Genomic DNA, 72,089 nt, shown 5'->3' with positions numbered 1-72,089 from the left:
AGGAGGCCAATGCTATAAAGAAAGGAGGGGAGCATCCGCACAATGGACTCTTGGTTGTCTACAAGAAGATTCTGAAGCTTAATGGCCTACCAAAGTTTTACTAGGGTTTCAATAGTTCCTGTGTTGAAATCATTGTGTATACCATGACCAATACTTTGGACTATATGACTCTCTAAAGCTAGATGTGCTTGTTGACAATCTTCATATTTTGGAGTCTCTTATAACTTTGACTCTATTGATGGATATCGACCGCCTACATGAAGAGGATGGTGTTCTCTTGTGTGGATCTATTGGGACCACTAGTGTGGTGACAATTCAACCTGTACAAGGCCTTCATGACAATTCAAGAGATGACTATAATAAGGCAGAAACTCATGAATTGTGGTCTAATATCTAGTGTGAATTGAAGTACTGATGATGCATATACTTATTATTCTAATCAATGGGGATGATCATAACTAAACCTAAAAATGGGTGGCATGCAAAGTGCCGAGTTGTAGTAGTAGAACATGTCAGACATTGGGATTTTGTCTTGTAAGGAAAGTTTGTAAAAAAAAAAACATATGGATTTCCAATGATGCTTAGCATAATGATCAACTTAAGAGATACAAGCCTTAAGAAGTCCTATTAAGAGGCTCTTCTTATGCAATCATATGAAGATCATGATATCTTGTGGCCTACCTCCATGCCAATATTCTCCAACTATAACACTGCCTTCAAGCTATACTCCATTAGATTTATAAACTTGAATTCAAGGAGGCAGCAACTCGAGTCTCTCTCCATGCTTCAATGCTCTAGAAAAAAAATGAGTAAAGGCAACACTATTTCAAGTCCTACCCTCCCTTAACGAAAAGTACAAAAGCTAATCCTTTTGTTTGCCTTATCATGAGAGCTAGCTTTACCATGAACTCCTTCTATGTAGTCTATGCTCCTTGCTACTACCATCAGGAGTTGAAAGTTCCTTGTTATCATAGCTACCATTCAACAAGGACATCTTATCGACTGAGGAACCTTGGAAAGAAACAAGTGACAACAAGAGAAGCGTATACCTACCCTAAGAGGAAAATCATGCTACACTTAATTTGAATATGTTGGAGAAGTGGAGAAATTGATGTAGCTATCACAGTTCATCTTAACTTTGTTTATGTATGTGCTGGTCAATGCTTTATGGAAAGAATGCAATGAAGGAAGTTAGGCTTTATCTCATGTATGAAAACATACTTGAAGTTTTGAAGTGACTTAATAAGGGTTAACTATTGAGGCTTAGTCTTGATCACTCTTGAGAAATTTTATGCTCAGATGAAGTGGAGGGCTAAGAAGAGTTTGCGGTTAATGTCGACCACTCCTAATCCCTGGAAACACTTGGATGAAGTGGAGGGTTAACATTGAGGATATTCTCATATAAAATTGTGATTTGGGTTCAAATCTTTTGACTGGGATTGTAATATGGGTTTCTTATAGTGTTGTGCATAACATTGAAAGTATCTCTTCCTATTCAGCTAGTACTACCACACCTCCTCCTCTTTCCTAAATCTCTTGGTAGAGACCCCACCTCTTATTGGCCTACATCTGCATCCTTTCAACATGAGTGTTAAAACCCGATGTGAGATGCTGTGACAAGGTTGTAGGATAGGAGACTTAGGTTGAAATGACCATCATATGCATCTTGAACTCTTCCCAATCACGAAACTGCTGATTTTCTCTTTGAACGAATCTCCACCATGAAGCTGACAAGGACCTAACAAGGAATGTAGTACGGAGCAGATGCGGTTATTGAAAAAGTGTATACATGTAGTTAAGTGTAAAGATTTGGATATGGATGGTAGGATACATGTAATTCAAATATTTATATGGGAAGTACAAATGTAGTTACCATATCAAGTCATAGATATCCAGGAATAGGAAATTACTAATTAAGAACCTGAGAGGATAGAGGATTTGGCAATGGAAGCACTTCAAAAGATTATAGAGGAAGTGGGCCTATTTAATGGACAGGATGTATGTAGCTATGTCAAATTTTTTGATAAAAGGATGCAAGAATATGATATCTAAGAGGACTGTAGGATTGAATGTTTTGAATATGTTGATGAAAGCGGTGTTTAAGAAACAAGTTTAGGAGATTCCACATATGTATGGTATATCCTAGGATAAATACATGTATTTTCTTAAAGTATAGTGAGAACGTAAGTGTGTCCAAAGAGCTAAGATTTGTATGCAAAATCATGATTTGTCGATTGAACTATTTGAGATTCCATTGTTGCATGCTAAAGTTGCAAAGTATAACGCAAAACTAGAAATAAAGTCAAAGATTACTGATATTGCATAGATTTTTTCTTGGGATTCTTTAAACTATCCGATGTGTAAGTTGATGCTACTATAATTGTAGAATCAAATGTATGCTGGAGAAATGTGAAGATGTAGAGGATTTGATTGAGGATGTTGCTATGTTTTCTACTTATGTAGGTTGATGTTAAAGGTAGAGATGCATTGATTAATGCAATGCTAAAGGAGACTCTTGTGCACATCTACACTTAGCACTTTGATGGTTATTATGATCCTCACATGGTCAGTGACTTATCATTTATTATATTTAGTTTGTTGCACCTACTTTTATGACATAGTTATAGCACCAGTCTATTAGTATAGTTAGTTATATACTCTTGAACTTAGTATGTGACTTTTTTTAAATGTTTTATCTTATTTATACTTTGTATACATTGTATTATGTGTGGAAGAATAAGAAAAAAAAAACGTTATTGCCTCCATCTCTCTTGTGTTCTTGGGTGAGCTTCTCCTTATGTGTATGGTGTGTGTTTGGCACATCAACTCAAAAAACTTCCCCTATGACATGATTCTTGTCATGGTATTAGAGCACTAGCACTGAGAGAGGCTAGTTTTGAAGGCTAAAGTGAAGGAGAAGAAGTAAGGATTCAAGCAAGCCAATGAGGAGTAAGAAGCTCTCCCATTCTTCCGCTCTCTCTCTCTTAGATAGTGCATGTGGAGGCATGGAAGCAAGACATAGCAAAAATCTTAGATTGCTATGAGATTTTGTGTGAAACAAAGTATTGTATATTTTGCAAGATAGTCATCCTACTTTTGTTGGCCATTTGAGGCCATTTTGGGTCTCATTTTAGATCCGCAAGGTTCAAAATAATAGTTTCAGGATATATTGCAATTTTAGCTATGTCGATAAAAAATGGATACACAGGTTATAGATTTCAAATTTGTAAGCTTTAAGGTGTTTGCCAAGAATCAAACACAAGTTTTATCTACAAACAGGTTGCATACTCAATCTACTATTCAATAGTCAATTAAAAAGGCTACTTAATAGTGTATTGATGTGCACTTGTTTTGAAAGGTTGTAGAAGATTTGCTTTCTGTTTTGTATCAATCTTGTGATAATCATAAATATCAATGAAAATCCAATCATTGAGAAGCTGGATAAGAACAATTATCCATCATGGAAGTTTTGTGTGACGAACTTCCTTATTGGAAAGAGCCTTTATGAGTTTATTTCAAGTAAAAAAAGAGCCAGAGCTGAGTAACCTTATGACTGCAAATGAATTAAAAGCATAGAAAGAATGGAATGCAAAGGAGATTTTGAGATTTTGATGAGTTGGTCTCTCTCATGATCACCAAAGGGATCAATATGTGGGGTGAATTATCTGAGAGAAGTTGTAAACAGGTTCAAGGATTTTACTCAAGTTTAGAAAGGAAATGTGGTAGATCCTCTTCAAGAGATCGTGGTATGGATGTATTGGTGATAACTAGCAAAACAAGTTAAATGAGCAATTTGGTGAAATGAATGTTTCAAGAGGCCATGAAAACTTTAGAGACAGGGGGAGCTCTAGAGGAAGAGGTGAATGATAAAATGGTTCGAAAAGATAAAGGATTTAAAAAATCTAGGTTGTGTGGATGAGTAATGATTCATGCCAACCAATTTTACACATTGAAAAAAATCATTTATCCTTGCATGATGGCCAAACAAAGAGTCTGTCAAATGCATTACATGTGCCATCAATCACAAAGAATTGTGTCTGTTGGCCAAAAGATAAAGCAAGAGTTGCAGGTTTGACTTAATGCAAAAGGTTGTTTGGTAGAAGACATTAATGATAAGTGCAGGTTGATCGCAAAAGGAAGTAGTGTGCATGGTGTGTCTCTTATCTCCCTCTTACATCTCTACATATCTTCTCTCTCTATATCTCAGCATGGTATCAGAGCTATCAGGATCGACTACAACCAATTCCTTGAAGAAGACAATCAAGAAGTATATCTATGTAGTATCTCTTTGGTTCTTGATTCATGTTCTTTTCATGCTTAAATTTGATGCATTGTGTATGTTATGAGAATCTTATGTTATGAATTTTAAGCATAGAAGAAGTTCACTCGATCATCATTTAGATTGCATATATATTGAACTATAGATATTCCTTGCTTGTTGAAACCCTAAAAATTTCTATTCAGGAAACTCTTAACGGAACGCCTTTCTCAAGAGAACTAGTTTTTGTGATGTGCTAAGACTCACAGGCTTTCTTCTAGTAAATCCGTACCCAATTTGGAGTTCCACGTCAAAAGTTATATTAGTTTAGGTAAATTGGACTTGAAACATGAAAATAAATAGAACAACAACTTTTCATGCAGACTTCCATGACACAGGTCTCCTCACGATTATTCACTCTTGACTTTTTGCCAAAATTTTTCAGATCATCATCTATTCTTGGCCAAAAAGTGAAGCGATTATATTTTATCATCTACGTTGGGCAGGCTTATTCTCGCACACGTTTTGTCTATTATGGGTCACTTTATTCTAGCCCATCTTTCATCTGACTTGGGTCTCTTTCTTTTGGAGTATGATGTACCCAACGAGACTCATAGAAAACTTGATCCTCCTAGTTTAAAAGTCATTTTCATTGGATATTTAAATTTTTCTAAGGGATACAGGTTTTATGATCCATCCTCCAAGAATGTAATCACAAGTCGTGATGTTATTTCCAATGAGCAACTTATGGGCAGCACATGGTCTCAGGAGGATGATGGGAGGACGTGGTCATTAAAGGATGTTCTTGGGTGAATGAGCGATCGGGGACATGATGCTGGGTGGATTCAAGTGAGACACATGCAAATATCATTTTTCTACATACATTCTCGATGTTACTTGAGCTAGTTAAAGAAGATGTTCTATGGGTTGAAGTAAGTACTTAGAGCATAGTTTGACAAGATCAGAGAGTATCTTCTCAACATTGACTTTTATGTTTTTGATGTTAATCACTCACTTTATGTGAGAAAGGGAGATATAGGCTTGGTCACCATGGTCATCTATGTGGATGACTTGATTATTACATGTAACAATGATAGTGGGATTACTAAAGTTAAGGACCTTTTGATGAAGAAGTTTGAGATGAAGGATTTGGGTGAGTTGAGCTACTTTCTTGGTATTGAGGTGATCAGATGTGATGATGGTATATTGCTATCCCAAAGGCAATATGACTTGGATATATTATCCAAGTATGGTATGGCAGCATGTGCTTAAGCCTTTTTAGTGCGATTGGAGAAAAATGTGCAATTGAATGTTGATGTTGGGGATCAGATAGAAGATCCTACTATGTTCAAGAGGATAGTATGGAGTTTGATTTATATGACTGTCACAAGGCCACACTTGAGTTATGCTATTGGCCTTGGTAGTCAATTTATGCAAATACCTAGAAAGACTCATTTAAATGCAGTTAGACACATTTTGAGGTATGTGAAGTCCACTTTGTATTATGGACCTTTTTCTGATGCAGGTAAGGATATACATGTGTTTGCATATGTAGATGTAGATTGGGTCGATGACATGCTTAATAGAAGATCTACCATCAGACTCATGTTTTCCTTTGGTAGTGCAATGGCTACATAGACTTGCAAAAAGCAATCTATAATTGCTTTATCGAGTAGAGAGGTTGAGTATAGAGGTGTTACTGTGGTAGCATGGAGGTGGTATGGTTGCAAAAGTTATTAGATGATTTGAATGTGTAGGGAGATGTTCCAGTTGTCATTCATTGTGACAACATGAGCAACATACAACTAGCTAGGAACCCTTTGTTCCATGGTAGGAGAAGACTCATTGAGGTGCATTACCACTTTCTGAGAGAGAAGATACTTGTAGGAGAGATTGAATTGGTCACACAGGATCATATAGATGGCATTTTCACAAAAGCATTAGGTGTAGAGAAGCTTCAAAAATTTCAAAGCTTAATTGGAGTTGTAGAGATACAGTTGAGCTTGAAGGGGAGTGTTGAGATGGCAAGCTCAACACGTGCAAACATTGATGATGGACTACTCAATTAGATGGGTCTCCACATCTACACTTAGCACATTGGTGGTCATCATGGTCCTCATATGGCCACTTCCTTATTACTTATTATATTTAATTTGTTGCACCTACCTACAACTAGCATAGTTATCGTGCAAGTCGATTAGTATAGTCAGTTATGCATTGTCTAACTCAGTATGCCACTTTGATTTATGATGTATCTTATCTATACTTTGTATACATCGTATTGTGGATGGAAGAAGAACAAAAAAGTAGCAAGAAAAACGTTTTTACCTCCATCTCTCTTCTTATGTTCTTGAGTGAGTTTTCTCTTGTGTGTATGGTGTGTGTTTAGTGCAACAACTCAACCAAGTCCCCCCACCACACGAATTTGACATGGCTATATGAACGAGGGATATCATGCGCTAAAAGTGCCTTATGATAAAGATGGATATTTAAATTTCTATGTGTGTTAGAAGATACTTGTGACTTGGGTGTTTTACTCTAGTGGGAAATCACTTATGCGCAATTTTTGTTGGGTAGGTTATTGTCATATTGGTGTTTGATGCACATGGCTATATAGTGTGGCACATCATGAGGATATGCAAGTTTGGAGGGGGTGGATTGCACGATGCTATGCATCCACTCGTGAAAAACATAGGAAGAAGGCTAAAGCTTTCTACTCATGGTACTTTGAGCTTGAGGTAGAGACTCAGGTAGGTTACTCATGAATATATGTGTGCATCACGTGGGTTCAAAATAAGGTATTTTTAAAATACCATTTTAATACATTTTTTACATACAAAAGGGTGTAATATAAATTTATTTTTTATAGATTGAATAGAAAAGGTTATGTTTTATTCAGGAAAAATTCACAAACAAGGATATTTAGAAATAGGCATTGAACGCACATGATGTAGAGGATATACATATAGTAGCTTCCCCGAGGGTAGAGAAGGAACCCTTAGATGTTCTTGTTGGAGTTGTTCCCATGCCTCAATGTGATCTAATGATGAGAAGGAAGCTATGTTTATCACTGATTTTTTATACATTGTCAAAACTTATGCTTGATGAAATGATATGAGTTTGTCTTTCTAAAACCTACCCGTAGCAAGAATCAGGTTGAAAGATGGAAATCCCAAGTGGTACCATGCATGTTCGACATGTGGTTGTGATATCTCAGTTTTGAGACACATGCCTCATGCAAGAAGAGATATCCTCATACCAGAATGTGTTCTCTCTTCCGATTTTGAGTCCCCTGAGTGGAATTTTATGTGGCAGGGGGCATGTTTGCTAGTAATTAAGGGGAAGCAAGAGGGCAGCTTGGTAAACCAGGGGAAAAAGCAAAAATATGAGGATTTTTTAAAAAAAATAAAGAAAAGAGAGGGAAAAGGGTTCTACACAAGACAATTAATGTATGAGAGAGAGAGAGAGAGAGAGAGAGAGAGAGAGAGAGAGAGAGAGAGAGAGAGAGAGAGAGAGAGAGAGAGAGAGAGAGAGAGAGAGAGAGAGAAGAATCTTGCAATCTAAAGGGAAAGGAGAAATATGATGCTCAAAAAGAAGAACCAATTTTTAGAAGAAAGAGGCCATGTAGCTAAAGTTATCGGAGCCGTGGAGCATGATGGCAGGGCTCTTGAAGCCAATTGGTTGATGCCAGTTCTTAGTTTTCAGATGATGGCAATAAGAGTCTTCCTTTTGTCTTGTTTTCTTCTACTGCTATGTGGGGCACAATGTATGAAGATTTTTTCTAATGTATGGATATGAGTGAGAGACAGCAGAGGGATATTCTTCATCGTGTTGAGAGTGATGTATGTTAGTTATTTGCGTGAGACTTCCCATTCAGGAGAGAAGAATAGAAGTAAATGATCTCTACATCTGAAACTGGGTATGTGGTAGAGAATATGTATTATGGGCAAGAGTGAGTGATCACAAATATTTAATCATTTGTTCAATGGTGTTGTCTAATGGGTTTTGTTGAGGGGAGATCCTCAATCTTTATCCTGTTGTGTTGCCTTGGGGGTTGTTAGAGGCCACCAACTCCCCAATTCACCTAGTGCCCCCGTTGAGGATCTCCTGTGTTGAAGATCTTTTGCTGATCTTATCAGTTAGGAAGTATAACGGTTTGGAAACCAACCGATACACAAACTCAATCATAGTGGCTTTTGGATATGAACCCTTCTTTGGTACTAAAAATGAGGATGTTCATCAATTTATCAAGAGATTGGAGTGGATGGTTTACCAAGATCGAAGGGACACTGATGTAGATAAGCTTTGAATGATCAACATCCTACTTGAAGGTTTTGCAAGATTATGGTGGAACTCATTAAATGAAGAGACAAGGGCAAATTGAATTGAAGTCAAAATGAGTTCCTTACAAGGTTTGCAGCTAAGCCAAATCTTGAGAGTTTATGGAAATCTTTGGAAAGGATGTTTCAGGGAGAAAATGAGGAAGTGTCTAAATTTGTTGCAAGATTTGAAGAAAAATGGATAGAAATTGCACAAAGTATGGAGCAACATCTAATGAAGTTCTTGAAAAAGGACAAGCTTGTTTCATTGCTTAGGCCTAAAATTAGAGAAAAGATTTTGATCAAAGACCCTGATACATATGAAGATGCAGTCAAAATAGCCAAAGAAAAGCAAAGGAAAAGTCATATTGCTCATGATTGCCCTTATCCAATAAGAATAGGAGGGGAGATGTATCCCATGCCACAATAGAATGCTAGGCAAGATGCTAGATCTCAATAAGAATAAAGGCCACTTGAACCAGCTAGGCAATTGTTGAAAAGAAGACCTGATGAAGGCACATCATGTATGAATCTGATCAAAACTAGCATGTCTGATGATGGGGAAAATGTTGATATTTTAGCTAACAAGAGATTCAAAGAGAAGGATACTAAAACTGAAACTCAAAGGGTAGCAAGGATTAAAAAGGGACAACAGATTGCAAACAATCCAGAAACTAGCAAGAAAGTTAAACAACAAATGAAGATTCAAGTGGGGGACTTTGCTTTGGGAGTCAATCAAGTTCCTTACAACTTGCTTGAGGATTCAAAAGGTGAGAAGGCTAATGTTACATACGGTCAGCCTACTATAGATGAACTCATATATGCGAAGGAAATGGCATGGGTTGGTTAGCATCAAGAAGAAAGGAAAGATCCGAACTGGGAATGTTAGAGTGGTATACTTATCAAATGTGATAGATATTATATCTGTCATGGATGCATGGATACACGGAAGGAAAATTGATCAAGTTTATGTTGATGGTGGTGCACAAGTTTGTGTAATCGCTGAAGAAGCAATGCTACAAATGCATCTTAAAATGACATAGAAGTCATTGTTTAAGGTTAAAATGGCAAATAGATCAGAAGTAAAATATTAGGGAGTCATCGAGAACTTGAAGATGAACATTGGAGGCCAAAGAGCATGTTTGGATTTTCATGTTATGCTTGCAAAACTTGGGGCATATCCTCTCATTTTGGAATGATCGTGGTTGATTGATATGAGGTCTAGAAAAGACTGGTATAGAGGTCAATTGGAACTCTATCTAGAGAAGCCAGCTCATAAGAGGGTGATCTTTGACATGAAAACAGGGTCCGTCATTCAAAATGGATATGAAACTGATGTTGGAGGTGATGAAAGTAGTGATTTAAAAAATTCCAACCTTGATGAGGAAGATAGAGAATGGGAAGCTAGCCTACTCTCTAGGGATGTTGACCTCTTCTATTTGTCAATCCAGGGTCCAAAAAGAGAGGAAAAAGTTATAAATATTGCTGCAAGAAGTACAGAACTCATGCAGGATGTTCAAAGAGTAGAGAGAGAGAAAGGGAAAGACTCCATATCCATGAGCCTTCAGGCTCTCAAGCTCATTCCTTCATTTCCACACACTAAACTAAAAAGCACACACACACTACAAGATAAAGTGACCTAGTGTAAATGTAGACTAGACTGACTAACTCTAGTCAGGTCACTGACTGACTACTAACCCGACTTATTTAATGTAGTCACATGTAGACAACTGTACACACTAGCTGTCATAGATGTCGGTCATAGATGAAGACACACTGATGGTGAGCTTGATTTCTAACACTCCCCCTCAAGCTCAAAAACAAAACTCAAATCATCTGCATCACTCCAAGTAGCTGTCTAAAGTGAATGAACTTATCTTTACCAAGTGATTTGGTAAAGATGTCTGCTACGTAGTCTTCAGTCTTCACATGCTCCAAGTCAATCTGATCTGCTAAAACCATTTCCCTGATGAAATGGTAGTGAACCTCAATGTGTTTTGATCTTGCATGATAAACATGATTGCTTGCTAACATAACACAGCTCAAATTGTCACAGTACAGCTTGACTTTGCTGTCCAAGTGTACTCCCAAGTCATTCAGTAACTTCTGTAACCACTTAGCTTCACAGGCCGCTAAGGCCGCACCACGATACTCTGCTTCCGTACTGGACAATGCAATTGTAGGCTGTTTCTTACTCTGCCAACTGATCATGCTACTACCCAATACAAATGCATAGCCACTGGTTGACCTCCTGTCATATGTGCAACAAGCCCAGTCAGCATCAGTGTACCCCATCAAGTCAAGGGTTTTCCCATATGCATAAAATAGCCCATGATCTATGGTACCCTTTACATATCTCAGAATTCTTCTGACTGCATCCAAGTGTGGTTTGCGAGGCTTCTGCATGAACTGACCGATCAGCCCTGCAGCATAACTCAAGTCAGGTCTAGTGATCATGAGATAGATCAAGCTGCCTACCATCTGTCTGTACATAGTAACATTCTCAATCTCTGTCCCAACATCAATCTGCAGCTTGACATTCTGCTCCAAAGGCGTATCCATAGGCTTGCAATTAGCCATACCATATTTCTGTAACATGTCATGAGCATACTGCTTCTGTAGCAGCCATATGCCTCGAGGTGTAGAGACAACCTCAATCCCCAAAAAATATTTCAGCTCTCCAAGATCCTTGACCTTAAACTCAACCTGTAAACATGTCTTTATTTCTGCAATCCCATTTTCATCATCTCCTGTAATGATTAAGTCATCAACATAGGCAACTAGAAAAACATAGCCACTATTTGTCTTCTTCGCAAATAGACTATGATCAGCATCTCCCAATCGGAAACCATGTTGCTGTAAATAACTATTGATGCGAGCATTCCATGCTCTGGGTGCCTGTTTCAACCCATATAATGCCTTTTTCAACCGACATACATGTGCTGGAAATTCTGGATGTACATAGCCTTCAGGCTGTTCCATGTAAACCTCTTCCTGTAATTCTCCATTGAGAAATGCATTCTTTACATCCATCTACCATAGTTTCCAGCCTCTAGCTGCTGCCAAAGCAATCACAGTTCTAACTGTAGCCATCTTTGCTACAGGGCTGAAAGTCTCCTCATAATCAAGACCATACTGCTGCGCATACCCTTTTGCAACCAGCCTGGCCTTATATCTTTCCAATGATCCATCTGATTTATATTTTACCTTATACAACCACTTGCATCCAATAAGTGTTCTTCCCTCAGGCAACTGTACCAAATCCCATGTACAATTTTCAGCCAAAGCTGAATATTCCTCATCCATAGTAGCACACCAATTCTCATCTGAAACTGCCTCATCAAACTTACTTGGTTCTCTAAAACCTGTTACTTTCGTCATATAAGCATAATGACGGGCTGAATATCCAGTGTAAGTATACCTATCAACAGGTTGTCTGACCCTCTCTGATCTCCTGAGCTGTGGCTCACTGTGAGCTTGCCTCTCATGAGACGGCACATAACGGCTCTGTCTAGCACTTGGCGTCATAACAAACGGAATCCCCAATTCACTATCTAAGCTGTCACTGCTAGATGAATCATAACCTGTAGTGAGTGGACCTGTTACATCTTCAAAAACCTTTTCTTTTCCCTTATCTGTTCTCCCCATCACTGACATATCCGTGTCAGTGGATGCAGTAGTGCGACTCCGTAATCGTCCTGTCCAAGGACTCACTGTAGATGATACATCACCTGTCTGACCAGTCATGGAAGTACTCTCTGCAGGAGTATTTTCAGCATGACTCATACTGGGTGAGCCATCAATAGGCACTGCAACAGGATTCCCATACCAAGATGCTAACTCATCAAATACCACATCTCTGCTTATGAGTGTCTCATGAGTATGCCGCTGAAGGTATTTGTACATATCACCTCGATCAGTGCCGATCCTTCGTTTCCCCCTTCTTCGTCTTCACAATCAAGTTCTTTTCAAAATTTTCGATCTCCCTCAGTTTGCATCTGCACTTCAGGAATTGAACTCCCCTCTGCATCCAATAAAGATACACAATTGTTCCCTCCTTTTCTTCGTGTGTAGCATCGGAGCTCCAGAATCAGATCATCATTCTGATTCCGAGTAACAGAACCAGTTGGAGTAGGGAAAAGAGATGACGGAAAAGGAAGAGCAAACTCGCATGTTGCCCGTCAAAGTGATCGTCCCTGATGCCCGAATGGCTTTGCATGAAGTGGCCTTTTTGCCAGATTGAAGACCGCCCCCCTCAGCTACTTCGTCGAATCCTCTTCTGTAGTCGATGCTTTTTCGTTGAAGCCTCCTCCTCCACAGTTAATGCCGTCCTCCCTAATCCATTCACCCTGCTTTTTTTATGTTTCCTTTCCCTCCCTCCGAATACTCTGTTTTTTTTTCCTAGATTAGTCTTCACCTCTTTTTCTGTCCCGCCCTCTTTAGCTTTTTAAAATTCCCCTCTTTTACCTGCGTCATAAACTAGAAAAAACCCACTTATTTAGCCACACTTTCCTCTCTTACACACACAGAAAAGCAGCATCGTTTCCTCTTCACGTTGCATGTCCCTTCAACTCTAGGTCTTTTGCTTTGCTTCAAGCTTGGTAAAGTACGAACACAAAGCATCTCACAAGAGCATCTGCACTCCCCATTGCAAAGCACCTCCCAGTCGGATCAATGGCAAAACAATAACAACCTGCTGTGTGAGCATCAAGTGTGTATAATGTAGAAAGAGATGGATAAACAAGATATCCACCATTCCATTCTCAGTTGTGAGGAAAAATAGTTCACCTCTTAAGGAAACTTACGCTTGTTTCTTCTGTAAAGTTGAATATGAACCAACTGAAAGAAAAATGTTCAAGCAAAGCAAAGCACAACGTCTACATCAAAATATGTACAAAGTAACAAATCTCATGCACAACTTTTGGGTGGTTTTCACACCTCGAATGCGCAGCAATACGACATCCACCCCCTCTAATCCTGCGCATCCTCTGGATGGGCCAACTACCCATGATCGTTATCATCAAGATCCACAAACAAATCAATCTCTTCGCTATGCATTTCCGGTAGATCAACAAGATTATCTGTCATATCATCTGTCTCTTCCATTGGAGTTTCTGCTCGTTGCTCTTCTCTTGCAAATTCTTCCAATGCATAATCTTCATCATCCCTTTTCTTGAAAATCTTGATTCTTTTTCCAGCAATAGGCACTCTAAGCACTGTTCCATCCAACTCTGTCAGCTCATATGTTGCATTATCAAAGACATGTCTGACTATGTATGGCCCAAACCATCTTTTCACCATCTTCCGAAGTGCAGTATGCTGATTTTCAAGGCTGCTATCAAAGACCAATACCCAATCTCCCTCTTCTATTGCTCTAGGCCGCAAGCGATGCCTGCTGTCAAACCTGTCCTTATTCCTTAGTCTAGCAACCTTCAACCTGTCAATAGCTAGCTGAATATCCCAGGTCTCCTCTCCAACTGTCGAATCCGAAGAGCTAAGAGCTCCTCTCTCGTCAAATCCTCCTGTCAAGGTAAAACTAACCAAGTCAAAGCACAAGTCTCAATCGGCATAACAGGTTTCTGACCATACATCAACTCTGCAGGCATATATCCTGTGGTAACACTATGAGTCGTATGATCAGCCCATAAAGCAAATGGTAGAAGTCTTGGCCATTCTCCAATCCGTCCTCTGCATGCTTTGGCTAATGCTTTCACTATCGGCGGATGCCCTCTTTCACTCTTTCCATTTCCCTCTGGATTATATGCTGTGGTTAGAGCCAACTTGATTCCTAGCTGAGAGAAAAACTCCCTAGCTTCATCTGCATCTAATTCACCACGATCCGCAGTGATCTTACCCACACAACCATACCTGCAGAAAATTTCCTCCAATAAGAACTTACACACTGCACTAGTGGTTTTCGTTCTCAAAGATCTGCCCTCAACATGATTGGTAAGATCCTCTCTAGCCAAAACAATATACCTCATCTGCCATAGACCCATAGGCATGGTAACCAAATCAACTACCCACTTATAATGAATGCATAGCGGATAGGTCGGATGAAGCTCATCTCGATGACGCACTACTGAATACATCTGGCAGTCTCTGCAAGTCTCAACAAAGTGAGAAACATCTCTATACATGCCTTTCCACCAATATTTCTCCTTGATTTTCTCATAAGTAGCCCATACTCCTCTATGACCAGCCCAAGGACTCTCATGAAACTCCCTCATCACCTGTAACTGTGTTTCTCTATCGCAGACAACCCGCAAAGATAATCCACCTCTTTTCTTCGGATGCTTCCAAAGAAATCCGTCCTTGAGAAAATAACCATAAGCTTTCCTTCTGATCTTCTTGAACTCTTCATCCGTCCATTCATCTCTTTTGTTTAGTGTACTAAGGTACCTGCCAATCTGCAACCAATCTCCAACATAAAGTTCTTCTATGAAAGCCACAATATCATAGACATGACAAACATGATCAACCATAGTGGCTGAAATTTCTGCATCATCCTCTTCTGCAAGTAGAGTCTCCTCATCATCATATCTGGCTCTAGACAACATATCTGCCACTGGATTATCCTTCCCTGCTATGTGTTTAAATTCCGGATTTAATGACTTGATGTATGCAATCCATCTCAACATAGCTATATCCGGAGTAGACCAACTCGTAATCATACCAATCAATGGCAAGCAATCTGTCTCTACCACAACTGAAGCTCCAATAAAATACTCCTTGTCACATTTGAGAGCCGTGACAATCCCCAATAACTCCCTCTTGATTTGCGGATATCTCCTCTGTCTCTCGTTTAGGACTTTCGCCCCAAACCGAATAGCATACCTATTTCCATCTGCATCATCTTGACCCACAGCCCAACCTATGCCAATTGGACTAGTGTCAACTGTCAATACAATAGGCCTATCACAATTATAATCCGCTTTCCTGAGAGTAGGAGCATTCTGCAATAACTTCTTCAATTTCCGCATGGCTTTAGTGTGGCTCTCATCCCAATAGAATTTCTGCCCCTTTCGAAGCAGCTGATACAAACAATCTGCTATGTGTGCAAAATGAGGTATCCAAATCATATAAAACACACAAGCACCAATGAATCTCCGTACCTCTGAAGTAGTAGAACAATACTCTGCAATCTTGCCTATAGCATTCACCTTATCAGGTGAGGGTTTCCTGCCATAATATCCACACATATGCCCAACAATAACAACCTCATTCACTCCAAAAACAGATTTTTGCCCTGAAAGTGTCAAGTTCACTTCTTCTAACCTGGCCAAAATCTTCTCACATGTTGAAATATGATCAGCCACAAAGTATCTGCATCCCTGCTCATTTAGGCTCTCATTCTTCTCTTCTTCTGCACACCCCTTAATGGGCACATCATCCAAGAAAGGCATAGTAAGCTGAGGTATGTAATCATGAAGGACCTTATGCATGGCATTCATCATATGCGCAACAAAATTAGTGGCACCTTGAGGCAAGGTACACATCCTAACAAGCCCAATAGGAGTTCTCATGGTGGTTATGTCCCTGCTTTCCAAAGCCAGCTGAAACTGATCATATCCTGAATACAAATCACCCAAAGAATAGATGGCACGTCCAGCAAATGCCTCTGCAAACTCATCCACAATTGGACCTATACCAACATTCCTGATAGTAACTCTGTTCACTAGCTGCATGTCCTGAATAAATCGAAGAGTACCATTCTTCTTTGGAACTGTAAACCACCTGTTTGAGTATGGTGCAGATGAAGGCTCAAGGATACCCATCCTGATTTTCTCATTCAATAAATCAATCAGCTTTGGCAAGTGTGCTTTAGGCACTGGAATAGGTCGGAGATTCCATGGAATATGAGGAATAGTAAAAATGACCATAGGAGCAACAATATCAGGATTCACACATCCAATCTCATGTGGGAAAAAAGCAAATCCCCTTCCATGACGCTCAAGCATATCCTGAAAGCATTGCTTCTCTATGGGTAGCAAGAAATCACCATTTCCAATTTTCAATTCAGCAAGTGTTTCTGCTGAAAATTTATGACCATTATGCTCCGGATTCCTCAAAATTTGCTGTTTAGCAGCCCTCTCTATTTGCTGATCACTGTCAGGTGGAAGCGGTACAGCAACCGGCTTCACCTTCTTATCCACAGTTTTGTATTTCGTGTCAACCCTGGCTTCATTATGCTCTTTTGCATTACATAAACCTTGCTGTAAATCAGCAATTCTGCACTCCAATGGCTGAATATTCTCAGCCCTCTGCTCTATGGACTGCATAGAAATAGCCCCAAACTCTGAATGCTGAAATATTTCAGCAGTAAACTCTGTTGGCTGAAAATTTTCAGCCCTCTATCTCTCTGAAAGCTGATCATAACCAGCTAGAAACTCTGTTTGTTGAATTTCTTCAGCACTCAACACTTTTTGCTGAGTTACCTCAGCCTCTGACTCAATCAGTGACATAAAATCTGCAATTTCATGAAACATGTCCAGGGACTGCACTAATACATTACCATGACAATTCAGCATATCAGTTTTCAGCATATCTCCCATCTCTGTCATCGTATCTGCACAAATCACACTGTCATACATACCATCTATGTGCTCATCATCCTCCAAAATTCTTGCATTTTTCAAAATTTTCTCCTTCCTGCATATATACTGCCTGGCAGCTCTAGACAACCTAGAAGTCTTCTGATAACTCATCGAACTGTTTGCTGAAATTCCAACATAACCGGAGGAGGAAACACTACTGCCAGGAGGCGAGAACTCCAATCTCCTCTCCTCTGTACCACCGTCGTCTCGTGAAACGGCGGTACCTAATGAAAACCCGAATCCCTCACAGTGGGCAAAGGTGCATCTCTGAGAGTATCTCTGTTTCTAACATGGTTCACACATACAGTCATAAACTGAACTGCTCTCATACCATCTTTACTGCGAATCCGTGCATAAGCAGATCCATCATCCATGACCTTTGTTTCCATGCACATCTCTGTAATGAATGGTTGACCAAGAATTATGGGATAAGAGCATGAATCCTGCACAAATAAATGAAAATCCTCCTCTACATCACCAATAGATACCCTGACACTAGGACAGGCAGCATACAAATCACCTGCAGTGTTATTGGAGGCTCTCATATGCCACCCATGCTCTACATCCATAGGCCATCTGTTACTCTCATAAACTCCACGAACTATGAGATTAATCTCTGAACCATGATCAACCAATGCAACATAAGGCACCTGTTTCTCTCCAATCTTTACCATCGTCTCTGTAGTTGCCCTAGCCCAATGGCTCCGCGAAAAGTGACTACGCGGTATCATGACAGGTTCATCAATTTCAGCATAATGCATAGGCTGAACCCTCTTCTCTACCTGCGGCAAAACAGAAGCATTATCAACCATAACCTCATCATCATCCTTATCCAACTCTCCAATCAAAACTCCCTGTGTATCAGTGGTAGCCAATGCATGTCTTTTCCTCTTTAGGACCTCCTGAAACTGATCCTGAAACTCTCTTTTTGAGATGCCCAAAATCTCAGAAATAGTAAAAGTCACCTCACTGCCAAGTATCTTATCATTAAAGATTTTCTTCATGTCTGTAGATGTCTCAATATCGGACATCAATCTGAATCCTGGCTGCTTTCTCTCTCTAGGCTCTTGCCTCTTTTCTCTCTTTTGAGCATCCTCCATCTGTCGATCTGGCCCTGATCGTGAAGACGGTCCTGCAGTAGGTGGAGAAACAAACTCACCCCCTCTAGTCTTCTTAGCTGCACTTGGATTTTCTTCATCCCTCTTACGCTTCTCCTCAACAAGTACATCTGCACCATGAGATTTAGCCAAATAAGCATAAATAGAGTACCTGTCAACAGGCGAGTCCCAACCTGTCTCTGATCTGATGCTAGAGCCTGCACTAGTCAAAACAGTTTGCTGAATTTTCCCCTTGTTTGCAGTCTCCATAGCATAAGTCCATAGCGCTGACTGAGTCTCTGATCCCTTCTGAATCTGTACTCCATATGCAGAAGCATCACCTCTAGCTGTCACATAAGAAGTACGCGTAGCCATGTCCTCCACTAACTTCTTCATTCCACCTTTACCAAAGTTGGTAGCAAGTGGAGCTCCTGTCTCAGTCAACCAAATCTTACCATCTTGCCCCCAATATACCAAATTCTGCCTCCTTGCATCCTGGAAAGAGTCACAATCCCTACAATGCTGATGCTCCGTACTATCACACCAAATACATCTCCGATCTCTCCTAGGTGCACTAGGAGCACTCCTAGGTGCAGTAGGAGCACTAGAAGAAGTAGTAGGCACAGTTGAAGCAAACTGCTCCTTCAACTTTCCCACTAACTCCACTTTGACTGACTCAAGTGTCAAATCTGTGATGCCTTTGATTATGTCATCAATAGAGGTAGGCACCGATGGAGCGGATGGTTTTGGAGCAGAAGGTGTAGGCATCGGTCGTGGAACAGGAGGAATAGGTGGAGTGGCAACAGTAGGCACTGGCATAGGCCAAGAAACTGGCTGAGGAGGAGAAGAAATAACAGGGATAGAAGTAGGCATAGGAGCTGATGATGGTGTAGGTGTCATGGAACCATTCTGTAGGCGAGTCTTCCATATCCTCCTCTTGGTCAAAGTCGAGACTGCATCCTGTGCATCCTGCCAATCAGTTTTAAGACCCATAGGCTTCGTGCGATCTTCAAGAAGCTCACCCAATTCTTCTTGAAGAGCAGGATCTGTAGCTTGCAAGAAAAGCTCAACTTTTTCAACATCCAATGCTCTTTGTTCAATGGCATCAAGCTGACTATACCTCTCTTCGAATTCTCGAATCAACTCCGAAGCAGTGAGACCTTTGTTTGGCATGTAGACCCACTCTCGGAATGACCGCCGAGTAGCCATACCAAAGTCCTCAAGGAAGTATTCTTCTTTCAGGGCCTTCTTAAAATCTTGCCAATGTGTATTTTGAATAAAAAGATCAGTCACTTTTGTCCTCAAAGCAGGTGTGACAAGACGAAGGAAGTACTTACTCATAAGTCCAGCTGGAACTCCAAAAAACCCCATCTTGATCTCATATGTCTTCAAATATGCTGAAACATTACGCCCGTCAAATAGCTTCTTCTCATTTTCAACTGCTTCAATAGCCTTAGTCGCGCTGTTTGCATTTTCCTGCTCCGAATAGAGTTGCCTTTGCTGAGACAACTGCTGTTGATGCAATTGTTGTTGCTGCTGCATATACAATTGTGTTTGCTGATTTTGGAGCTGCATATACATGGACATATTCTGCAAAATCTGTTTTAGATCCTCCGTTGAAGTACTTGACGCAGCAGTCATAGATGGAGCTGAAGTAGAGGCAGCTGGAATTGTAGAAGAAGCTGAAATAGAGGCTAAAGTGTCTCCCATCCTGAAATTTCTGCGACGCTTTCACGTCGGGTTCACCAAAGATGTCGAAGGGTTTGTGAAAGCAAAGTCGCGTCTTCAGAAGACCTTGATAAATTTCAGGATAAAAGACCGATCAGATGAATAAACAAGATGAGAAAATAATGTCAGGACTCTATTTTATTTCTGTCAATAAGAGTTTCAAGATTCAAGATGAAGAAATCCGAGCAGCCTCTCGAATGCATAGATCATATATACATTTCAAAGAAAATTTCCAAGAGTATGGTCTTCATTGATGAATAAGAAAGTGGAAGATCATGGATAATTTTCTGATTCAAGTTCCATCATGATGACTATTGTTGCCTTTCTGTTCTTTCAGGCAATAAAGGTCACAATCCATGTCCCAGTGCTGTCATCAAAGATTCTCAGCTACTCAATACCTTATAGATGAATATTCGAGCTATGAATTAAGCTTCAGAATTTCCCTTCTCCCATAAATGGAACAGGGAATATGAAGCTCTTAAATTGACCTTTAATATACCAAAGATGCATGTATCCAACAGCTACTGCAAGGATTCAAACATTGTTTTACCATCAAATTCCTTTTGTGCTGGACATACGCTTTTTCTGCAGAACATTTATATAACAGAGATACCATTTTCAGCATCATTAAAATTACTCCAAATAGGTAATGTGTAGGTTTTGGTGGTTCAATTTTCAAACAGAAATTGTTTTGTAATTGAAGATCATAAAGAGACAAGGTATGAGGGAATTCAAAGTCATCATTCTCAGAGACAGTTTCCTGAACTCTTCTCTGTGCCAGCTGTGGACATGGTTAGCCAAAACCACATTTATCTTGCATGAAACCTTGGATGTTTTACGCATGAGCCATACATTGTACATCAGTGTTGACTCCATAAAAAAATTTTAATAAATACAGGGTGCTGTCAAGCCCCAGCCCCTATCAATATGGATGACCTGAATCTGCATGAAGTCTCCTCAGGATTAGCTGCCATATCCACAATGGGAAAGGCCTCATGTACAAGCTCAGCCAGAACTCAGAATAAGAGCAATACATAGTTTTCCAAAACTTGGGTAGAAATTGCAAACAGAATCATGATTGGGAGGCCCTCACAATGTGGCTTGATGATCCTTTTTGAGAAAGAAACAAGGTGGTCCGACAACGAGTTTAAACCTGAAAGCCAGTTATTTTCTAGGAGTTTCCGTATGAAAGAGCGCAGGCAACAGGAAGGATCGCAAGATAGATCAGCACAGATGATGCGATGCAAGAGGAAGAAGCCCCAGACATGCGCTTGCATTCACAACTTATGCCCTCCGGTTGCCAAGTCCATCTCCAAACTACACTTGCATATTTAGCAGCTGCATCAGATGCAGTTGTTCCATGTTCCAAATATCCCTCCAAGCTACCACATCGTTTCTAGCTGCTTGGGTACTATAATTTGCGCACTTGCAGGTAACCGCAGCCTCCTTCTATGTCGAAGAGCTCCTCAGCTACCTCTCTTCATTCGTCTTCCTGTCCGTTTTTGATACTGCCATTCCCCATCCCTTCAGAGCATCTCGCAGAATGATTGCATCCCTGTCTGTTGCATCTTCCATCCAAAGCAGCATGGCTCTCTCAAAATTACCACGAAGCTCCGATTTCAACCTATCTAGAAGGTTCTGTTGATATAAGTTCTGGTAAATCTCGCCCAACTCATGCTGCTGAAGGTATTTGTACATATCACCTCGATCAGTGCCGATCCTTCGTTTCCCCCTTCTTCGTCTTCACAATCAAGTTCTTTTCAAAATTTTCGATCTCCCTCAGTTTGCATCTGCACTTCAGGAATTGAACTCCCCTCTGCATCCAATAAAGATACACAATTGTTCCCTCCTTTTCTTCGTGTGTAGCATCGGAGCTCCAGAATCAGATCATCATTCTGATTCCGAGTAGCAGAACCAGTTGGAGTAGGGAAAAGAGATGATGGAAAAGGAAGAGCAAACTCGCGTGTTGCCCGTCAAAGTGATCGTCCCCGATGCCCAAATGGCTTTGCATGAAGTGGCCTTTTTGCCAGATTGAAGACCGCCCCCCTCAGCTACTTCGTCGAATCCTCTTCTGTAGTCGATGCTTTTTCATTGAAGCCTCCTCCTCCACAGCTGATGCCGTCCTCCCTAATCCATTCACCCTGCTTTTTTTATGTTTCCTTTCCCTCCCTCCGAATACTCTGTTTTTTTTTCCTAGATTAGTCTTCACCTCTTTTTCTATCCCGCCCTCTTTAGCTTTTTAAAATTCCCCTCTTTTACCTGTGTCATAAACCAGAAAAAACCCACTTATTTAGCCACACTTTCCTCTCTTACACACACAGAAAAGCAGCATTGTTTCCTCTTCACGTTGCATGTCCCTTCAACTCTAGGTCTTTTGCTTTACTTCAAGCTTGGTAAAGTACGAACACAAAGCATCTCACAAGAGCATCTGCACTCCCCATTGCAAAGCACCTCCCAGTCGGATCAATGGCAAAACAATAACAACCTGCTGTGTGAGCATCAAGTGTGTATAATGTAGAAAGAGATGGATAAACAAGATATCCACAGTTCCATTCTCAGTTGTGAGGAAAAATAGTTCACCTCTTAAGGAAACTTACGCTTGTTTCTTCTGTAAAGTTGAACATGAACCAACTGAAAGAAAAATGTTCAAGCAAAGCAAAGCACAACGTCTACATCAAAATATGTACAAAGTAACAAATCTCATGCACAACTTTTGGGTGGTTTTCACACCTCGAATGCGCAGCAATACGACAGCGGTGTATAACTGCATGTGAGCTGTCTTCTGATCCCATGTTTAGCAAGATACCTGTCAAAGTAGTTTGAGACATATTCACCTCCTTCATCTGATCTCAAACATGATATGTAACAGCCCAATTCATTTTCAGCATGTTTCGTGAAGTCTTTGAATGCATCAAACACATCATCCTTATGTTTCAGGATATAAAGCCAAGTGTACCCACTGAAATCATCAATAAATGAGACATAATATTGTGCACCGCCAAAGGAAGCATTATGTGAAGGACCCCAGACATCAGAGTGTACCAACTGTAAAGGCCTAGTGCTGTTTTTTACATGTTTCATGAAAGGAAACCGTGCCTGCTTCCCAAATTGACATGCAGGGCATACATGACCAAAATCATTATACTTGAATTTAGGTAATCCAAGTACTACTTCTTTCTGCTGCATAGATTTCAGCTTTTGTACATTGACATGTCCGATTCTCTTGTGCCAGATCTCTACATCTCTGATGGCACTCTCATCATAAGCAAACATAGCTGCTTTAAGTTCAGGAATGGTCGCTTCCAAAGTAAATATCCTGCCATCCCTTCTGCCCTTGGCAATTAGCTTGCAGCCATTTCCATACTCCTCAATGAAACATCCATCCTTGTTAAACCTCACTTGCAGATTCTATTCTGCCATTTGACCCACAGACAACAAATTCTTTGTTATGGTAGGTACATGTAAGATGTCATGCAGGCCTTTCTTCTTGCCATCAAGCATCATCAATGGAACAATCCCTTTATGCTTTATGTCATGTTGGGTATCATCCCCAGTACATACATGACCATGTGTACCTACAACCATCTCATCAAACCACTCTCCATGCGGGGTCATGTGGTTTGATGCTCCAGAGTCAATGTACCATCTGTCATCTCTATCATGTCTCGATGCATTTTTAGATACATACTGCATGGCAAAGAGTCTATCAATTGACTCATCATGAGCACCACTGGAAGATGCATAGTGCCCATGCTGTCTACCCTTTGCCTTCATATCTCCTTGCTTCCTGTAACAATCCTTTGCAATATGCCCATATCGGCCACAATAATGGCAGTCCTTATCCCTGTTGGATTGATCAGACGACTGCCATGAACCAGAACCACCACCTCTACCTCGGGGTGATCTCCCCCTGCCTCTAAACCCACCAGATCCACGCTGGCCTTGTGTATTTGCACCATGCCAATTACTCTGCTACTGCTGCTGTCCATAACTATTACGAGTGTCACCACGACCTCGAAATGAACCACGACCTCTAGATCCTCTGCCACACTGGTAAGAGTACAACACAGTGCCTCTACTCTGAGATGCACTAGAACCTATATTCAAACCAAGTTTGACTTCCTCATGCAGCAACAAAGCAACTAGCTCTTCCCAGCTAGGGGGCTCTTCTCTGACAGAAATGGAAGTGTCAAAAGCTTTGTACTCTTTGCCTAAGCCATTCAAAGCAACAGCAATCATATCATCTTCTGATACACTTGAGCCAATAGTAGCAAGTTGATCAACTATGGTCTTAATCTCCGTGGTATACGTCTGGATGCTCTTGCCATTCCTAGACATGTTGTTGAACTGCTATTTCAACTGGATCTTTCTTGCATGTGTCATGGTTCCATAATTTTTCATCAGTATGTCCCAAGCATCCTTCGGAGTCTCACATCCAGTGATTTGAATTACCATAGCATCAGATATACATAAGGAAAACCAATGCAGCACCTTGCATGCTCTTTCATTCCATAGCCTGTAGGCTCTTTTCTGTTCATTTGTTGGATTGTGTGCAAGCAACTCAGGAGCAACTTCATCTCCTGTACATAAATCCCAATAACCTATGCCAACCAGAAAGTTTTTCATTCTGAATTTCCATAATGTAAAGTTCTTATTATCCAACTTCTCTCCAACTATCTGAGTGATATTGTCAGTCCCATGTGCATTAGCCATGATGCAATAGACTGTCTATCAAGTGTCTGACTCCATGCAGTCCAATAAGTATGACTGACTAAGTTCAGTCTAAAACAGTTTATGACAATTTTCTGCACTAAATTGCAGAAAAAAACCAGGGTATTTCAGCCCACTGACACCCCAAAACAACCCTCAAACAAGTGGTCTCAACTGTAGATATAACTGTCAATACATAAGCTATGTGTTTGCTTCAGCTTAAGCTTATGTAACCTCACTGCCAGGGTACATACATGCAGTCTGAAAATTGTAAACTGTGAGTAACCAGCAGCAATTTCAAGTCCAAAACTGAGTGGTAATCATGTCATACATGTTCCAAAATCTCCTAGGTAGCTGCTAGTACATTTGGCAGTCAAGACATGATCATAAGGGCACAGAACAGTGCATAACCAGCACATACAAGTATCAACAAATTCAGTTTCAGGTTGCAGTCAACTAGAATTCAGCATATCAAGCTCCAAGCAGCTCCAAAATGTCTTTTGACCATGTCATACATTTACTTTGTAGTGGCAAGTTCAATACATGAGCATCTGAGTAGGCATAGACAACCTGTCTTCATTGACCAATGGCATAAACCTCATGAGCTGTTTGTAATTAACCAGGACAGTGTAACTGTATTTATTTCAGCTTCAAAATTCGATTTTCAATGATGCTCATTGCTTGCTTCAATTCTCCATGCATTTAGCATGTATAGGCCAGTTCATATAGATGATGGAACCCCCAAGATGACCTGTATTGCTTCAGTAATGCACAGTACTTGTCATTGACTGTGTATGTCAGTTTTCAGCCTGTCATTGATTTTCAGATTTGAGTATTCTGAGCAAAATATCTTTGCTCCAAGACATTTGATCCAATATATACATGCTTTGACACATTCTTGTGCTCCAAAGATGCCTTCTGAGTGTAGTACAAGGCTCTTGTGTGTCAGTAATGACTGAATGCATGCTGTCCATTCATGTTTATAGCAGTTCAGAAATGATTACAGGTCTGTGTCTGTCACTTCAGCTCATAACAGAGCTCCCACACAAGCATTTACTCCTTGCACACTTCAAATACCTTCAATAGTGAGCATACATGCTCTATGAACCTTGTCCAGGTGCCCCACTGAAGATTGACAGGTTGCTGTCCACTCAGATCAACAGGCGCAGATTTTCAGACCAGGGGGCGCAGAATTTCAAGCACAGGTTGCTATCCACTCAGATCAGTAGGCGCAGATTTTCAAACACAGGTTGCTGATTTTCAGGAGGCAGTCCATGCTGATTTTCAGGAGGCAGTCCACGCTGATTCCTTCCTTTGACTATGGCTACATTTGCAAGTGTCCAGCTTCTTCCTCATTCCTTACTTCCATCTCCTTTGCACTGCAAGTTGTCATGCCCATTCTCCCACAGCCTCATGGATGAGGCTCTGATACCATGTTCAAAGAGTAGAGAGAGAGAAAGGGAAAGACTCCATATCCATGAGCCTTCAGGCTCTCAAGCTCATTCCTTCATTTCCACACACTAAACTAAAAAGCACACACACACTACAAGATAAAGTGACCTAGTGTAAATGTAGACTAGACTGACTAACTCTAGTCAGATCACTGACTGACTACTAACCCGACTTATTTAATGTAGTCACATGTAGACAGCTGTACACACTAGCTGTCATAGATGTCGGTCATAGATGAAGACACACTGACGGTGAGTTTGATTTCTAACACAGGAAACATGTGACCAACAACCTGAAATGAATGTTGGACTACCCAAGCTTATGAATATGCTGGGAAATGACTTGACTAGTGATGAAACAAATAAATATTCAACCATTTTTCAGAAATATGTGAAACTGTTTGCTACAAAATATCACCAACTGAGGGGTACTAACAACATTGTGCACCATATCAAATTGAAAGAAGGTTATAAACGAGTGGTTTAAAAACTTAGGAGACTTGGTACAATTTAGGAAAAGGTACTTAAAGCTGAAATTGAAAAGTTACTTGATGCGGGATGTTTCTATCCTATTGATGATGCAGAGTGGGTGTCTCATGTTTTAATCAGGCCAAAGAAGAATGGAAAGTGGAGAGTATGTGTTGATTTCAAGCCTCTTAATTCAACGACTAAGAGGGACTACTATCTTCTTTCGTTTCAGGATGAGATCTTGGATCAAATGGTTGGTCATGTATTTTACAGTGTATGCAATGGATACTCTAGATATTTCTAGATTAGAATAGTAGAAGAATATTAGTAGAAAACAACATTCATTACCCCATGGGGATGCTTTTGTTATAGAGTAATGCCGTTATTGGTTTGATGAATGCATATGCTAGCTTTTCAAGATTGGTTAACTGGATATTTTCCCCTTTCATCAAAAAATCTTTGCGGGTGTTTATGGATGACTTTTGTGTGTACAGCTCGAGGGCATTACACTCTCAAAAACTTAATGAAGTTTTCTGTAGGCTTGATGAGGATGGCAGTCAGGTGAACCCTGGTAAATGTAAAATACTAAGAACTAGAGTGATACTCTTAGATCATGAAGTGTTTGCTAATGGTATTTCACCTGAGCCTAGTAAAGTTGAGGCTTTACTTCTTATGGATTCTCTAAAAACTATAAAAGAAATGATGAGCTTTGTTCAAAAGTTGAGGTATCTATCAAGATCATTCCATATGCTGGCCGAGTATGTGTATCCTTTACAGAAAGCAACTCAAAGGGATCCTTTAGTTTGGACGCAAGTTGAAGAGATTGCATTCTTGCATATTAAAGAAAAGTTAAGCACTTTACCAGTTCTTATGCCTCCAAACTCGGATGAACCTTTCTTCATTAGCATTAGTGTTGGAAAAAATGCAGTGGAAGCCATTTTAATGCAGAAGGGAAAGGGGATGTCTTATATGAGGCCTATGTTTTATATAAGCAGATCCATTGGAGTGACTGAAAAAGCTTGAATGGAAGAAGAATTGTTGGTATGGGGGTTGGTATATGCAGTTAAAAGATAAAAATCAGACTTGATTCAAAAACCATTTATAGTACTTACTAATTCTCAGTTGCTTCCACAGGTTTTGCGATCTGCTGAAAATGCTCCGAGAGTTACTGAGTGACTACTGGCTCTACAAGAATTTGAATTTACATGTTTGAAGGAGGATACTATAAGAGCTAGCTTAGCTGATATTTTGACTTATAAAGAACATGTTGAAAGTGCAACTGTTATTAGACGGAAACTAATTTTTCATCTGCAAATTCATGACGAAATGAAGGATAAAGATGCTCTCTTGTTTTTTGATGATTGTTACATAAGAGTGCTGAAAAAGGAAAGACTAGGTACCTACCTACATTGACATGCAGTCTCATGTCCGTTAGACAACTTGATGGCGTAGGATATCATGTATCCTTTGGAGATTCTGGATGGAAGATTACTTGTGGTAGGCTTGTGCTTGCGAGAGAGGTGCTAAGGCTAGTAGCCTCTACCCCTTAGTTGTTTTTGGATCTACAGTATCTACAGTTGATCATGCTTTGTCTTTGGGGTCTTTACCTCATGTATCTCTTTGGCATGCCCGTTTGGGACACGTTTGTTAAGGGAATGAAAATGCTTTCTGGTTTGTAGTACTTACCACCCCTTGACTATTCTCATTTTGATTCTTGTGATCATTGTCGTTATGGCAGGCAGACTAGATCTACGCATCAGAAGTATGGTATGTCACGCATTAGTGAGCCCTTAGCTTTGGTTCATTCTAATGTCTATGGGTGGTGGGAAGTATTTTGTTACTTTCATAGATGATTTTTCACGTAAGGTATGGGCTTATCCCATAAAGTAGAAGTTTGATATCTTGGCAGTTTTTCAGAGATGGCTTGCTTTGGCAGAAAACTAGTTTGGGTATAAGAAAAAATGCCTTAGGACAGATAATGGGGATGAATATATATCATGTGATTTTGAGCAGTTATGTGATGAGAGGGGTATTGAGTGTCAGTTTACCACCCCTTATACTCCTCCGTAGAATGGTATGACTAAGCGAATGAATAGGACCATCTAGGAAAGGGTTCACAATATACTTAGCCATGCAGGCCTATACCAACACTTTTGGGCTGAGGCAGTTACGATTGTCGTATATATCATTAATAGATCACCCTATAATGGCATAGATTTTCAGGTTGTAGAGGAGGTATGGACAGGAAAGCCTACCTCTTATGCACATTTACGTGTCTTTTGATCCGAGACATTTTGCCATGTGCCCAAGGATAAGCGTAACAAGCTAGATCCTAAGAGTGTTAAATGCATCTACCTTGGTTATGGAGATGTAGGAGAGATGGGTTATCATCTATGGGATCCAGAGGCATGGAAAGTCATGCGTAGCCATGATGTAGTCTTCCATAAAGACAAGATGCATAGGCAGCCTAAGAGACTCGTAGAGATACGTAGGGTTATATTTCAAGAGGAGCCATGTGCTCCCATATAGCCAACTGGACAGCCTACGACAGTAGCACATGCTCATGGCCAGGGTGTTGGACAAAATGTTGGGTAGGTAGTAGAGCTTGCAGTGCGGTGTTCTACTATAGATGGATGCCCACCTGACAAATTTGAGCCCTTCATACACTATGTTTTGGTTACAAATGCAAAAGAGCCTCTCAACTATGATCAAGCTATGTTCAAGGGTGATAGTCACTCTTGGGAGAGGGCTATGCAGTCTCTGATAGACTCCTTACATTAGAATATGACTTGGGATTTGGTTTCCTTACCTGCTGGCAAGAAGGCTCTGCCATGCAAATGGGTGTACAAGCTGAAAAGTACCCCTGGATACCCCAAGCCGGCATACAAGGCTAGATTAGTAGTAAAGGGTTTTAAGCAGGAGCATGGTGTTGACTTTGATGATGTCTTCTCTCCTATGGTTAAGATGACCACCTTGCGCTTAGTCTTTGTAATGAAGGAAACCTAGGAGAGAGAAGGAGAGAAGGGAGAGACTATAGAGAGGAGAGAGAAAGAGGAAGAAGGTGAGATAAGAAGAGAGAGAAAGACTAGCAGAAGAGAGAGAAACACAGGAAAAGAGAGAGAGAGAGGAGGGAAGCCATGAAAGCTAGGAGGAAGGAGAAAAGAGAGACTTGATTATTGATAACCCATCCCTAATTGGGTCTCTCAACACCTTATATACCCTATCAGTATAACTGGGTATTCCAATGCTAACCCGTGTCCTACCCATCTATCCCCACTCTTTTACATTCCATCCCGACCCCGAAGGTTTTTTCCCTCAAAAACAAAAAGAGAACTTATGGCTCACAGTGAAAAAGGGGGGGGGTGCACAGTACTACTCTCCTCAACATTACAAAGGAGGATATAGGAGAATCTCATGTGGAATTGGGACATAGAATTGTGTATATGATGTAAATGACATGTGCAAGTTGATAGCATATGAGTTTGGCCTCCAATTCTTGAGAATTAGGGGCTGACAAACAGTGGACAGCATGCTGTCCAGAACAGGCCTGCTAGAGAAAACTGGTCATAACTTCGCTACCATCGGGGTCAAATGGAAAGTGGTTATCCTTTCCATGCATTGGGTTACCATCCACAAGTAAAGCTAGAATGATCAGTACCACTAGCTGTTGCATTGAGTCTTCCATAAGCATCATATGATTAAGCTCGATCTGTGCTTGGATGCTGTCAATAACAAATGGGGTTGCATAAGCTGAGAAGTGTACTGCATCAACCCTTATATGTGACATGTGTATAGACTGAAGGGTCTCCTAGAAGGACATGTTTTCTTGATCTGTAATATGAGCATGATCTTTAAGATCTACATGATATTCTTTCTTGAATGAAAGTTCATCTTGCTTTGGACCCACATCGAAATGGTCTTTAGCAAGATATATCCTATCCTTGGCATAATGCTATTCGAATACAAATAGGAGTTTTGCATTCTGTGCTCTACATTTGTCTTGATGATCACAAGATATCGGCTTAGCACATCGATAGCATAAGCCCGCAACATGCAGTCCCGTATCATATCACTAGTAAGGTGTCTAATGCGTTTAGCCTTAGATAGCAATCTACACACATGCTCATCGCCATTGGTCAGCTCAGTAATAGTTCTAACATGCTACTCATAGTCATCTTGCTGCTCATGTATAACAGATGGCTGCCCATGACCATAATTCTCATACTGTCCATATGAAGGGTCATGCCAATGTGGCTGCTACTCATAATGATACTCATGCTACTGTCCACACATATGCTCATCACCATTGGTCAGCTCAATAATAGTGCTGACATACTGCTCATAGTCGTCTTGCTGCTCATCTACAACAGATGCTCATCACCATTGGTTAGCTTAGTAATAGTTCTGACACGGTGCTCATAGTCATCTTGCTGCTCATGTACAACAGATGGCTACACATGACCATAATGCTCATGTTGTCCATATGGAGGGTCATACCAATGTGGCTGCTACGCATAATGATACTCATGTTGTTCATATTGCATATGGTAATAATATCCCTGCTGCTCATTTACATCTATTTGCTATTGACTATTACCAAAACTTTGGCCATATTGATGCCCATAAACATGCTGCTTCCCAAGATTTCATGATGATTGTCCAACATGACTACAATGGTGTCCTTGCATCCTAGGCTGACCATAAATATGATGAGTAGCAAGTCCATGAGCATAGCTATCGGCATGATGCTGGTCATAATCACTGACTTGCTGCTCCTGCATTGCATAAGAATCTCCATATGCATGCTACTGACCAATGCTATATGAGCTACCATATACATGTCCATGATCATGACTTGCATAAGAACTATGTTGTTGCATAAAGGAGTGCTTGTAAGCGTAATCATGCTATCCATAATGGCCATAATCATGCTACCCGTGATAGCCATACTGTTGATCAAATCCATTGGAGTATGATCCACCCTCATGAAAAGGTACATAGCCTAGGTGTTGCCCAAAGTCGTATTGTACAATACTTTGGTTATCAAAATTGCCCATATGTGATTTAGCTTAGCACTGGTAACTGAGCTATATTGTTTGCCACATCAGAGCATCAAAAGATCCCTAGTGTTATTACTGAAAATCAGATCTGCACACTACTGTTTGCTATTGTATGCTGCTCACTCTATACAACACACTGTTCACTGTGTGTTAAAAGTTAATCAAACTTATCATCCAATGCTTTCCCTGGTTTTGATAGAAGGAATTCTACATGAAATTCTACATGTTATGTTCCTTTGTCTATTTTGTGTAAAAGTCCCTTCGAACTATGCTTTCCAACACCAAGAATTTGCCCAAAATCTTGTTAATCATTTGCACAGGACTGGCTTGATTTCTTGGCATAAGAACTTTACTTATCTGCAGAGTTCTGAGGGAATTGAAATTTCATGTACTTATGAACATCTACACATTCATGTTGTTCTTCCAGTTCAAACTTTTCAATAGTGTCATCACTGAACTCATCATGGTTGGAAGTGGCTTGAACAATAGTCTCTCTATTGTCTTTTGAAGACTCAGGCCACAATCCACAATAGTATGAGGAATTTCCTTCCTTCAAGTAGGATTACCTCCTATCTTTTGGAGATTATCTATGAGCTGAGCTACATAATGCATGCATTACTAGAAAGTCCAGTGCCCAGTTGGCGACTTCTTTAGTTGAGCTTTGAAGCTCCATCATTCAATGTTGTAAAGCACATTGGAATCTGCTGTAGGATTTGTATTTTCTTGGGGCACCTCGAGAGAACTTCTATCTTATGTGTCTTTGCTCCAGCTCTGTCATTCAGCCAACTACTACTACTTTCTATTGGACAAAGGAAAAGTTCCAAGTGCAGTGGTAGAGGATCTCCTCTTGACATCGGCCTTCACATTTTCTGATCCTAATGTACGATCAAACTCATTCAGTGAATTGCATTACATCACTTCTTGGCTAATTCTGTCACATCGTAGGAAGGCAGAGCTAAAGTCAGGTGTACATCCTTCCATCTTTATCATCTCCAACCTTCTCTCAACTCAGCATCATATTTGCAAAACTGCGGATAGGATTTCATCCCTTGTATTCACATGAAAACTTTCAGTTTTTGATGTGAGCCGAAGTGCATTCTGCGTGCTCCATTTCTGCACTAGACATTTCCTTCCTAATCCTAGCTACCTCATGTTAACCCCAACACGAAGAAAGAAAAAGGAAATAAAAAAGACGCAGGGCAAAGGTGGAAAAAAGGTAGCCGATTGAAGAAAGAATAGGAGAAAAGGACAAAAGCACAAGGGCAACCTTAAAAGTCCAAGGCAAATACAAAAGGGGAAATGCACATTTTAAAATAAAAAGGCGCACCCTAAAATCGTGTAAAAGAGCGCCGCGCCCTCACCCGTGCAATTTGTAAAAGTAGACGGGCGGTGGAAAGGAATCTAGGAAGATAGAAGGACAATGGGAAAAAGGGCCTAGGCTATGGCCGGCCATGTTAAAAAGGAGAAAAGGGGATGACCGCCCAAAAGGGATTCAGGGTTTTGTATATAAAGTGGAAAAGTGAAAGAAAAGCTCATTCTTGTGTGTGGCCAAAAGTAGCTCTCCTCTTCTTCTTCTTCTTCTTGTTCTTGCTTGCTTGAGCTTGTGCTTGAGGGAGGGAGTGTGAGAGTATGAGGGAGTGAGTGTGTGAGGGTGAGGGACCTAGGAGGAGAAGCTCTCCATCTTCTCCTCTCTTCTTCTCTTCTCTTCTCTTCTCTTGTCTTGCTCGCGGCAATGGAGCTTGGAGCGTGGAGCTTGAGGATGGAGCTTGCTTGAAGCTTGCACTTGGATCCTGGAGCTACCAGAGTGTGTGGGAGAGGAGGTAACTTGAATGGCATGGAGGTAAGCTCACTACACCCGTAGATATGGATGGCGCGTCGGCAAAATGCAAGGGCTTTCACTCAACCGCCAAGACCGATGGGCTGCTTATTGTTTCAAGTGTTCCAAGCCGAGCACTAATAGCTACCTCTCACATAGCCGATGCGCCATCCATATCTACGGGCGTAGTGAGCTTACCTCCATGCCGTTTGAGTTACCTCCTCTCCCGCGCACTCCGATAGCTCCACGATCCAAGTGTAAGCTTCAAGCAAGCTCCATCCTCAAGCTCCACGATCCAAGCTCCATTGCCGCGAGCAAGAGAAGAGAAGAGAAGAGAAGAGAAGAAGAGAGGAGAAGATGGAGAGCTTCTCCTCCTCGGTCCCTCACCCTCACACACTCACTCCCTCACACTCACACTCCCTCCCTCAAGCACAAGCTCAAGCAAGCAAGAATAAGAAGAAGAAGAAGAAGAAGAAGAGGAGAGCTACTTTTGGCCACACACAAGAATGAGCTTTTCATTCACTTTTCCACTTTATATACAAAACCCTAAATCCCTTTTGGGCGGTCATCCCCTTTTTTACATGGCCGGCCGTAGCCTAGGCCCTTTTTCCCATTGTCCTTCTATCTTCCTAGATTCCTTTCCACCGCTCGTCTACTTTTACAAATTGCACGGGTGAGGGCCCGACGCTCTTTTACACGATTTGAGAGTGCACCTTTTTATTTTAAAATGCACCTTTCCCCTTTTGTATTTGCCTTGGAATTTTAAGGTTGCCCTTGCGTTTTGTCCTTTTCTCCTATTCTTTCTTCAGTCGGCTACCTTTTTTCCACCTTTGCCCTGGGTCTTTTTTATTTCCTTTTTCTTTCTTCGTGTTCGGGTTAATATTACCCCCCTCCTAGACGAGTGTCAGTCCCATGGCACTCACTGTCGTTGGTAGCAGGCTATAGCATGCACCGAAGACGTGGGTGACAAGGACGCCTGTGGTTTCCGTGGAGGAGTGTTGGTGGTAGTGTGGGAGAAGGTCTTGGAATGCATGGATGAAGCAAAGTTGTCCATGTGGAGAAGAAATACACGTGAAGGTAATGAGACATCCTTTGCATTGTAACGCATGACGTAGCAGAATTGAATACAAGGACACCACACTCTCAGGAGCTGGAAACTATTGGACTTGCTTGATGAGTACGGTGTACTTTTCGTGGCAAATCGTGTGGTGCTTATCACCACTGATTGCAATGGTACTCCGACAGAGTGCAAGAGAGAATTGTGCAAGTGGGTCAGGGTGATAGGTCGAACCATAGGCGAGGCAAGCTCCCCAGGTATGTCCTACCCTTGATGTGCCCTGAACAATTGTGGGTGATGGTAAAGGGCTAGGGGACTACGGACAAAGCTAGTCGACCAAGGTCACTAGACATACCTAGTTTGAGGACCCCTAGGTGCTGTGCTGTGATCGTGGGTGCTTTTTTTTTTTTGGACTTGCCTGAGTACAACCATTACAATATGTTGAGGCTATCAGCCTTTCAATGGGTTGGACAATGTCAAGCTTTGAAGGCACAGAAAATGGATAGTACAATGATGATTGCGCCCTAGCCTCGTTGTTAGAGAAGCAGTTGGCAAAAGGGGGAGATACACTTGAGATATTGCAAACCTCCTTGCAACATATGCGATGTTGGCATGATTGAGGTAACGACCACCGTGAGCCAACTATAGAGCTTGACCCAGCAAGGGAGAGTGGCCCATGTGATGTGGGCGGTTGGCAAGGGTGATTCGTGCTTTCGGCAGCATGGCTTTGCCGCGGCTCCTTGTGGGGTCGATGGTCTTGCAGTGATCGGGCATTGAACACTTCTGCGCAAAGACCTGTCTCATCCTGTATCCACTTGTCACTTTATGAGAGTACATGCATGGTATATGCCGCAACTATAATAAACCAGTGTAATGCAAGGAAACATCACTTATTGGAATTCTATGGTGTTGACTTAGACATTTATCACCTGTGCTTGATTAGCTTTTTCTTTTGCTAAGGACGTGAAATATATTAACGCAGATATGAAAAGTTCGTACAATTCGGAAACATGTCAAGATTTAACCTTTTAAAGACAAAAAGTTATGGCTAGGTAGCATTTGATAAGCCCTTTATACAGCATGGGGCTACTCTATTTGTACGAGTCGGGGCGAGTCTGGGTGGTCGGGTGATTGGGGCTCTACTGGTGTGGAGCTCCTGTGGGGTGGGGTAGGGAACACGTCGGCCGGGACATGAATGGTGTAGTCCCGGCCCGCTACCGTCTCCAGAATGTCTTTAAACAATTCGTTAAATTCTTCTCTTTCCCGAGCTGCCCTTTCTGCCCTTGAGCATCTGGGGCCTGAGCGTAAGCTGGGGGTTCATGCCACTAGTGTTGCTACCTATTGCGCGTTTTGAGTCTCGACTTTCTTGACTCGAGGATTCTTCGGCCTTCGCCCTGGACAGTGGCGCTTAGGGCCTCGCTTCTTGGCATACCTCTTGATGGTGGGCACATAGCGCTCTGATGGAGGGGCGCGTGCCACATGCTATCATCTTTTGCGAAGAGCGTCTTTGCATGCCAGATCTCCATGATTCTCCATGCGTTCTGCCAAAAAAGGAAGCCTGCAAGATGCAATCCAAGGGTTAGACCTGGATATAGGATACAACTGTTTGCATGGAAGGGATTTTAGTGCAGTTATGAAGCGCATATGACAAGAAGGGGAGGGGTGAGGCATGCGGTGTTTGTTGTAGAGGAGTGTCCCCCATGCTGATGTTTGCGTTGCGTAGACCAAAAAGGGAAGCACGTGTATTGAAAGGGACTACACCCTGTCTACACCATCAGAGTTGTTGGTCAAGGTTTCCTATGGCGGCAGTGTGGGTTGCATGCCCTTCACCTGGAGGTGGGGCTGGTCACATGGTTTTTGAATGTAAGATGAAAGGAGGACTTGGGGAGGTTAGTTTATCTGACCCCACTCTTCCCCCTGCACTTGACTATCATTGCTTGTGTGTGTTGACATTGTTTATATACGGTGACACAAAAAAAAATGTTTATTTATATACATATTCATGAATCCATGTCACTTCACAAGGATAAGAACCAAGTGTAGAACTCGGGGTTGCACCGGAGCGTGGCACACGCATCTAGTATTCGCGGTAGCTTACTTAATACTGATAGATATTTTGCCACGTAGAGTAGCATGGAACCTTGACCAAGTCTACTGGCAATATGTAACTCCTCCTCAGTGAGAACCTTATCAATCAAAGGGCCCTGTAGCCTAGTTCTAGCTAAGTCCGTATCCCGAATGTCAGTCAGCACTCGAAGGGAAGTTGGTGCCACATAGGTTGGGTCTCTTTGAGACTGCCATTTGGCCAATCGCTCTTCTAAGACCGTCATGATCTGAGCCCCTAGTTCGGCCATTACAACACGGCTTTCACACCAATGCTACTCAAATTGACTCTGGCCTGCTGACAGCCGCTTTAGTTGCTCTATGTCTACGAGATTCGGTCGGCAGAGCATTTCATTGAACGTGACGGTTAAGCGCAGTTCGTCAGCCTCCTCGTCAGGGATGAGTCGCATGCGTTCATGTAGGAGCCTGTCGTAGTGCCCGTTAAGATGTTCTTGTTCTTCCCATGATAGAGGAAAGGTCAAGTAATCTCCAAGCTGCTCCTTAGGGATTGTGCCCATGTCTGCAAGGATGTAGACACGTGCGACCACTTTGAGCTTAGCATCCAACTCAGTTAAGCATTCTGTGACACTTCTATGTTCAACGAGGGCTTGCTCGATTGCTATCTCCTGCAAAGTCCTAAGAGTTTCCTTAGGCTTCAGCATGACTAGGGGCTCAGGCCTAGATGAGCAAGTTGATCAGCGCTAGGATTTCTTATGCTCTTGGGGTTCTCACGTTTCTCCTGAGGTTTTGCTACTATTTTCTCATGGTTCTTCTCAGATGTGACTGGTATAGATTTGTCACCCTGTTGTGATGATGTTGTATCCACTCTTGATTGGTCAATGCGAGTTCTATTGTCAGTGGATAGAGTGTTGTGATCAACTGTTGATGGCAATGGTTGCTTTGTTTTTTTAGAGCACATCGATGCGTCTGAGGTTTCACCGCTATTAGGAGAGGCATCAGTGGGCTCATTGGTGGATGGACTCGATGCGTTGTTCATCAGCTCTCCAGCGCCCTTCATCTCAATGTTCTTGGGGTCCACAACTACCTGTGATTGTTGTTGCCTTCGTTGTTTTCTCCTCTTTTTCTTGGTCAATGAAGGTGCATCGCTCAACGACTCAGAACCCTGAACTAGATCATCCGTTGATGTGCTTGGTTGGGCCTCAGCATTCTCTTCCTCTAGTGTGTCCGTACAGGACATGGCCGTGGCCTGCTGAATAGCCTTGCTAGGTTGTGAGAGCACAATTACCTCCCTTTTCGGAGAGTCTAGCTCTTCAGCCAACTCCCTTGAGTTTAACTCCTCCAGCCTAGGCTTTAGGCACTCTGGAAGTGCTGGAGTTTTCGAGGAAGTTGGTTGTGATACCTCCTCCACGGGTAAACTTCTAAGGACATGTTCCACGAGGGGCATTGTCACGGCCAAGGGCTGTGACTGCTGTGATCCCTGATTGGAAGTAGTAGCAACTAGTTTAGTGGGCTGGCCACCCTTGGTGGATTGCGGTGTCAAGTCCCTAGGGCGATCAGAAGTGGTTGTGTCTTTTGTTGGCCTTTGATCACTCATCTGTGTAGATCGAACATGAGCTGATCTAGTCGCATTAGGCGGCTCAGGCATATCCTTGGGTCGAGAGCTACAGATGGCGTCATGTCCCACCTCTTTGATGGTTGGTAGCTTCGATGGAGATAGAGATTGGAATTGAGCAGTCGCCCTTGATAACTGCTGTAGTGCTTCCTGTGTCTGTTTGGGAGAAGAGGGCGTAGGAGATCTAGGACTCTTAGGTGGACTTGGCCCTGGCTGAATGATTTGCTCGAGGCTATTAGACGATTGTGCCATTTGCTTTGTTGAGCGATCAGCCTTGCCTTGAGCAATGTTGTTCCTATGATGCTTGTCCTCCCCTTGGGAAATCAAAGGCTCTTTGGGAACTAGCAGCTTCCACGTATCCTCGACGATTACATCTCGCATGTGCCTGTCAAGCACGCTAGGCCGAGGATCTACCCTCTGATTGGTCCCGTTTGGTTTCTTGATTTCGACCATGAGGGGTTCGGTCACTCCACTGTTGTTGACTCGAGACTTGGTTTTTCGCTTAGATCTCCTCCCACGCTTCTTTGCTCTTGATACGATCTAGCCTTCAGTCGACCACAGAGGTTTAGCAAGGGGTTTCGGCACCCAAATCCATCGGTTGATACCCTTGAGCCCGAAGCCACGCCTTGGATATCCATCGTGGCATTGTGCTAGCTCTCCATCGATGCTTGCGTCTATAAGGCTTGGGATTCTTTTGGGGTCTTCTACGATATTTGTAAGTCCAAAGCTTGTCCTTGGCATTGTCTCTTGACCTTCTTGGTTCAGGCATGGCCTCACTCACTGGCTCTCGTTGTTCGACATGTGCTTGTATTAACTCTTCCAACAAGTCCTTGCTCTCATTAATGGGTTTGACTGTTACGCCAGCACCTTCCTTGCCTTTCCCTCGAGGTTTGCTGAGGTCACCCTTGTTAAAGCTCGTGACTATCCTCACACCTGGTAATGTCAACTGTATCCTCTGAGCTACATAATCAGCCTCACACTTGGTAGCATTTTTGAAGGGCCTTCCTAGGAGGATTTCCTTTCCACCATTCTCGCTATTGGGAGGGACATAGAACAGGAGTGGCAAGCTTTCTATTTCAATTGTTACAAGGATTCTGCACCTCCCTAAAAGTGCTTGTGGGTGTTCCCCATAAGGATTAAGAGTTGCATCAGTCGGTATGAGCTCTGGTTGGCCTAGTAGGGTCCATGATTCATAGGTCAAGATATTAAAATCTGCTCCTTCATCAATTAGAGCATCAATAGTATGCTCTCTTTTCGCAGTGAGTTTGACCCTAAGATAAGCGGATGGTACTATGTCTTCATCTTCTGGGTCTTGGCTTGTAAATTTAAGCCTTCTAACAGATGCCCTTGAGTTCTCGACTGCACGATCAGATGTGGATTCTCCACTGCTGTCTTGGATCGTTAGTGCAGTGCTATTCAAGGTACATCTCTCGTCAAGAGTGTCGTGTCTAGTCATCCTCGCCTTTGTAGCTTGCTGAAGTTGCATTTTGCTCTGACTAGACACGATTTGAACACAATGTCCTTGTGTTCTCGTGGTGTGGCCTTTTTGCCCTTGATGGCTAGATTGGCCCATTGATGTTCTAGGGTCTCTGTTTCTCTATATTCAGGTATGGGCTTTTGGTTGCTCTATTGCAAGTGAGACTCCATGCTCATGTAAAGCTATTGCTACACTAGGGTCCAATTTGAAGGACCTGTCACAGCGCGTGTTTTCTCTCCAACCTACTTGGGGGAGGTGCGGAGGGGGTAGAGCCCGCTCTGCGGGGGTCCGGGGGGGGCACTCCCCTCGGCCCGCAGGGCCGTTACGGTAAAAGCCATGCACAATTTGGAGGACCGTTTATAGCCAAATTCGAACCACTCACTCTCAGTTTCAGCCCGGTAATGGATCTATGATATGGTTTCGGCTCTATATGGTTTCTCGGTTAATTTCACTAACTTCAGGTCAAAATTTGAGAAAATCTAAATTCGGCCTAATAGGTCCGAATTGCAGGGTCCGAGTGGATCACTCGGACGGGCCGAGGCGCATGGGCCGAGGGCTAAGTTCGGACGAATTCGGACACAGTCACTCAGAGGGGCCGAGGCACTTGGGCCAAGAGCCGAATATGGGACGTGGCCGAGCGCCGAATTTGAGTCTCAGGTGGGTCGACTCAGACGGTTCGAGGCCGACTAGGGTTTGGCCGAGTGGGCCGAGTGGTCCGAGGGCCGAATCTGGGCCTCGGACCAGAGTTGACGTGACTCGGACGTGCCGAACACCGCGCATTTTTCGTCGAAGCTCCCAAAATTCGTCGTGCAAGGTGCTGGGGGTCTTCCCCCTTGTCAAGCAACTCCAGATTGGTCCTACTACTGTAGGGGAAGGTGTAGAATTACCTGGGTTAGCCGACGATCTCCTTGATGCCAAGATCGAAACGGATTTCCTCGCCAAGCTTTCCTCTTCTCTCCTGCTCTCCTGAAACCCTGCAATGCACAATGTGGCCTTTCTTGCCACTTCTGGCCCTTATACCCTCTTCCACGTATGGTATTGGCACCCCCAATAACTCACTTACTGACCTTAGGCATCAGAAGTAAGTTTTTTACCACTTTTGCACGATTCTTGCCCTGTTTCTGCCCTGTTTTACAACAGTAACCCTAATGCTTATTTTCTTTGTTTTTCTTTGTTTTCTCCTACTCTAATGCATCCAAATCACAAAGTAAATACCTACACTACTCCATCTCACAATATAAATCTCAAGAAAAACAACAAACCTACTTGCCAAGGAGATCGAATACCATCTTTAACCCCCTTGCTTCCTACTTATCTCAAGCACCGGTTCGGGGGAAACCCCATTCCAATGCTTGATTCGAAGAGTGCAAATCCGTTGGTCCCGGCAAGGAAACCAAAATGTGGGGGCTTTCACTCAACCACCAAGACCCACGGACCGCTTATTGTTTCAAGCGTTCCAAGTCGAGTACTAATGGCTACCTCTCACATAGCCGACGCGCCATCCATATCTACGGGTGTAGTGAGCTTACCTCCATGCCGTTCGAGTTACCTCCTCTCCCGCGCACTCCGGTAGCTCCACGATCCAAGTGCAAGCTTCAAGCAAGCTCCATCCTCAAGCTCCACGCTCCAAGCTCCATTGCCGCGAGCAAGACAAGAGAAGAGAAGAGAAGAGAAGAAGAGAGGAGAAGATGGAGAGCTTCTCCTCCTCGGTCCCTCAACCTCACACACTCACTCCCTCACACTCACACTCCCTTCCTCAAGCACAAGCTCAAGCAAGCAAGAACAAGAAGAAGAAGAAGAAGAGGAGAGCTACTTTTGGCCACACACAAGAATGAGCTTTTCATTCACTTTTCCACTTTATATACAAAACCCTAAATCCCTTTTGGGCGGTCATCCCCTTTTCCCCTTTTTTACATGGCTGGCCGTAGCCTAGGCCCTTTTTCCCATTGTCCTTCTATCTTCCTAGATTCCTTTCCACCGCCCGTCTACTTTTACAAATTGCACGGGTGAGGGCCCGACGCTCTTTTACACGATTTCAGGGTGCGCCTTTTTATTTTAAAATGCACATTTCCCCTTTTGTATTTGCCTTGGACTTTTAAGGTTGCCCTTGTGCTTTTGTCCTTTTCTCCTATTCTTTCTTCAGCCGGCTACCTTTTTTCCGCCTTTGCCCTGCGTCTTTTTTATTTAATTTTTCTTTCTTTGTATTGGGGTTAACACCTCGTCCTAGTTGCAAGCTGTAGCATAGATGTTAAAGATCACGACGTGTGTCCCCAAACATATCAAGACCTGTTCAAAAGCATGCCTCTACATGGCTATACTTTGATGCTTCCCGCAAGCACTAAGCAAGGAAAGCCACATTGAAGCACCATGCTGACCGCTTACTCCCATAACTTTGTCATTGGCTTCATTTAGAAGTCCTACCCGACCCAAAAATTTCAACCATACATCAACAATCTTGGGGTCTCGGTGTGGTGCGATGATCTCATCACATTAGCACTGAAATAGTGGTGACCTTACGATTAACCAAGGACATTTAATGCAGAGAGAACTCACTTATCTGTCATTTAGTTTCAAGCTAGCACATAGCATTCCTTTGAAGAATTGGAGAACCTTGTTCCAATCCCCTATTGAGCAGCCATTGTTGCAATTCCAAGTGGTGGTGGTGTCTCGTCAAAGGACTTGATTATAAGTTTTGGTGCAACCTCCATGTGCCGCATTTTGCATACATCCCAACCATTGCATTACACACATCAGTATCAGAACTAAAAGTCATGCTTCGTCACTTTGCATACATCCCAACTAGTGCATTACACACATCAGTATTAGAACCAAAAGTCATGCTTCGTCACATTCACATGAATCCTTTTTCCTTGCTCTTCCAGCATGATCGTAGGGTTTTGACAAAGATTTTCATGCCACCACGAAGCCATAAGACAAGGTGCAGAGTCCAAAGGAGCACCTGGTTCATGAGGCATATCAAGATTCAGACCGGAAGTTTCCAGCTCAGGTTCGCTTTCGTATTTACAAAGATTTGCATGCCAAAGGAGCACCTGGTGCTTGAGGCATATCAAGATTCAAACCGGAAGTTTCCAGCTTAGGTTCGCTTTTGTATTCACAAAGATTTGCATGCCACCATGAAGCCGTAAGACAAGGTGCAAAGTCCAAAGGAGTAGCTGGTGCCTGAGGCATATCAAGATTTAGACCAGAAGTTTACAGCTCAGGTTCGCATATCAAGATTTAGACCGAAAGTTTCCAGCTCGGTTTGCTTCTGTATTCACAAAGATTTTCATGCCACCACGAAGCCGTAAGACAAGGTGCAGGGTGCTTTCCTTCTGAATGTTATAGTCAGAAAGGGTACATCCATCCTCAAGCTAGCGACCAGCAAAGCTTGGTTAGCAAAGATCCAATGATCAAGCTATTGCGAGATGATTTTAAGCGCAATAGGAACCCCTATAGAAACCTTTTTCCACCCTGATTTATGCCTTCATCTATCACAGCAGGAACACCTATTGAGAACACAAACTCCAGGAGAAAGAAACAATTATTTGACATAGCTGAAGAAGCGGTCCAAGCCTATGATGTTGCTACTCAAAAGATTCCTTAACTCCTGTTATGGGTGATGCAAAAACAAAGAAGATTTCTCCCTTCTTTCGTTGGATTGAGAATCCATGGGAGCTTCTCAAGAATGAAGAAGAAAACTCTCCTTTGAGAAGTAACTGTAGTCAAAACTCTCTCCAAGTCTTGTGGCTCTCATGAGATTTCCAAGAAAGGTTGCCAACACCATGTGGTACTCCATCACTACTTCTTACAGCTACTATACCTATGTAACTAGTTTTTTTTTTGTGAAATATAACTGCATATAAGGAAAGAAGAAGAAAAAGGGACCAAAAACCTAAGCTCTGATGCCAACTGTAATGAAGGAAACCTAGGAGAGAGAAGGAGAGAAGGGAGAGAGTGTAGAGAGGAGAGAGAAAGAGGAAGAAGGTGAGAGAAGAAGAGAGAGAAAGACTAGCAAAAGAGAGAGAAAGACAAGAAAAGAGAGAGAGAGAGGAGGGAAGCCATGAAAGCTAGGAGGAAGGAGAAAAGAGAGACTTGATTATTGATAACCTATCCCTAATTGGGTCTCTCAACACCTTATATACCCTGTCCGTATAACTGGGTATTCCCATGCTAACCCATGTCCTACTCGTCTATCCCCACTCTTTTACAGTCTTGGCTTTGGTTGCACAGCTTGACTTGGACTTGTACCAGATGGATGTCAAGATTACTTTCTTACATGGAGACTTGCATGATGAGATTTACATGGAGCAGCCTAAGGGCCTTGCAGAGCCTGGCAGGGAGCACCTAGTGTGCAAGTTGAAGAAAAGTCTTTATGGCTTGAAGTAGGCACCTAGGGAATGGTATCATAAGTTCGATGCCTTTATGCAGTCACAGGGCTATAGCCGTAGTGCTGTGGATCCGTGCTGGTACACGAAGAAAGCCCGTGATGGTCCTTTGCCTCTTTTAGTACTCTATGTGGATGACATGCGATTATTAGGAAAAGCTCATGATGAGCTAGATGCTCTTAAGGCTCAGCTCAAGAAGAGCTTTGAGGGATCTAGGACATGCCTCTCACATACTTGGTATGCACATTAGACGCGATAGGCATCAAGGACTCATCTACTTGTCACAAAGGGAGTACATTCATAAAGTCATTGAGCACTTTTGCATGCAGGACGTGAAGCCTATTGGGTGTCCATTTCCTTGTTATGTGAAGGTATCAAAGGTCGATTGTCCACACATAGATGAGAAGAGGGCTGAGATGGCCAAGATTCCCTATCCATCTGTAGTGGGTAGTCTTATATATGCCATGATAGCCACTCATCCAAATATTTCCTTTGCAGTTGGTGTTGTGGTATAGTATATCCCTACACATGGAAAGAAGCATTAGGATGTTGTGAAGGGTATCATGAGATATCTAAAGGGCACTACACGGATGTACATATGCTATAGTAGCTAGGATACAAGACTTGTGGGGTACACTGACTCTGATTATGCAAGACACATACATAGTAGGAAGTCCACTTCTCGCTATGTGTTCACTTATGTTGGAGGTGTTATTCCATGGATGCCCAGGGTGCAGAAATGCATGGCCCTTTCTACTATAGAGGCCGAGTATGCTGTAGCCATTGAGGCATGTGAGGAGGCCATTTGGTTGGGTCGTTTGGTTCATGACCTTGGTATTGATGGTATTCCTACCCTGCATTCGGATTCTATGAGTGCTATTCAATTAATTCAATTAACCAAGAATATGGTCTTCCATATGAAGATGAAGCACATTGAGGTGAGGTATCACTTCATACGTTGGGTCATTGAGGGAAAGTCTATTGACCTTATCAAGATCTCAATTTTGTAAGACTTGCATGAGGAGAGAGTAAGACTTGCAACAATGTTGCCTTTACTCAATTGTCTTCTTAAGCATAGAAGCATGGAGAGAGACTCAGCTTGTTGGTGCCTTCTTGGAGTCAAATTTATAAATCCAGTGGAGTATAGCTAAAAGGCAGCCTTGTAGTCAGAGAAGATCAGCATTGAGGTAGGCCACAAGCTATCATGAGGTTTAGATGATTGAGTGTAGAAAGAGCCCCTTGATAGGACTTCTTAAGGCTTGTTTGTCTTAAGTTGATCACTATGCCAAGCATAATTGCAATTCCATATGTGTTTTCTTACAAACATGCCTTACAAGCCAAAATGCCAACCTGTAACATGTGTGTTGCTATAACCCAACACTTTGCATGCCACCCTTCTTTAGATTTAGCTCTAATCATGCCGATTGATTAGGATAATTAGCACACGTATCATCAATACTTGAATTTGCACTAGATATTAGACCAGACTTCACGAATTGCCACCTCCTTGCAGTCACCTTCCGAATTTCCATGAAGGTGATGTCCCTTTTGAATTACCACCACACTTGTAGTCCCAATAGGTCCACACTAAAGAACACTATCATATGGTGATCATCTTCAACACAATCAAAGTTTGAAGCAACTCCAAAAGATGAGGATTGTCACCAAACACTTCTAGCTTCAGAGAATGGTACATTCCAAAGTATTTGCCATGGTATACACATTGATTTCAACACAAGAACTATTGAAACCTCGATAAAGGCCTGGTAAACCATCATTCAGAGTCATCTTGTAGAATAGCAAGAGTCCAATGAACTAGCACGTCCCTCCTTTCATTGCAGCCTTGGCCTCCTTAGCAAGGTGAGTTCTGAGATAGTCTAGGGAATACACAAAAATGAAAGTAGAAAGAGAGATGCACTAGCCACTCTTGCCCATAATAACATTTCCTGACTCCTCTACATGAAGATCCTCCTTTATCCAAAAGGCATGTTGCACTGCCACCCTCCTTTTCATTCTTGAAAGAATGCAAGGAAAATCCCTCTTTTTCCCACAAAGCATACAAGTAGACATAAAATACATGTTTTAGTCTTTCCCTTTATTCTTCTGCAAGTCATGCATCATTTGTCAATTAACCATATTTCAATGAAGGTTAAGTTATTTCCCATCCTTTTCTATGTTATCATTCACCATGCTTATGGCCATTGAGCTTATGCCCATTGGATTATGCATGGAGGTGTTCTCAAGAATTCCATTCCTTCTTTCCCTCCAAAGATGCAAAGATTCTCCAAAACAATGCTAAAAGCATGTACTCAGTAGTTGTACACAATGCCACATGTTTCAGCATAAAAAACATTGGGCCCTTCATGCATGAGCCCTTACTCACCTAGCTTAGATTATCTATATGATCAATCTCACCAAGCAAACCAAAATATATGAATAGTGCAACTGACTTGATATCTCAAAATATATGATATCTCAAAACTTGATAGGATTAAATGGCATGCAAAGGTAAATGAAGGAAATATACATATGAGAGAGAGACAGAGAGATACACACACATGCAAAGCATATGGAAGGCCTACTTATTCTAGTTGTGGTTGTTTATAAGCCTGCTGGGGTGTCTACCTTATAGAACATGTAAGATACCACACACAAGTTCAAAGGAAATGATATTTTATTTGATTTTATTTATAGGATTATATCCATAAAACGGGTTTCTTCAAATAATAATTTAAAGAAAATAGGGGAAGATTAGTTTATGGCCTTATATCATGTAAAAAAAGAGTATTTCTTTAATAGCCTTTGAGTGCACATTATATAGATGATTTTTTATAGGTGCACCCCTAGGTTTATAAGTCACTGCTTTATCTTCATGTTCAGCTTTGTCTAGTAAGTTCCCATCCCAATTGTTATTTTGATTCATGTCATTGGCCTTCAATGTTGCTTTTGTCTAGTTACTCTTTGTATTGTGTTCCTATCATTGTCATTCAAAAATGTTTATATAAACATTTAATATGTAGGCACAACAAGCAAGATTCTTAGAGAATTTTCAGTTGTAACAACTCATATATATACATCCATATGAAAAACATGTTGGAAATAGGATAGAAGTGGCTGTATGTAATGTACCCATTATGGTAACCTTATACTTCTAAATATTTTGTATCATGAATGGTTAATTTAAGCCTTGAGACTTGGTGAATTCGATGTTTCATTCAAGAAAGGTGATAAACAAAGCTTCTCTTGAATTTTGATGAAGTTAAAGAGAGTCATCTAAGACTACCCCTACCCCTTTTGGACATCTTGATTCGCTAATGTGTTATCAAATTCTTTGTTTAATTACCACCACTTTAGCATGAGAATATTCACCTTATGTTGTTTCTCCCATGTAAATGGCTCCACCCAAAATGTAAGACCCATGAAAGACACAACGAACTATGACAAAATCTTCTTTACTTTGAAGCCACAATAGGCCTTCAACCTCAAACTTGTGCAATGGAACATGGAAAATTTGAAATTTTTCTTGTTAAACAAGATAAAGAAGGCCATAGCAGGCAATGATATAGCCAAACTATTGATTAAGTCAGTGTAGACTCATTGGAAGACATCAAGGTCATGAGTAGACTTGCACAAATGCTTGGCTCCACGGCTTTCATTTGGGAGTTCATGCTGATATTAAAGCCTCTACAATGTGTGCATCATAGTAAAAAGGGGAGATCATGCTTGCCAAAGTTACACAACAAGAATTGGTGGAGCATTGTTGAAGGGGTTTTAGTCGAAAGGTCGTATCCACCAAGGATTAGAGATAGAAGGAAGTAGAGATAGGAAATAGAAGAGAAGGAAAAGAATAGACAAGAGGTAAATAAAACAAAGACAAAGCACAATGAATTGAATCAATATGTATTGAGAGAACCTGAAATCCCTTATCTGGCACTACTCAGAAGCAATCTCCAAGCAGTAATTCTCTTAGAGCTCCTTTATAGACCAAAAACGTACATCAAAATAACAACTCCTTCTCTGCTACTCAGAACCCCAAATCTGATGGCTCCGTTGGCTCCAAAAGGGGGGTAGAACCCTAGGACATCTGATTAGGGATCTCCTAGATCACTTCTTCTTCCTCTCTTAGTTCAAAGTGCTATTTACTGCCTGTCAAACTACGATCGTGACGTGTGTGATTTCACTCCTTTTTCTTTTTTATGAAAAATCCAATAAGTGGTTGAAAAAGTAACTTGCTTTTTGCATGCCACCCTAATCTAGAAGTTTTCCTAGGATTTTAGGATATTTACAATAAATAATATCTAACATATTAAAAATAAACTAAAATTGTCCAAAAATCTAGTATTTTTGGACCATCCATGCCAGGATACTAGCACTAGTGACACAGATGGCATTGACTCTCTAGATTAACAAGAAAGTCGAATGATGATGCACTCTAGAGTTTGTCACACTATATCCATGTAGTGGCATGACATCCACCCGCTCTGAACCTGCACATCCTTTGGTATATGCCAAAATCCTAGTTGTCACCAGCTTGTGAGTCCTCCTCATCCTCTACATCCATATCCTTTGCTTCTTCATCTTTCATATCTTCCTGGCTAGCCATTGTTTCATGGGCACTATTTTCTTCCAATTCTAGCAACTCATAGGTAGTAGATTATTGCCTCTTGAATAATTTGATTCTTTTTCTTGCTACCGAAAGTTTTATGGATGTCCCATCCAACTCATTTAATGCATAAGTAGCATTATCAAACACTTGTCTTACCACATAGGGTCCAAACCATCTTTTGGAAACTTTATGCATGATGGCACTATGCTAATTGTCTAAACTGCTATCATAAACCAATACCCAATCCCCATCTTGTATGGTTCTTGGCCTCAATCTATATCTTTTGTCAAACTATTTCTTGTTCTCTATCCTTGCTGCCCTTAACTTTGCAAGTGCTACCTCTATGTCTTCTGACTTTCTTTCTAATTGTCTAATGCGTAAGGCCAATAACTCCTCTCGATTCAGCTCCTCCTCCCAAGTAACACACTCCATGTGACTATTATTTCTTCTATTGGCATGATAGTTTTTGACCATACATCAATTCTATAGGCATATATCTTGTAACAATACTATGACTTGTTATGTCAGTCCACAAAGCATAAGGGAGCAATTGTGGCCACTCTTTTACCTTCTCTCCATATGCTTTTGCCAATGCCTTCACAATAGGTGGATGACCTCTTTCATTTTTTTCATTTCCTTTAGAGTTATAAGCTGAAGTTAAAGCAAGATTTATCCCCAACCATGCAAAGAAATCATGAGCTTCATCTACATCCATCTCACCCCTATCTGCTGTAATTTTTTCCACACAACAATACTGATAAAATATCTCTTTTAAGAGAAAAGTACACATTGCATTTGTTGTCTTAGTATGTAGAGCTCTCCCTTCCACTTGATTAGTCGAGTCTTCATGAGCAAGTACAAGATATCTCATTTGCCAAAGACCTATAGGCATCATGACTAAATCCACCACCTACTTAAAATGAAGAGACAAGGAATATGTGGGCTGCAATCCATCTCGATGTTTCACAGATGAATACATTTGACATGTCGTACATGTCTCCACAAAGTGAGAAACATCCTTATACATACTTTTCTACCAATATCTTTCCTTGATCTTTGCAAAAGTACCCCAAACACCTCTATGGTCAGCCCATAAGCTTTCATGAAATTCTTGCATAACATTTACTTGTGAAGCTCTATCACCCAAAACTTGCAATGGCATACCCTGTTTCTTTTTAGCATGTTTCCATAAGTATCCATCTTTTAAGAAAACCCCATAGGCTTTCCTCTTGATCTTCTTAAACTCCTCATTTGACCATTCATCTCTCTTCGTTAATGTATTGACAATCGGTCTCAATGACTACACGAGCACCCATAAAATACTCTTTATCATGTTTAAGGGCTGTCACAATTCCCCATAATTCTCTTTTTACCTATGGATACCTTCTCTATCATTCAGTCAATGCTTTAGTACCAAAGAAAATTGCATATCTTTTCCCTTCCTCATCATCTTGCCATGTGAATAATTATTATTGGGCTTGCATCAACAATAATAATGATAGGCTTTCCATGTGAATAGTTAGCCTTTGCCAATGGAGGAGCATATTTTAAGAGTTGCTTCAATTTCTTCATTGGTTTTTTATGCTTCCTTGCCCAATGAAATCACTGACCTTTCCTCAGAAGCTGATGTAAAGCATCAACTACATGTGCAAAGTGAGAAATCCATATCAAATAGAATACACATGCACCCAAGTATCTATGCACCTCTAATACATTCGTGCATACATCTTGCATTCTATCAATCTCATATATTTTTGCTGGTGATGGTCTTCGCCCATAGGGCCCACACATATGCCCAACAATCAAAACCTCCTCAACTCCAAAGATAGACTTTTGTCTAGAAAGAGTTAAATGCACCTCTTTTAGACGCATCAAAATCCTCTCACAATCCACAATATGATTTGCAATAAACTGTTTGCATCCATGAGCATCCATTTCTTCATTCTTTTCATCCACTGCACACCCTTTGATTGGAAGATCAGTGCATTGTCAATTGTGGTATAAAATCCCTAAGTATTCTATTCATTGCATTTGTCATATGTGCCACTTAGTTTGTTGAACCCTGTAGGAGAATACACATCCGTATTAACCCCAAGGGAGTCTTCATGGTTGTGATATCTCTGCTTTCAACTGCAAGACGAAACTCATCATATCTCGAGTAAATATCACCCAAAGAATAGATGGCTCTGTCTGCAAAAGCCTCTACAAATTAATCAACCACAGGACCTGTAGCCACATTTCTTATGGTAACTTTATTGACCGGTTGCATATCTTGAAAAAATCTCAAAGCCCCATTCTTTTTGGGCACAATAAGCCAACGATTTGAGTATGGGGCTGAAGAGTGCTCCAAGATCTTCATGTAAATCTTTTCATTTAGCAATTCCATTAACTTTGGATCCACACAACCTATTTCAGTTGGCTTAAATGCAAATGCCTTTCCATGCCTAGCCAACATCTACATAAAACAGTCTCTTTTAGCAAGAAAAAGAAACCCTTTTGCACCAGCTTTCAATTCTTGTAATGTTTCATATGTAAATGGATGACCTATATCTTTAGGATCCCACAAGCTTGGATGCCTTAACACTTTTTCATACAAGCCCTCACTTTCTAGTGGAAGTGGCAAAGCAATTGGTTTCACCTTTTTGTCAACTATCTTATACTTTGTCTCCACAAGTGCTTGAGCCCATTGTAATCCTTCTTACTGAGCAAACAATGCTACAGCATCATACATGTCCAAAGAACATACCGACAACACTCGTTTTCAACCTCATTTTTTGCATGTATAGTTGCTGAAATTTCAGCCATAGTGTCATTAATATTCAGCCCATAAAAGATGCCTGAAATGCATTCATTTTCAGCTAATAATCCCAATGCTCTCAGTTCCTTAGTAGCCCGTTTCATAGATATGTATTCAGCCTTGCACATAGCTTCCGTAGGCTAAAACCAACATGAACTATTTGTTGCAAACTGAGAAAAACCAATAGTAAATACATACTTCATTCCATCAAGAGGTAAGCACATTCTCTAAGCATCACTACTGTAGCCCTGCATTACAACAGTGCTTAATGAAAATCTAGGTCTTTGAATTCCCTTGCATTTGGAGCCAAAGGAGACTCTCGAAGTGTATCCCGATTTCTAGGATGATTAACACATACAGTAAGAAATTGGACTACTTTCCTCCCATCCTTGATTCTGACTTTTGTATAAGCAAAACCATTATCAAGCACCTTTGTTTCCATACGCACTCCTATAAAATAAGGTTGTCCCAAAATCACCGCATATGAGGAACTATCTTGCACAAAGAAGTGTTGCTCTTCTTGTACATCACCAATCGTCACTTTTACATTAGGACATGCAGCATAGAGCTCTCCCGAAGAATTATTTGCAGCCCTTATATGCCAGCCATGATTACTGTCCATAGGCCATGCACCATTTTCATACAATCTATGCTCAATGATGTTAATCTCAGACCCATGGTCAAGTAAAGCAACACAAGAAATTTCACATTCTCCTATTTTCATTCATGTTTCAATGGTAGCCCTAGCCCAATGATTTCTTATGTAATGACTTCGAGGAATAAAACCTAGAGTCTCTCCCCCATATTGTTGCATGTGCCTTACTCCACCATGCATATTGCTATAAGAAAATGCATTTTCAGCCACTTTCTTCTCTTTTCCACATGCTGTCCACTAATTAGTAGCATCCTACATAGATGATTTAGTACTTACTTCATGCTCATATCCAGCTTGAATACCCTACAAACTAGTTTCCTCTTCAAATTGCAGCAATGCACTAGTGGTATCATCAAGAAACTAACGCTTCCTCTTAATTATGTCAATGATCTCATCATGAAATTCTCACTTGGCTATGCCAAGCACCTCTCCCAAGGTGGCTACTTTCCCTTCTTTTTTCCCTCTTGTTTGCTATCCTTTTTTTGCTCCTAACTGACCTCTTCCATAACATGTTTGGGAGGTGACTGATTTGTAGCTTTAGGCTGATCCACACTTCTTCTCGTCACTCTTTTAGATGTCCCTACATTATCTTCATCTCTTTTTCATTTCTCTTCCACAAGTACATCCGTGTTTTGTACCTTTGCTAAATATGCATACACTGAATATACATCTACTGGTGATTCCCATCCAGTTATGTCACAAATGTCTTGCCCTGCATGAGACATTTCACTATCAGTAACTTTTTTCTTTTCAGCTGCATGCAAAGCATGTGTCCATACTATAGCCTTTGGACCAACCATCACTTGGCCATGCATTCTATCCAACTATAGACCAAAAGTAGAAGCATCATGTACAGTCACATAAGCATTTCAGACAACCAAGTCTTTCAACAACTTCTGCATACCTCCCTTTCCAAAATTCAAAGCAAGAGGCAATCCCATTTCTTGTGCATGGATCTTACTATCTTTCCAAAATATGAGTTGGCATGCCAATTCCTCCTGTTAGGCATCATAATCATTTCTCTCATGTTGCAAACTATCACACCACATGCATCTTTTTCTTGGCTTAAGGGTTGTTTCTCCCTTTCCTCTTGTCCTTTTTCATCCAATTTTGCAACCTTCAACTGAAGATCCCACATACCTTTGACCAATTCATCTAATACATCTTCCCTAACAGTGGGAACAATAACAAGTACAGCCATAGGGTTAGCCACAGAAGTGGGTGGTTTACTGGATACATCAATTGTTTTGCCCGTAACAATGGGCAAGCTAGAGACATGCAATCTTTCTCTTCTTCTATGTTTTTTCACAAGTGCAGTAACAACTTCCTTGACATGTCTCCACTCTGTTTTAAGATATGTCTCTGTAGTCTAATCCTCTAGCAAATCATCAAGTTTCTCTTGAAGCTCAGGATCTACTGCTTGTTGAAACAATTCAATTTTCTGACTTGCAAGAGTTTGCTATTTTGCAAGATCCAACTACTCAAATCGACTTTCAAATTCTCTTATTAACAATTCTGTAGCCACAAGACCCTTATTGGGTTGTAAAACCCACTCCTAAAAAGTCTTGTGCGTAATTAAATTTGTATCTTGAATGCAAAATTGTTTCCTATGCGTCTTCTTGAAAGTACCCAGTCAGCATCATGCATGTAAAATTCAATAATTCGTGCTTTTAGTTCATGTACAGTGATCCAAACAAAATACTGGCTCCATGCAAGTTGAGCCACTCCAAAGAATTCCATCTTTTGAGCATAGGTATGTATATATGCAGATACATCCTTGACATTGAACAACTTCATCTCATGCTCAACTGGTTGCAGAGCATTCATCACAATAGTCACTATTTGAGCAGAATCCTGCATTACGTGCTGTTGTTGTTGAACCTGCATAAGCATGTTCATATTCTATACTAGCTTCTGCAAAACATAACTAGAAATTGTGCTTGAAGGATCTCCCATCTTGTCTTTCCTTTTGACGACCTTTCACATCCGGTTCACCAATGTCGGAGGGGTTTTAGTTGAAAGGTCGTATCAACTAAGGATCAGAGATAGAAGGAAGTAGAGATATGAGATAGAAGAGAAGGAAACGAATAGACAAGAGGTAAACACAATAAAGACAAAGCACAATGGATTAATGTTAAGCCAATTAGCTACATCCCCAAGGGCTTAATGGAGGACATCATGGTAGAAAGATTCGCAAAGTCAAATATGAATGAATTGTGGCTTGAGGCTGTCACAAAATCCACCATGAGTATTAGTAAAGTTTGATTATTCTATTATATTTGAGAATTTGTCACACCAATGAGGACTCCAAAATGAAAAATATACAAGTATTCCAAAATGCAATTTTATGTCTAGAATGTGAGATAAGCCTCTAATATACACAAAGGATAGATTACTCTTAACACATAATTCCTTCCTCAAATGTGATGCAACTCTTTAACAAACACAATTTAAGAACAAATCATTTGAATGCAATAAGATTATTAAATTTTTGTTGTAAATGGAAATAGTAGTTTCTTACACAACACAACTACAAGCATCACCATTTAAATCCTTTTCTAGAGTGTGATTCAAGTCTCAACACTCCTAACAATAATATTTTTATTACCTAGATGTACTATTGGAGTGTGAGTGCACATCTCAAATAGCAAATATTAGGTATTTTATATGCTTTTATTGTGAGTTAGTGTGAGAACCTCTAATGCAACACAAGTATACAATACCACAAAGTTTAAATCCATTCTTAGAATGTGATGCAAGCCTTTAATAGACATAAAAATGGATGTTTTATAGCTTAGACTTACTATTGGAATGCAAGTGCAAGTCTTGAGTACTAGCAATAGCAAGTCCAAGCAAATTGTATTTTTGTATTATGAAAGAAAGTGCAAGCCTCAAATACAACATAACACAAATGAATAATCCTAATATCCTATTTCTAGAGTGTGAGATATACCTCTAATCCACATATATACAAAGGGAGACTAAAATTCTCAAAATACTTTTAAGGTATGAGGGAGACCCCTAACACAACAAAAGTATTTAAAATAGAAAATTATATATAAATAATATTTTAAAATTAAAATAAAATGATCCCTAAAAATCTACTTATGGACTACTATTAGTTGTGTTGGAGGCAAAGAAGAAAGGGCAAAAACTAGTAAAAGACTTTCAAAATGATTAAAATGTTCTGAAACCTTCATCAACATAATATTAGTGAGTTTGGGAATCTCCCAATTCCCATTTTTTGAATACTAAAAAGATGGCACCCGGATAACATGCCCATATGTTTCTCGAAACCATATGATGTGACCTATCATTGGAAAAAGCACTTGAAAAATGGAATCTATTGAGCTATAGAGTGCTCAATTTGGAGTTATAGTGTTCAGGTTATGACAAATCCAAAGATTTGACCATGTGTCCGAAACTTAAGGGAAATTCCCATATTCTCCAATATGGTGTTCATCTATGTACTTAAATTTTTGTACATAAGCTTTACAATCAAAAGCTTTCGATCACCACTCCAATGAGAGATGATAATGATGATGGTAGTCTTTGTTGAGATGTAGAGAGAAAAGATATGTAAAGACTTGAGAGGGAGAGAAGAGACACACCATGTACACTCCCAAAGACTATTTCATATTGATCACAATCTACATATTTATAGGTGAGACCTAGTCTAGATAGGGGGTGAGCTTGTTATATTTAGACTTGTTATGTTGAACGTAGTCTTTAGCAAGACTAATAATCACATCGAAGTGGTGTGCTAGAGAGAGGAGGAATGGCCAATATTTGATAGAACTTGTTGAAGTCATAATGACTCTCGAGCCACTAAAGATGTAGCTACGTATTCAGCCATTGTAGTGGAAACAGCAACCCAACGTTGTTTCTTGCTAGTCCAAGAAACAAAGAAACCATTGATAAAGAAACAATTTCTAGTTGTAGAACGCATAGATAAGTGAGAGCTTGCCCAATTTACATCTGTATAACTCAAAAATTGAAGTGAACATTTGGAATCAAAGTTTTGGTGGTGCCAATAAAATAACCCAAAATCTTTAGTGCCTTTCAAATACTTCAAAACTCATTTAGCTATAGTCCAATGTTTAAGGCATGGAGAATTAAAATGTTGTTTGATGCAGTAAGTGAGAGTTTTTGGTAGAGCTCACAAGACAAGGAGTACTAGTAGGATGTCTAAAATCCAAACCAAACTTTTGAATAATATCTTCAATGAACTTTGTTTGACGCAGTAATAAAACACCCTTTTCTTGATAGCATTGAATCTGAATACAAAGACTTAAGTGTATGTCTCCAAGATCCACCATGTCAAATGCAGAATATAAAACCTTCATTACTTGTTAAAGAAAGTTGAGATTGTTAGAAACAAGTATGGTATCATCCACATATAGAGCAAGAGTAACAAACCTATCATTGTAGTGCTTGACATGTAAGTTAGGATCTGAAGAACAAGATATAAAACCTTTTTTTGTAAGGAAGAGATCAATCTTTTGATATAAAGCTCATGAAGATTGTTTGAGACCATAGAGTGCTCGATGAAGTTTGCAAGCAACATTTTCCTTATGTTTGACTACAAATCCCTCGAGTTCCTCCATATGTATCTCTTTCTTTAATTCCCCATTAAGAAAATCAGTTTTCACATCCATTTGATGAACCTCCAAATCAAACTCAACAACAAAAACTAACAAGACTTGAATACTAGTAAAAGGAACAATAGGTGAGAAAGTTTCTTGATAATCAACTCCTGCAATTTGTGAAAAACATTTGGAAACTAGCCTTGCTTCGATTTTTTCAAATGTTCCATCTACTTTTGTTTTAGTCTTATAAACCCACTTGCATTTAATAGCAGTACGTCTAGGTGGTAACTCAGTTAGAATCCATGTATCTTTAGAGAGAAGAGATTAATTTTCAGTTTCCATAGCCTCCTGCCATTGTTCCTTTTGTGGGGATGACATGGAATCACTATAGGAGACAAGGTCTTCACAAATATTGAGAGCATTCTCAAGAATATCAACATCAAAACATAATAGGTACCATGTAAATGTTCAATTGGAAGATCAATGTAAACATTAATGTCATGGTCATCATCATCAACAATAATAGGTATAGGATGTGAATCCTAATTTGAAGAGTCAATATTATCTCATGAAGAAGGTTCACCATCATATAGAAAATGAAAAGTAGTGAGTAATTAATTTTTTTCATGAATGTCCTCAAATGACCACGTCCTCCTAGCATCCTCCTAAGACCATGTGTTGCCCATAAGTTGCTCATTGAAAATAGCATTACCACTTGTGCTTACATGCTTGGAGGATGGATCATTAAACTTGTATCCCTTACAAAAATGTGAATATCTAATGAAAATAACTTTCAAACTAGGATGATCAAATTTTCTATGAGTCTCTTTGGGTACATCAATATAAGAAACACATATAAAGGTTCAAAAATATGAAACAAAAGGAGTTTTTCCTATCCAAGTATCAATCAACATTTTACAAGGAGCAGTCCTAGAAAGATGATTTTGCAGAAATACTGCTACTAAGAGTGCTTTAGCCTAGAAATATCAAGATAAGCCAGAATGAATGAGCATACATCACATGGCATTGAGGATAGTCATGTTTTTACATTCAACAATACCATTCTATTGAGGAGAGTAGGGAACCGTATATTCATGATGAACACCCTGATTATTATAATAATCATCAAAATATTTTGAAATGTATTCTCCATCATTATCAGTGCAAAGTTTCTTGATGTGACAACCAATATGAAGTTCGACCACTTTTTGATCTTGCTTCAAAGATAATAAAGCTTCTGATTTGTATCGCAAGATAGAAAAAATGGTGTATCTTGAAAAGTCATGAAATATCGATCTTGAGATTTTGATGGAGAAAAAGATCCACGAATATTAGTGCGAATAAGATCAAGAAAATATCTGGAATGAGTTTGGGTGGAAATGAGAAAGGGTTTGTGAAAATGCTTTCTAAGTGTACAATATTTACAAATACCCATGTGAGGATGAGCTTTGAATTCCATACCTTAAACAAGGTCACACCGATAAAGATTGACAAGCTTACAAAAATTAGAATGATCAAAGCGATGATGCTATAATTTACTGTTAAGATCACTAGGACACTCTATTACGATCTGAATCAAAACGCCTCTTTAAACATAGATGAGTTGGATGATAAGGAGAATAATCACTAGATAAACATGGTTGTTTGTTTGTTATACCATTTTCTTCATCATATTATTTTTCCTAGCAATCATCTGTAGTGTGATCATTTCTACTGCAATAAGAACAGCATATGTTAGGAAACTTGAGACGAGAGAAGTCACCACTATGACGACTCCTACATGTAAAGCATGGAAAGGAATGCCTTTGAGCAAGTAAAGCTTGGTTGATTTGTTCTAACTATGTCCTCTTGTGAAATCATAGCTATTTCTTGATTTGTGTGTTGTCATTCATGTCATTGTGAATATTCAATCAAAGATATACAAGCTTGATCAAAATTGATCCCATCTTTGTTACATAATATGGTAACAATATTATCATAAGTAGGATCCTTTACAGTGTCAAGAAGCTATGTCACTAATTGCTTACGTGGAATGGCATCACTAGCAGAGCCAGTAAGATAATTGATCATGTTCTTAATAATTTGATATGTGTTGCCATAGAAGCTCCGATGTCATATTGTAACTCAGTGAGATGACTACGAACATAAAGTATCTCTGTAATAGTTTTCTTCTCAAAATTTGTAATCAAATACTCCCATATAGCTTGTGAGTTAAAAGATTACATACATCAAGCATAAGAGATTCTTGAAGAGTAGAAAGAATATACCGACAAGCTACTTTATCGCCTCTGACTCACTCATTATAAATAGTTTGCCATTCTTCAAAGTTAGCTCCTTCAGTTACAAGGGTATTATCATGAGCCTCATCAATTGGTTGAGGCAGACATTCATAATTACCGAGAACAATATCATGCAAGACATTGCCTTCAAGGATTAGTAGCATGTTTACTTTCCATCCAAGGAATCCTTGTCCTTAAAAGTGAGGGATAGAACGTTGTCCAGAAGGAAATCTGTAGACCATTATAGAATTTGACATATCTAGCTGAGAGAATAAGTACAATATGAGATCATAGAATTTGCACACCATAGACAAAATGATGACAAAAGTACAGCACAACAAGTCGTGCATAGAAGCTATGCTATAAAGAAAGGCGTTTAGTTCAAAAGCATACTCCAAAAGAAAGAGACCCAAGATAGATGAAATGTGGGCAAGAATAAAGCAACCTAGAATAGACAAAACATATGCGAGAATAAACCAACCCAACATAGATGACAAAACATTATCCCTTTACTTTTTGGCCAAGAATAGATGATGATCTTGCAAATTTTGGTAGAAACTCAAGAGTGAGTAATCATGACAAGACATGTGTCGTAGAAGTCTGCATGGAAAGCTATTGTTTTGTTTGTTTTCCTGTTTCGAGTCCAATTTACTTGAACTGATATAACTTTTGACAAAGAACTTCAAATTGAATAGGGATTTGCTAGAAGAAAGCTTGTGAGTCCTACACATCAAAAAAACTATTTTTCTTGGAAAAGACATTCCTTTAAGAGTTTCCTAAATATAAATTTTTGGGGTGTCCAAGCAAGACATATCTACAATTCAATATATACGCAATCTAAATGATGATCGAGTGAACTTCTTCTATGCTTAAATTGCATAACATAAGATTCTCATAACATACACAATACATCAAATTTAGCATGAAAAGAACATGAATCAAGAATTCGAGAGATACTACATAGATATACTTCCTGATTGTCTTCTTCAAGGAAATGGTTGTAGTTGAATGTGATAGCTTTGATACCATGCTGAGATGTAGAGAGAGAAGATATATAGAGATGCGAGAGGGAGAGAAGAGACACACTATTATGTAGACTTCCAAAGACTATTTCATATTGATCACAATCTACATATAGATAGGTGAGACTTAGTCTAGATAAGGTGAGCTATATATAGCTCCAACAATCTTTTGTCTGAGTTTTGATGGTACTATGCCTGTGTCATGAGTTACAAGACTTTTATGCTCTTTAATAAATTTTGCGCCTTGAAATGATGTAATGGAAATTAGTAGCGGAATAACCCTTAAAATACACAAGTTAGTGGAGCCACGGAAACATTGCTTTGTCTTTTATAATGAGCCCCCGTTGATATGTGAATGGGAGTCGTTGTTACAGATTTAAATAAAATGCTTAATGATAAGGCTTTAATGGACCTAATCCACATGAATGATGATAATTTTCATGCTCTCACAATAGTTTAAAATGGCAATTTGGACTAATTGAATTAATTGTAAACTAGATTAGAAGGTTGTGCTCAAGCTATGAGGGCATCTCACATCATATTATGAGTTGAAAATCGATACTTAACAATACATGGACTCATTAGGACTACATTGACATAGATTGTAGCATGAGGCAACTAAGGTGGGAACTCCAAGAGCTTTATAGAAGGAGCGATTAAGCTTGGTAACAATGGAGGATGGAGAGGACACAACTATGCTAGACATGACCATACTATTGTATACCTTGGTATGTGGTTTCTTATTTTTCTTCTCCTTTCACAATGAGAGGAAGGATGGCCCTTGCCACTATTCTTCTTTTCCTTCTCATTTGAAGTAACTATAATAGTCATATTCTCTCCATTTAAGAACTACATGAGTAGATGGGTTGCCTTCTTCTCTAGCTTTTCTTCTAAACCATGGATAGAGTTCTCATACTATAGGGTTTGGTTAAGAAGAGTGATATATGTGTGTGTGTGTGTGTGTGTGTGTGTGTGTGTGTGTGTGTGTGTGTGTGCACATATCATGTATATGCATGTGTGTGTGTGTGTGTGCATAAAGTATTACAATGGAAAAGGAATAAAGCTACTTTAGAAGACCAACTCATGAAGGTCTTTGAAGACCATACCATGCTAAAAGTGAGCCTATCAAGCCCTTGAGAATTGGAGACCATTGATTTTTTCCCTTACTTTGAAGAAGATATGAGCTTGAGTGTGTTGTTATAGAGTGGTTTTCCAACCTTGTACCCTCTCTTATGGGTAGTTAAATAAATATTTTACTAACTTGTTCTCAAAGCACAAAGAAGATGAGCAAGATGTTGATGTTGCAACCTCGAGAAGAACACTGTTGAGCTATTTTGTATGACAAAATGAGGTTGTTTTGCATCTTAAAATTGTATAATAAAGGGATAAATTATTGAGGAACTTTGTGAGCCTTCCATGATGATCATGTGATGCAACTTTTCCATGGTACCATGAGACTCATATAAGCTGAGAATTTATGTATTAATCTTGCATTGTGTAAAATGGGTTTCTTTGTGAGTTCATGTGTTGCTGGCATTTGGCTTTGTGTAAGAGGTGCTTAGAGTGGTGCTACTTATCTTGTATATGGCTGTGTAGGGGTTACCTCTTTTTTGGTATCTGTAAAGTCTTGCTAGGGCTTTTGTGAGTGCTTGTGGGCTCTTGGCCTACAAGAAATTGTTATCATTTGATGTTGCTTTGGGTGGTCTTGTGGAGCTCAATTTCAAGTTGTCTATCTCAACTCAATAGAATTCATTTTGCTCGCTTGTGTGCCTATTATTTAGTTTTATAATCAACTTTTTGTTTAGTTCAATGATATAATATGATTGGCTTTTGGTGAGGTCAAAACTCTTACTTATGGAGGTAAGATATTTGGCCTATGGGCTCATGGATAATTGTGATTAGCTATTGCAAGAAGCTGTGATGAAGCTTGCCATATTTCTTGTGATCTTTTTATTATCTTTTGGAGTTTTCTAATCCCTAAGGGTGTCTCCCCTACATGCGATGAACCTATTGTATACCAAGATTTTTTTTATCATTCTAGTAAGGATATATATCATATGCTTGTGTCCTACATAATAACCCTTGAAGACTGATGTAAATGATACCCTTAAAGATAAGAAAGATTGATTGTGTTCGGTTGTCTTGCCTTGTGAGAGTCACTTTAAACATTGAATCTCATGATATCTCATCCCCTGTTACTAGATTTCAAGGGTAATGCCATTTTTGTATCTTGATTGGTTGGGTGGGTGATTAGGCAAAGTTAGCAGTTGTAAGTGTGGTATTGGTACCCTTTTCCCATTATGCTACTATCTTAAATGCATGATTTTTATCTTAAAATATTAAAAGAGGGATGGAGATAAGTGACAAAACAACAATAGCAAGAGTCCAATAGCAAATCAGTAATGAGCACTAATGAGCACTCTATTTATGAAGATGAGGTGCCTTTATAAAGACATTACAACTAGTGGTTTTGGCAGGTGCTTTTAGTATCTCCAATCACACCTAAGTAGTTTCCATAGTTAAATGGAGTAGGTGAAAAGTGAGCTCCTATCTACACTTGTTATAGAGAGATTCTCCCTTTATTCATGCATAAAAGTATAGAATAGAACATACTTGTTCTTAATAGCTATCGCCCTTCTACAATCCCCTCAATACATATCATGAGTTTGGATTTAACCCCCCCCCTCTTAAACTAATGATGTAGACAACTTTATGCATGACCATCTTTTGCAATAGCTCGGTTACCACATTACTTGCAAGGGACATGTGTGTCTCAGAGATGTAAATGGTTCACTAGACTTGCAATTTTAGATAAGTTAATTTCAGCCAAGGCCTATATATATAAAGTTACAAGGTGTCTATATTTATGAATTGCGAGAATTACAAAAGAGAGTCCATGCTTTCTCAAGTAGTCCTTCATATGTTGAAATATCAAAAGAAGCCTTCTTTCTCTTTTTTTAAAAAAAATTCATGGAAAGGCGTTTGTGGTGGACCCTAACTTTGGCATACCATAGGAAAGCTCAAAGCTCTATTGTGGGGGTTGGTTTAGTGAATCAACAAACTAAGCACCCCAAAAACGTAACCACTTCTTGGTTGTTAGTAACTAACTCATGTATTTAAGCATGGATTGTCTAGAAAAGGAAGGGAGGGAAACATGAGAGTTGAAGCTCTATTTGATGTATCTTTTTCCAATAATTGATATTTGTCAATATAATGTGTGTTGTAGAGCTTTTTGGATAGGAATTTTATACATAGTTATTGGTGGAGAGAGCAAGCATCACTCATCATGTTTGGTAATCCGAGAGATGAAATTATGATTTCTAGCCTAGATTCTTTGTTGCAATCTTACAATGTAGCATTGCAACAACTATCTACAACCAACCAGCAAATTTCTACTAATCAAGCCATTTTATCTTTGTTATCCAATCAAGCTACCTCTTCCTCTTCCTCTTCCTCCTCCTCCTCCTCCTCCTTCTCCTCCTCCTGCAACCCAATATAGGAAGGTTCACCAATTCTACAAGCTATAGACATATTATCTTAGTTAAATCCCTTCAAAAGTGTTGCAGATTATCATCAATGGTGGCAAGAAGGAGAAACGTTCAATGAGGTGCAAATGGTTTTGGAAGGAATTGCATCCACATGGTATATTCAACAACTTGACGATGTAAAAAATAATTGGAATTCTTTCAAGATAGCTTTAGTACCAGATTTTGCTCATGACAATGCAGCAAAAAGTGCTCCCCAACAGCTTTAATGAGTGTGAACAAAAGGAGCATGAAACAATTTCTCAGTTTGCTATGCATTTGAAGGAAACTGTGATGAGATTTTATATAAAAATGATAGAGGACATGAAGTTATTTTTTTAATGGCCTAGACTAACACATGATCATTGTAGAGGGTTAAGTTCAAGGTCTTGAGACTTTTGCATATGATATTTAGATTGCTCAAGGAATTGAAGGAAACCTTCTCAATGAAGAAGGAAGAAGATATTTTCAACAAGAAACAAAAAGGGCAAGGAATATATTTAGTGAGCGATCCATAGGGTTTGGTCGTTTGAGTATCGCCTTTTAGCATAGCCAAGATGGTAGCTAGGTCAACAGGTGTCGTCATCCAAGTGTCCATCTCTACCCTCACTGCACTAGTTCTATTCCCTAGGAAAATCAACCCATTGCCCCAGTCCTCTATGACACGTGCATTCCTCATTCAAGGTCGGCCTAATAGTATGTCGTAATCCACTCCCTTCATGACAATGAAGTTTACCGAAAATTGCACATCGGCAATCTTTACCGGCCAATTCTTTAAGACCCCAAATGTTCTTACCCTCATTCCGTTTGCTAATGTGACATTAAATCTAGCAGTCTCTACAGGAGGGTTTCCCCATGCCTCTAGGACTGCATGGTTTAGCACACTAACACTGGCGCCTGTGTCTACAATTCCTTTTCGAGTCATGTCTCCTAAGGCTAGGATGGGAAAAACTGCGTGCATTTCAGTGCCTTCCCAAAAAGCATTGATGTGCAAAGACTTAGGATTTGAGTGTAGAGTTAGACTTGGGATCCATGTAACTGCATCATGATCTTGCGGATCAGCACCCGCAAATCCTGTGTGACCCTCGATCAAGTCTTTTAACTCCTGCCACAAGAAATGATTTTGCCTAAGCAGATCCTCCAAGCTTAGAGTTACTGGAGTGGACAACAAGGTTGTGAGGAGGTTACTGGACCCTTGTCTTCCTCTGAGGCTAGCAGTTCTAGGCCATGCGTTCTGTCTGCCCTGGTAAATTTCCCCCCGGCCTTGCTACTGAGTCGCTCCCAGTGGTGCAGGTATACTCACAGCTTGTGGTTTTGAGGGTGAGACTGGTGTGCTCACACTAGAGAAGTCGTCCATAGGATCTTCCAATATGGATTCAACATCCTCGAGGTGCTTTTGGGCATCCTTGACCCACTCCTTGACCTTGGCTATAGCCTCGAGTTGTCATTTGGGGTGGGGGTATTCCCCTACCTTGGCACTCCCTAGCTCAGCTGTCTTGGGAGCCGAGGTCTCTGTCTCTGCGTCTGTGACCTTCTTTCCTGTTACTAGCGTAGTCGTTTCCTCGGTTTTAAGGGTTATCTTTGCATCGGTTCTCTTTTTTCGTCTCCTCCGACTTTTCTTCCCCATTAAGGTTGCATCAAGGTTACTTGGCCCTGGCAAGGAGATGCCTGCTTGTTTCATTTTTGATGAAATGTGGCCTGGGTGGCCGCAAGTCCAGCATGTGACTGGATCCTGGCTGGGCCCTCCAAGGCCTCTGCCTCTTCCTCTTCCTAAAGCCATCATCGGCACTGGCCGATAGTCCATTAGGACTGGGTTGCCCTCCTCGTCATAGGATATGTACGGATTGACACATGTCTCTTCCTCGGTAGGCTCCTCCACAAAGTGAATAGGAGCATCACTAAATGGGTGAGTTACAAAAGGCCCTGGTGGCCTGGGTATACATGTTGGGTTCATCTCCAGCCTAGGCATGGCAGGTCTTGAGTCAGTCGGGTGCTAGAAGAGCTAACTGAGCTCCCCTGCCAAAGAAATTAGGTGGCCTATTACCTAAGTATGGAGGGTTGTACTGCTGCGTGTATGGGAATCTCCTCGGCATTCTGCAATGCACTGCATCATGCCCGAATCTACCACAATTTGAGCATGGCCGAGATCTAGGATCTTGGCACTCAACTGGGAGGTGATTGCCGCCGCAGTATACACATTGTACATGCGATCTCACAGGCTTCCTCACGAGCTCTTGCAATCGTGCAATCTCCATTCTCATCTCTGGCATCCCTTGGTTGTGATCTACACTCTTTCCCTTATCCTGCACGCTAGCAGTTGCTTTTTCCCCCAAAGTGGTTGATCTCTCAGGGTCCCTCTGGCTTGCACTATCTCGGTTGGTAGTCCTCATGCTACGTTCCCTGAGTTGATCATCTACGCGTATTGCCTCCTCGAAGACTCGAGCTAGCACATCTCGTTGTAAGGTGGAGCTACTGGCCAAAGCCTTGTAGAGCTCCTCACTCCAAATCCCATTCATGAACACTGTAGACACTGCCCTCTCGGTAGGTCGCTCATTGGCAGGGATTCTCTTGTAGAGGCTACGCACCTGAGTGACGTAATCCCTAACATCTTCCTTCTCCCTTTGACTAATATTCATCAACCTAACGATGAGGTTATCCGAATACCCTGCCTCCGAAAACCTCTTGATGAAGAGGCCCTTAAGGTGAGCAAAGTTTGTATGTTCTGCGTCATCCAGACTATAATACCAGGTCCTCCCCTTGTCGCCTAAGCACAGGCCGAGGGCTTGAGCTCGCTGCACAGGGTCAGTAAGACCGTTCGCCTCACATACTTGCTCGAAATGCTCCATGAAGCTGTACGGGTCACTGCTAGGTTCGTATCGAGCTAGTTGTTTTGCTACTATGGGGATTCTAGCCTGCCCTTTAGCCCCTTGCGTGACTCCCAGTCCTGACAGTAGCGTGGTGGCTAGGGCAGCAGCGCTCTGTTCCACGGACGTATTGTCCATGAGTCGCTTTGCTACCAGTTCACTCAATGTCATGTCAGCCTCTGATGTTCGTTCCCTCTCTATGTTCGGTCCGGACTTGGCCGCCCTAGCTAGATCTAGTACTCGTCTAGCCTCATACATATCTACGTCTTGCTGCAGCCTTCTAGCCCTTTGCTCATGGTTGTAGGCAATTATGCCTTCCAGTGCTCTCTTGATAGCTCTTCTCTCTTCTTCCAGGTTAGCTACCACTTCCTCTACAGATATGCCTTGGATCACGGTCCTAGTGAGTAAATTGTAGTCGTGGACCAGTTCCTGGACCGAGGTTGGAAATTCTCCTAAGTCTAATTGGTCTTCCCCTTGTTTGCCTCTTGATCCCGACATTGTTTCTGCTTCCAGATCCACAAGGTTGTCAATGAATCCAATCAGCTCCGGCAGCTTTCACTCCTCTATCTTGTTGCTTCCCGTGACTTCGTGTCTTCTCCAGGTACTACTAGTAGGGCACTCAGGCACCTGTCTAAGTCTTGGGGTCTTCTCCTACTAGTGGGTTCCTTAATGTTATTAGATATCCTGGTGTGTTCCTTGTTATTCGAAAGCAGCTGCGATCCTTATTCACACGTTGTGCTTAGTGCTTTCATGGTGCTTAGTGCAAAAACAGGCTTTTCTCTTTTCTTACTGTCCAGACTTAGTGGGGCACAAGAGTGAAGTGCCGATGCAGAAAGCATTTAATGCAAACTCCACCTTGTTTCAACCCACATTCCCAGCCTAATTTGAGTTCTCAACTTGGTTCCCGGCTATTCTACGATCTTTCTGTGGGTCTGTGCTGCGTTTTCTATTCTGCCCTAAGTTCGATTGGTCTTTGAGGGTCTAATGGTCAAACTGGGTCTTGGGGGTATTCAGGGTTGCGTCCTGGGGGTCAGGTCTGTGGCAGGGCCAACAAAAGATCCTTATCTTTTCCTTCTGGCAGGATGGTCCGATTCTGGGAATCCGACAGAGCTGGTCCGACTCTAGGAGTCGGATGGTCTGATTCTTGCAATCAGACAGGTCTGATCCGACTCTAATAGTCGGATGGGGTTGGTTGATTCTGGACTCATCCGACCTTGGTGGTCTGATTTTGGGAATCGGACCAGGAGGGTGGTCCTATTTTCAAAGTGGTCTGATTATGGACTGGTCCGAGTCCGGCTACGATGGTTCGACTATAATGGTCCGACTCTAGTGGGCAGTCTGAGTGCCACCTGGCACGTTCGATCGAGGTGTCCGATTCTGGAAATCAGACAGGGATGGTCCGACTCCCTCAGTCAGACAGTCCGATTCTGGGAATCGGATGGTCTGACCCCAGGACTCGGGTGGTCCGATTCTGGGAATCGGACCACTGCGAGTTGGTCCGACTGCATCGGCAGCGGGCGCGATTCCGACGCGTTTGGATCCCTCTTAATGTCTACTACACACAATCACTACAGACTTCCCATATCTGATTAGAGCACTATTGAAAAACAGCAGACTCACCTGGAGCAGCACAAATCGATGGCACCCAAAATCGTGGTAGCGTTTCCTCTTCCTGTGAACCAGAAGCTCTCTCTCTCTCTCTCTCTCTCTCTCTCTCACAAGGCTAACCAAAGAAATGAGGTTTGTCCTGGCCTCCCAAGCCTCTTAAGGTCCTTTCCCAGCACTGCAAAATCTTACAACCAGTTCCCTTTCCCTGTTTCACCCAGAAACTTGAATCTAGTCCCCTGTTTCCCTGTTTTCAACAGCAGCCAAAACCTCCGTTTTCTCTTTTTTTACCCTAATCTAACCTTAATCTAGTGTAGCCAACATGCAAAACAGAATTATCCAATGCTTCCAACAAACCCAAATACTTACTTGTTTCACGGATTAAACCCTCCTAAATCTCCTAGTTATCTTGAGCACCGGTTCAGGCTGCAAACCCTACTTCTATGCACGATTTGATGCGCGCGGTGCTCAAGGCTCAATTCCGTCTGTCCCGGAAACAGAACCAAAATGGAGGGGAGCTTCAAGCTCTACCCCGAGACCTACGGACCACTTATTGCTCAAGTGTTTCAAACCGAGCGGCCATGGCTACCTCTCACATAGCCGACGCGCAATGCCTACCTTACGGGTGTAGTGAGCTTACCTTGCTGCTCGATCGAGTACCCTCCTCTTTCTTTCACACCGGTAGCTCCATGATCCTTGAGGCAAGCTCAAGCAACCTCAATCCCTCTCCCATGAGCTTCATCCTCCATAGCCACACGCGAGACAAGAGAAGAGAAGAGAGGAGGGGAAGATGAAGAGAGGAGATGGAGAGCTTCTTCTCCAAGATCCCTCACTCTCACACAATCACTCCCTCACTCCCCCACACTCTCTCAATCCCTCTCTCAAGCACAAGCAAGAAGGCAAGAAACAAGAGAAGAAGAAGAAGAAGCTTTGGCCACACACAAGAATGAGCTTCCCATTCACTTTTTAACTTTATATACATGCCCTACTTTTCATGGGCGGTCATCCCTCTTTTTTACATGGCTGGCCATTAGCCTGGCCCATTTCTCATTTCCCACCGTTCTAGTCTATCCTATCCCCAACTAATGCATACAATTTGCACAGGAGTGAGCCTGGCGCTCTCTTACAAGGTTTTGGAAGCATTTTCGCACTTAATGGTGCGGTTTTTACTCTTTTACTCTCCTTGGACGACTCTGACTTCTTGAGGATCGTGACGTGCGTTTAATTTTTTCCAGGGTCTAGTTGCCAGTTAAGGCGCCTTTTTCTTCTTTTCTTTTTTCCATTTCCCGCTCCTCTATGCTGCGATAAACAGGTTGAATTGTACAAGCAACAATATGTAAAGCTAGAAGAGGGTGCAAAAAGAATACAAGAACAAGATGAAATAAGGATGCATGAAGAGGATGGTGAAAGGATAGAGGAGGAATGATAGGATTTTACTCAGACTACACTACTTATTACTGAGGTTGAGATTAGCCATACCAAGGCCTATGCTAAGATTAATGAGGTTGTGATTAGCCATACAGTGGATGCCTTGAAAAGCATGAAGTTGATGAGATAGAAATTGCAAGTGTGTACTTTGTGAGTGCTTATGAGGAGGCCTATAATGCTCATGTATTACTTGATGTAGTGAATCAAAGAGAGATTGAAGAATTGATGCATGCAGATGGTAAGGAGGACACACTTGTAGTCCATGTGGAGGTTCAAGAGCTAGAGGATATGCATACAGAGAATGATGAATGTGATGCTACAGAGTTTGAGATGTTTCATATCCTTTAAGAGATGAAAGTATGATCTCTTCTTATGCCTTGACAGGAAATTCAAAGGTGCTTCAAGATATTGAATGTCTTGATGCTTTTAGTAACGCTTTTATTGATTTGGATGTGGAAAGTGAGAGTCGACAAGAGTAGCTTTTACTGCCATGGATTAAAAGAGAACAAGAATGTCCTTTGTACATGGGCATATTGCAAGCATGTATATGGAGGTCAAAATTCTCAAGTGTATGAAACCCACACAAGGCCTAAGGATTCACGAGGGGGTGCTTGGTGTGGTACTCTAGATGTAAAGATGTCTATTATTGAGATCTATTTTACATGTGGACATTTGCTTATGTGCATGTTTCGAGAGGAGTTGACTATATGGGTGTTTGACCCACGTGTTTTAATAGGTTTCATATTCGAAGGATGTGAAAATTGGAACGGGGTGGATATCATGTGGATTATCATCCTCCTTGTGAAACCTCCGAATGCATCATATGTTGGGTCAACTACAAGATAATGGGAATAGTACACTAATTAGACTAGAAACATTTTGGTGCTAAATGATGAAGATAGACATTTAGATCTAAGTAATTCTTAGTAAAACCTTAGCTTTATAGGCTAAAGCCATTGCATCCTTTAGGAGGCTATTTTTGGGAACACAAAGAGAATTCATGCATGTAGGAGAAAAGAAAGGCAACTAGATGAAGTGGGTCCCATGCTACATGTTGGTATCCACCACCTCTTGGAAGAACATCGAGCAAGTGTAACCAAATGTGTTGGATATGTGAGCATGGTTGTTGTTATAAGTAAGCAATATCACAACAATGGAAACTTTCTTCTTAACTAAGAATATGAGTCTAGGCATGCCTTGAAAGCAGACGGGTATCTCTCCCTGTGCTGCAAGTCTAGATGCACGAGGTCACACAAAGATATGAACAATGGATATGAAAATATAAATAGCTCCCTCCAACGCTCATCATCCTCCCTTGTGTAGAAAAATAAGTGATTCCATCAATGGATGGAGGGCCATAGCTTAATGTATCATGGTGGGATGCCTTCATTTTACCTAATGGAAAATGGGGGCCGCCTTTGAACGAATTGGAGTCGATGCACACCAAAGAAAAGGAAGGAAAGTCCATATGTCTCAATCCATCAAATCATCCTCCCCTTCATGAACCAAAGTAGGTACTACAACCATGAACAAAGAGCTCTGAAGAGTCTCCCAAGTAGTCATCACTTGATAAATAGCTATTTGAATGAGGGGTGAAATCCACCATATTTGGGCTCTCATTTGCCTATGTCATGCCTCAACATCACCCAGCAAGAGGCTTGAGACCAATGGAGTCAATAACTGCTCATTTCCTACATGATTTGTATGTTGAAACAATAAAAAGGTGGGACTATCACTTGACTGATAGACAATTAATATTATGAATGTGATGAATCCAAGATTGGAATACATGATTGCAGTAAAGAATAATATAGTAATTTAAACCCTAGCATCTATGAGAAATGGGACCAAAATAAATAGCCATAGGATCTCTTTATAGTGGGAATTAAAAGTAGATGTCTAGGTAACCAAACTTGTTGCAAATCTTTGTGGTAGCCTAGAAAGAGTTTTGTGATTATAGGTATGTTGAGTTTCCTTTAGTGAGCATGGTGAGGTGGACTGCATAGAATCAACAATTGAAGGTACATCACATGCCCGACTAAACCATCTTTGGTGGTTGTGGAAAAATTAATATAAACTATATTGTATTTATGAGAACAAATATTACCTTTTATATGGAGCCTACTCCATGCTAGACACTCTAATGATTTGATGTTTGATTATTTTTTTCCTTGCAACGAGCACATGTATGGGGTGCAACAATGAAAATGTATGGGGCAATCATTGTAAACACGTGGTGGGATTTTTTAGTGTAGGTTGCTACGGTGAATAGTAGGTTTTTCCTTGCCTTTTTTTTTCTGTTGCTCCACTCATACAAGTGGTGTGGTAATGCTAATTGCACATGCCTTGTTAATTGCTGTGATTGTAGTAGAGTGCAAAAATTTCAATGAAGAACAAGGTAGTAATTTAAAGCCTAGCATCTATTAGCAATGGGACCAAAATAAATAGTCACACAATCTCACCTTGATGGGCGTTGAAGCAAATGCATAGGTAACTGGACTTGTTGCAGATCTTTGGGCCAGCTTGATTGGAGTATAGATATATTGAGCTTCCTTTTAGCGAGTGCCCTGACGTGGACTACATAGAATCAATGATTGAAGGTACATCACATGTTCTACATA

The sequence above is a fragment of the Lygodium microphyllum genome, chromosome 16 (assembly GCF_053477565.2).
Source record: "Lygodium microphyllum isolate KBCC chromosome 16, Lygodium_microphyllum_v1.1.10, whole genome shotgun sequence".
In the NCBI taxonomy this organism is placed as follows: domain Eukaryota; kingdom Viridiplantae; phylum Streptophyta; class Polypodiopsida; order Schizaeales; family Lygodiaceae; genus Lygodium; species Lygodium microphyllum.
This window is presented reverse-complemented; position numbering follows the sequence as displayed.